We start from the raw sequence: 72,089 nt of genomic DNA, 5'->3' as shown, positions 1-72,089 counted from the left end.
TCTCAATCAAGCTGTCTAGCGACGGGTTAGGTTAAAATGCGAATACGAATGCGAAACGGATCGACGGAACGGATATAGGGTTAAAAGGCGGAACGGATATGGGATTAAAATGCGGAACAGATACAGGGTTAAAATGTAGAAATGCGGAACGGATATAGGGTTAAAATGTAGAAATGAGGAGCGGATATAGGGTTAAAATGCAGAACGATTGAAACACGAACTATTTTCCTTTTCAGTATTATATTTTCGTCGCATTTCAGGAAAATTCTGGGGATTTTCCAGTAAAATTTAGTTCCTTTATAATGCGATTTATAACCAGGGCATTTTTTAATATATGAAATAAATTTGGTAAATAAAATAAATATGGCAACACTTTGATGAAAAAGGTCGCTGCAAATTTATTCAGCACTGGAAAACCACGCATTCGAACTGCTTCCTGTACTGCAAAGACAGATGACAAAGACATTAGACCTGATGACACTAGCGATATAAATGTTATATATTGGATTATAATTGGTTTGGATTAGATTGTAATATATCCGCTCACGTCCTGTTACGCGTTCAGAGGAAGAATAGCAATTTAGTATTAAATTTAATTTATTTGATAGGATGCATGAAGATAGAGTGTCAGAGGACAATCAGAGTTGTTGGTCCTATGCTCTCGAAAGGAGTACAAGTTACTTTATTTGAAACGGTTTGAATAACTAATAAAAATAAAGTAGGAGAAAGAGTAAGAGTGAAACCTTGCCTCAAGTGTCTTTATATACAAGAATATATATGCAGCCGCGCGAGGCTAACATAAACATTGACTTAGCTAACACAACTTTTTTATAATAATTTCAATTTACCTTATGGAACCTAATGTATTAAACATAGTGTGGTCGTATGAAAAGAAATAATTAACCGGTCAAGAATTTTCAGAAATGAATAAATTTTCACTTTTATATTAATTTTAGAGACAGGTTGATACATGTGACGTGTTGTCGTTAGTCTATATGTCTGTGATGAAAAAGTGCAGTAGTGCATCACTATATATACAAAGTAAGTGTTATGTTGTGTTTTAACAAGATTCTTTAGAATTGACACAAGATTTGTTTGAAAATACCTTCGTTGTTTTCTCATAGAAAAAAGACGCAATTGTGCTACGAACCTCCGATTTCTTGCTCATAATTTGCTCATATATATATATATATATATATATATATATATATATATATATATATATATATATACACACCCATTTGCAAAAACGTTTGCCGCAGATAGATAGATAGATAGATAGATACTCGAAGTCTAATTAGAATTGCATATGATTACATTTGGATGGGATTTCTATAATATTACACAACATATTCAATTCTAATTAGATCTCGAGTATCTATCTATATGCGGCCAACGTTTTTGCAAATGGGTGTATATATATATATATTATATATATATATATTATATATATATATATATATATATATATATATATTAAAAGTTTAGAGTTTGGTTTTCTTCTGGTTTTCTTAAAAAAAAGGAATTTTTCTCTAGTCTTGATATTGTTATATAGTTGCATCGGTAGTCATGGTTTATATGGCCGATAGGCGCAGAAAATGATTATTTACCATTGGTTATGACCTGTTGTGGGTAGCTAGTGAAAAATAAAATTAACAAGCTGTATTTCGCAATTGCTTTTCCTAGTTGTTTGATATAATTATTATTATATTTACTAATAATACCGCTTAATGTGTATTTTAACGATGCCTTTTCAAAGATTCAACATTGCTCTGATGGGGTTATTACCTTCCGGAGAATCTTTAGGGGGACTACCCCCCAGTAAGACATTCCGGGGAGCTTCAGCCCCTCAGACCCCCCCCCCCATACTCTACGCTTATAGGCCGCATTGGAAGTTTTTAAAATGATCAGCGGTTCAGAAGCACTTCTAAACCAAAACAGTGGATTAAAATTTAGGCCAAGGTTAGCGCTGACCCAGCTTTGAACAACTGGCCCCTGCACGCTAATTGATCGAGTATGTGTCACTAACGCAGTGACAAAAACGTTACCGTGACAGTGAATAATTAGAACGTTACAGTGAATACTTAGAATCCATTACTCTTACTCTTATTTCATTGGGATGACAATTTTAGACTGGATATGTGAAAAACAGCTAATGAATTTATTTTCATTTAAATTCCGCGTGAAAGCCAATACATTAAGAAGAAGGATATTGCTTTCTAACCACGCTTGGGTTTTATCTACTTCATCAAATATTATGTTCACCTGTCATTTTTAGCCATTACTTCTAATCAACGTAAGTTAATATGAATGCGACTACTAACTGTCAGTTGGTGTATATGTCATTTAGTTGGTTGACTTTGATCTTACAGCTGACTCAATAAAATTTATAGCTTTAGTGACATTGAGTACTAGCTACTCGCCAAAAATATGAACTTTCTACGTTTAGCAATCGTAAGCTGATTTTTTCCGACAAAAATATGCGTCTGCATGTAATCGTCGTTAGATCGCTGGCCAGATCGGTCATAAGCTGAAAAGAGAATGTTTCGTTTTTTCCGATAGGCAGAATGTTGTAAGATACCGCATATATGTTAAATGCTATGACTTTGGAACAGTAATATGTCTGTATATCTCTGAAAATATGCACAGGATGTAGCAAATATACCTAGCAATAACCGAAGCCAGAACTAATGAACTTCTAGCGCCCTAACTGAAAAGCATTGAAAATTCACGAAAAAGCCTTTCTGTTAGACTATGTGTTTTAATGGTTAGGGTTTAAGTTTGCATGAGATTCTAAAACGTTCGTGCGCAAACATGACGATATTACCCCTATAGCCTACAACAAAACTATTCACTTGAAAGGCTTTTGAAACGGCTCGAAATGTTTGGCAGTTTTGCTATGAACACTTGTATATACCGTCACGAAATTGATCGTTATAGGGCTGCTTTTTGTACTTACCTAAATCCTTACATATGTCATATTTAAAAACGATATGAGAATTAAATACATTTATAAGGAATAAAGAATACATTTTTTGCCCATGAACTTAATACATTTGTTGCCCATGTGTTAAATAATAAAAACTTCCATGGAAGCATTTAAAATTTTATTTTTTATTAAGCAGCCCAAATGCTTAATCAAGCGCGAAGATGAAACAACATTACAGCAAATAATATTCCATATAATATTTTCGGCGTAAAACTAGGCATATCACCTGTCACCTATATTCAAACAATGTTATAACCCGACTGACGAAATACGTACATCCGTCATCCAGAATATTGAAGTCCATTATCTATAAAACAAAAGTTGGTTTCGAGTGTTGATATAAGTGGTGTTGCTTTAAAAAAACAATAAACGTAAGCAGAAAAGGCCGTTTTTAAATAGTATTCAGTTGTTTAACAATACTTGCAGCTGCAACATGCATTGTAATCGTGGCTTTATTTTTGGATTTCTTTGTCGAGTCTTTCTCATCTTTCTCTGTTCGTCTTTTTTCTGTATCTATCCTGGTGATTGTGGTTCAGGCCGCATCACGCGAGAGATCAGAGCGAGAAGATTAAATGAAGAGTTGGCAAACAGACTGTTAAAAAGTACAGTTTCAAGCGAACAAGATGAATGGATCCTAGACTTTAGAGAAAATATTGACCGAGTTGATACCGACAAGACAGTGGATAAAACAGATCTTGCGACAATTCGAGGGAAAGGTGAATTCTAAAATATGAGATCATTTTCAATAAAAAGTTTTCAACAATTTTAACTGTGTAATTTATCTTTAAGATATTGTGACAAAAACACAGCAAGGTACTGAAATACGGAAGAGATCAAACGTATATTTTTCAACTTCATCACCGCCTAATTTGAATTATCCAAGAAGAGAATCAAGTAACATCTCTTCTTTAAGTCACAGAAATTGGGAAAGGGTTTCAGAGGAAAAGAAAAAGAGAAAAATTCGTTTCACAGACAACGCAACGCACTCGGAACAAACGTGATATTGATGCGACCTCACGTAGCAAGTCTGGTTCAAGCGAATGCACGAACTCTACATCTACTATAAATTATGAAGATGATTACACAGTGTGGAATAACTTCTCAATCATATACCAAGGGCAAACGTACGATTATGACCAGTACAGAGTAATGGACGATGAATTACAGGTTTGTAATTCCTCCAACCCTCTTATTCAACCAAGATGGCAGAATTTGATTATCATGGAAAAGAAGAAGATGGCTTACAAACATTGCAGTGTATCCGTCGATGGTTTCCTCCCACAAAGTGGTTACAAAGTGTATAAAAATTTAACTGTTTTCTTTGAACTTACTGGGCAAAATTTTACAAGGCACGATTACGGAGTAATTCTTGGATATTTTGTAATTTGTTCTGCGAAGCTCAGTCTATCCTGCAACGATAATTTGGTCAGAGTAAAGTACGGGAAGAATACAAGGTTTCGAAGAGCTTTTCGTTGTTTTACAAAAGCAATATTTATCATTACAACGATTATCGACTTAACAAAGACAGTATTGAGATGTGTGCTTCTAATGATTCGCGAATTCAGGCTGTTTGGAGATCGCGAAATTTGTGGGAAAAGTCTAAAAACGCGTATCAATGCCATGCCCGAGGAATATCTCTCAAAAGAAGTAAATATTACCGTAAATGAGCAGTTCCTGGTTTATTCAGCATATGGAGGTCAATATTTTAAACGAAATGAATATAGCGTGGAAGACGGCAAACCTCACATTTGTAAAGAAAAGTTACGGCCAAGTTCAACAGAGTATACCAAGGAAGATCTATCAACATGCAATGATTCAATCATCAATATAAAATACGATGATGAATACAAAGTTTGGAATAACTTTTCAATACTCTATAAGAACAAGGTGTATGATTATACTGATTATCGAGTTCTGAATAATGGTATAAAGATTTGTAATTCCACTGATGACTACGTGCGGAATATTTGGAGAATGCGTAATCATTGGATAAAGAAACATAAGTACCGTAAAAATTGCAAGAGAGGTGGTTATTTTCGGACGTTAATATATTTTGGTCTGAGCAAGCATTTCCATGTCTACAGAGCTGGGGCTAGTCAATATTTCACAAGAAATAACTATGGAGTGATAGATGGTAAACCTCGTGTGTGCAAAGAAAAGCTACGACCAGTATCAAAAGAGTATACCAAGGATGATCTATCGATATGCAACGATTCAATCATCAATATAAAATACGATGATAAATACAAAGTTTGGAATGATTTTTCATTACACACTAGGGACAAAGTGTTTGGTTATACTGAGTATCGAGTTCTGGGTGATGGCATAAAGATTTGTAACTCCACGAATAACGACATCTGGAATATTTGGAGAATCCGCAACAAGTGGGTAAAGGAACAAATGTCGTTTAAAGATTGTAATAAAGTCACCGCATTGAATTATTATGTTGTGAACAAGCAGTTCCATGTGTATTGGTCAAAAGCCAATCAATATTTTCCAAGAAATAGCTATGGCGTGATAAACGGTGAACCATACGTATGCAAAGAAAAATTAAAACCAGTCACGGGAGAGTATACCAAGGAAGATTTATTAAAATGCAACGACTCAATCATCGATATAAAATATGGTGATGAATACAAAGTTTGGAACAACTTTTCAATACTCTATAAGAACAAGGCGTATAATTACACTGAGTATCGTGTTATGAATGATAGCGTAAAGATTTGTAACTCGACCGATGACTACGTACGCAATATTTGGAAAATGCGAAATGACTGGGTGGAAAGGGAAACACGAGGTAAATACCTTGACCTACAATTGCGGAGTATTTACCGCATAGTATCATGGCATCAAAAAGATTTCTTATTTAAACTAGTAAATCGCGATGAGATGTCAAATCAATCCAAGAAAGATCGATTAACACCGAACGACTTAATCATCAATATAAAATACAATGATGAATACAAAGTTTGGAATAACTTTTCAATACTCTATAAGAACAAGGTGTATGATTATACTGAGTATCGAGTTCTGGATGATGGCATAAAGATTTACAACTACGTACGCGACATTTTGAAAACTCGTAACGACAGGATAAAAGAACAAATGTCGAGTTTTAAAGATTGTAAAAAAACGATTACCTTTAATTATTATGTTGTGGGAAAGCAGTTCCAAATCTACTATGCAGTAGCTGGGCAAATTTTTGGAAGAAATGATTATGAAGTGATAGATGGTAAACCATACATATGCAAGGAGAAATTAAGACCTTTATCATCAGAGTATACCAAGGAAGATCTATTAACATGCAACGATTCGATTTTCAATATAAAATACGATGATGAATACAAAGTTTGGAATGATTTTTCATTATTCTCTAAGAACACGTTATATAATTACACTGAGTATCGAGTTCTGAATGATGGCATAAAGATTTGTAACTCCACTGACGAATACGTACGGGGGGTTGGAAAATGCGTAATTACATAGTAAAGTTAGGAATGAAGCGTAAAGGTTGTAATGTAAGCATCACCTCCGATTACTATGTTGTGACGAAGTACTTGAATGTCTACTGGGCAGCAACTGGTGAGTATTTTACAAGAGAAGATTTTGGGGTGAATAACGGTCAACCGCATATATGCAAGGAAAAGTTAAGACCAGTAACAACAGAGTATACCAAGGAAGATCTATCAACATGCAACGACTCAATTATTAAGATTAAATATGATGATAAATACAAAGTTTGGAATAACTTTTCATTACTCCATCAAAACAAGGTGTATGATTATACTGAGTATCGTGTTCTGAATGATGGCATAAAGATTTGCAACTCCACTGATAACTACGTAAAGAATATTTGGAAAATGCGAAATTACTTGATAAAGTCATTTATTTATTTTGAAAGTTGTAATAAATCAATCATCACGAAGACGAACAATCGAGGTGATTTCCCTCTACTGAAGGCGTAAAGTTGCAGAGGGTCACAAAATCGTACCGAATTCATAATACGACTTATATCGGGTATACCGGGAAATATACCGCGTTCAATGTTAGTATTTTGTTGTCAAGGAAAGTTTCAACAAAGTACAGATATAGCGTGGTGGATGGTAAATTTATATTATGTACTGATAAGCGTGCTAAACTCAAAATATTAGATATTAGACTGTCATTCCTAGCACCATTTTGTGCCTTAGCTCTTTCAATAATTTCTTTATTATTTCTGTTGATAGTTTATGGAATGCTTCCAGAGTTGCGCACTCTTCCTGGTTTGAATTTGATGAGTTTAAGCTTCTCTTTTCTATTGGCATTGTTTAGTTACGTGGTGTATCTGTCCCTGTACCTACGTGTAGGTAAAGAGCTGGACTTTCCATGTGCACGCCTGAAAATTATAAATAAGTTCATTACATATAACATACTCACGAATGCTGCTGTTAATATCTATCACTTAAGAAAGACCTTTTGTGGCAATATTCTGGTGAGATCTGATGTAAACAAACTGAAAACTTTCTTGAAGTACTGTCTCTTTAGCTGGGGTCTTCCTCTCCTTATAACGTTTATCAACATTGTTCTTGTGGTGACGGAAGTCTCCAGGTTTCATCAGCATGTAACTCAGGAATCAGTTGTTTGTGCTAATTATCATAATCTTCCTAACTGGTTGGTTGTGGTGGAAAATTATTTTGTTCCAAGCTGTCTTCTTTTCTACATCATTGCAATGTTCATCTTCACCGCTTATCGAATTCGCCAAAAGCTCAAAGCAAGTAGCAGCATTGTACAGAAATCTAATATTGTAAAGAATCGCAGAAGTTTCATAATGTTATTCAAGCTCTCAACCACCACAGCTATAAGCTGGGCACCTCTTATATTTGAGGGCTTAGTGTTTAATTCTGACGTAATGATAGCATTGTTGACGGTAGCGTGGCTTACTGGGGTCTATGTTGGAATCGCCTTTGTCTTCACACGTAAAAATTACCAGCTACTTAGGAAGAAATATTTTGGCGAGCAAATAAGCAAGTAGAATATAGGTAAGGATGTGAATATAAGTGAGTTAGTGATTTTGGAAATTATAGAAACCATAACGTACAAAGAATCGATCGCAATTCAACTTTGAGGAAATGCTAATGTTAATTCTTAATACTTGCATTTGCTGCCGATAATGGAAGGATAATATTTAAGCCAAGAGTCCATTTATATTAATCGTTGCTTGCATGTCGCAACAACGAGAAGTAAGTGATGTGATAGTGTCATTACATCTCTGGGATCATTAGAGACTGGTTTGTATACACCACCATATACAGAACAAAGGATAGATTTAGACTATTTCACACCTACCACTGCACTTGTCGAGATTTTAAGAAATGTTGTATAATATTTTTTTTGATTACTTATGATGGCTTTATTAGATTAGATATGGTCCATCTAGCAAAACAAGTCAGTGGCAGTAGCAGAATAGATTGAAAAAAGGCGTGAATATTTAGCACAGAATGAGCCCCAGTAACAGTACACGATACTGCATTAGTTTTCCGATCGCATTATCTACGTTGATTCGATATACATGCATATGATATCGGATTTGTCTTGATTACACGGTACCGGATTGACTCAAAATACAAACAAAATGGAGGTCGAAAAATAAAAAAAATATCCTCGTGTACAGACAGTGAAATAGAACTTGTTTTGGAATCGGTAACCTTTGCAATCGTTTGATTTCCATTTATTTCTCCCGCCAAACATATTGTATACCGGATAAGAACGATTACACGGAAAAAGAAATGTATCATTTTTCATGAATCATTTTTCATGTCACCTCCAGAGTGATTTTGATTACGCGGGACCGTGGAGCGTACCGGATTGCTATATCCTCGTGTAACTGCAACGCCTATTAGAAAGTAATCTGGAACGCCACTAATCCGGCATCGTGTAACTGCATATAGGCCTAAGTATCGAACTATGACAAGATTATATTGATCATAGGACCAGGTAATGTAAGAGAGCATTGTAATATGTACTATACGGTAACCAAAGTATGCAAACTGATCAGTAATGTAAGATATAAGAATCTTGTATGGCTTTGCATAGTTGTTAATTCAATAAATGCTTGCAGTTTGCACAGCAGCAGAGTAAAAATGAAATGTACTAGAATAAGTTTGCATATGGACAAAAATTTAGCTTTGGTCTCGACGTATCTTGTATAATTGCATGTCACTAAAAGTGCATAATGCATGTATTCAAAAATCAAAACAGTTGACAAGTTGTAGTATAGCACAATAAATTAAATTGTACTCTACTGTATACATCTGGCTAAACTTCATTCACACAATAAAAGCCCACCATATCAGGACGAGGGCATCTCTTTATTGCCGAATATTTTTACAGCATGTACTTCTAACTATATATACGCAATACACTCCAAATTTAATGTTCTTGTGAGTGGCAGCGAATGCATCGAATGCATAAATTATCGACTACACGCTTATGCAGTCAATTGTTCCCTTAATGGAAGTCTCCTCAAAAATCAATGTGTACATTCCGGTTCCGTAATGCTAGAAAAATCATTTATAAAACAGAACTTTGTGTCTCAGTTTATTTTTTCTAAATGTCGCTTCAAAGCTGACTAAGATAAGCTAAGTAAGGCTGCCACTTGTCTGTAAACCTAAGAGCATGCTTGATGACTACAGTTCACGTGAAGGAAGTAGTAATGGCATTGGACGTGGAGGATATACTTTCAGTGTGAAAGAACGGGTAGAAGTAAAACTTTTTTTTGTTTTACCAAACACATTATATTTCTATCTTTGCTTGTTTGTAACTCCGTTTACGGCTGATATCTATTTTTCTCTGTTGTCCAAGAGAAAAAGTAACGCATAAAACGGAAGTAAAAACGTAAAAACGTAGTTCTCAACGCGGATGTAAAAGTCGGTCACTATCACAAGACACCGCCCCCACCCCCAATCTCAAATTGCTCGCTCAACTCTGCGTGCAAACTTTCGATCAAACTTCAGTCTTGTAAAATATGCTATTGTTCAAATTTTTTTTGCGCCTAAATATTTCTACTTGTTGAGACTGTATCAATGGCGTTCAATTTATTAGCTAGACTACTAAAATAGAAAAAAAACTAAAATTAAAATAGCTAAGATTAAGATGATGTGTAAATTATTTTTACAACAATATTTGCATATTCAACTGTTGAACAAAATCATGAGTGGAAGTTATTATAGACCACTTAGTTTAATTAAACTGCCGATCAATCAATCAACACGAATTTTAAGCGTGAGTGATCAGCACACCACGACAATCAAGGTATAGTGATTAACAATACTACATATCCTTTTATTTATATCATTTATAAGACTTATAATTAGCAAGTCGAGTATTAATTACTCAAAACAACACACTTTAAATTTCATGCCATACAACGTACAACGTATTTGAACACGATGTAAAATCCACGATAATGTTAGTCGTCAGTACATTCATAATTATATGAAAATTTCAGCGTTTACATAATAAACCTATACCCAAAGCCAGTACCGCAACTCCTCCACCGATTAGGTAATACTTTCCTGTAACGATTTCTTGCCATCCTTCAGTATCAGGCTCCTTTATTGAATCTTCCCTCGTGTTTGATTTTTGTCTACGTTGCACTTCGAGGTCTTCTTCTTTCTTCTTTCTTTCTTCCAATTGACATCTCTCTTTTTCATCATGAATGGGTTGCAGATCTTTATCATCAAAAAGACCACGCAATGCTTGATGGCAAACCTCCCCTTTCTTCTTAATACTCCAGACTCATTTCAGTAGTCAATATCGCTGGCTCTTTGGACAGGGACAACTTCCACTCCAGGAATTTCTCTTCAGAGAGTAATGTGCTCTTTGTATGCAAGGCACTTCGCCCTCCATTCCACCGTGTTTCTGTTTCATCCAAGACAGTCTTCTTTGCTCTCTTTGTCAATAGTTGGTCAGGAGTCACTTTAGCTCCAATAACTCCACTTAGATCAACTGATTCATCCACTGAGTTATCACCTTGTGTGGATGCTTCCAAACCTTCAATGCAGGTTTTTACCTCAACTGCTTTGCCAACATAAGCTGAAGTGACTACGAAATGGCCAAAACGATTGAAAAAGTTCATTTCCTTGCATTTTTTGTCATCTGTGTATTGGTCAGCTAATTTTTCAACAGCAGACACAAAATCATCTGTGAAGGAGATCTCCTGGGACTCAAAATTTCCAATAAGAATCTTAGCAATTCGATGTTCTTTTAATGAAATCTTCGTAGACTTGCTGCTGCCATTTTCCTTCTGATTTGCACTCGCTTTGAACTTGAGCGCCATTTTTAATACGTTCTGTGCAAAATCAAAACTTAAGCCGAGATTTTTCAATCTATTCTTTACGCAAAATTCATCGGAGTGGAAGTTCATTTGAAATTCCCGAGTCTCGTTGACTTTGTTTATTTGAGCACAAGTAGGGATATTAAAACCATACTTTGTTCCATTTACAGCCGATAACTTGAAAATATCAGTGGAGACAGTTTTGTCCAATATGATATTATATCCTCGGCCAACCACTTCAGCTATATAAGAAAGAAAATCGATCTTAACGGGATGTTTACATCATCTAGCTTATTCAAGTTTTGAAATATGAAAGGTAAAACAGAGGAAAAATGAGTAAATTATATGATCCTGGAACTAGTATAGTCATCCCGACAATATCATCTCTTTGTTTTGTCAAGTTGTCCACCTCGTTCCCGAGGTATTCGCTCTGCCCATTCTTGAGCGAAGCACGCAGGTAGGATAGGACTAATGACTTCACGCCGGACATTTACAGGTCCATGGGGGAGGGGGAGGTGACCTCCTTTAACAGCCTTCAGCATGGCCAGAATCAAGGACATTCGGTTTGCTCCCGCTTCGCGGTCGTGCGATTTTGTAGACAGTGCAATTACCATTATTTATCTAGCTCATACATTTTCATATAAATCAGTCATATAATTAGAAATTACTGTATACAGTTCATGTACTGTAAATTAATCGTACTGTATAGTATAGTAGTACTCTTGATTTTTTGTTGACCATTTGTCAAGATTCTTGTAAAATGTTGTTGCATATTAGTATAAAAGTGTAATTTTAACAGTTCAAGTTTATTGAATATAATCGTAGTTTGTAATACAAGTAACTAGTATTTATCACCGGAAGTCGCACCTGCTCATAACTGCTCATGAGCAGATGCTTACTGTTCAATGTCAATGAGATCTTTCAGGCCCAAACTCCTATAATTAACACTTATTTACCGCGAACGAAGGAAACATTATCTTTTGTGGATCCGAGACCTGTCCACAAAATATAATGTTTTTTTTCAGGTATCGGTAAATAATTTATTTTATTATTTATTTAAAAGAATTCACAGTCTGTGATTGGCTAATAGCCATGTGTGAAATCGTCATATCCAACGTGTGACGTCATAACGTGTGATACGACTTTTTTTAGTGTGATAAATAGTCGTATCCCACGTTTGACGTCACACGAATGGCGAAGACATCAACACAATGGCTTCCTCAAGTGAAAGGTTCGGCAACTTTGAGGAATACATGTTCGTTCTTTTAAATAAATAATAAAACATTTATTGAATTCGGTTTTTACATGATATGAAGAATTATCAAGTCTCAGTTTGTCATTATCAACCGAAGCCGAAGGCTGAGTAAAATTCTTCATATCATGTTCAACCCAGTGAACTCCATTTATATATATATTTATATATATATATATATATATATATATATATATATATATATATATATATATATATATATATATATATAAAAATAAAATAGTTAAAACTGTTAAAACGAGAAATCCATTTATATTAAAATACAAAAATTATAAACTAAACACCGTCAGTAACTCGGAGTTTCACGCTCAAAGGCGATCATCAGACTAAATAAAGGCAGGCGTCTACGCCGGCTTATAATTACTTGCATAAAATTTGTTTTCATGTCTACACTTAGAAATTAATGTATTCCACGCGTATAGAGCTCTCTTCTACCGAGTGATCTCTCCCTGCTGGTAACCACCTACTATATATATATATATATATATATATATATATATATATATATATATATATATATATATAATATATATATATATATATATATATATATATATATATATTTATATTTATATATATATATATATATATATATATATATATATATATATATATATATTTATATATGGAATGATAATTTTCATACATTAAGCACGCGAAAAATGAAGCCTAACACCCAGTCTTCCTACGCGGTTTGTACGTCAGTTTCAGTCCACCAAACATCAAAATCACGCTTTGTACGTCAGTCTCAGTCCCTGAGGCATTGAGAATTTAAGTTTGAATTGAGAAAGAGGCGTTAGGAAAACGTTTTCACTGGGAAAGTTAGTCTAAAACTGCCGATATATTTCGTCGTTTCTTCGTGCAAACGTCCCCAGCAACAGGTGGTGTTAGGGGTCTTTCTTGATGCCCGTAGCTGTCGTCGATTTCGACGGTACTTCCTACCACTCACATCTACTTCGTATGATCGGTTGTCTAAAACCCTGGTAAAGATTCCAATCGTCCATTTTGTTGCGTTTGGCAATCTCCTTCGAATAGCTAGACCTTTCTTCAATGGTTGAAGACCTTGGTGTGTCTTATTTGTTATAATGGTGCATTTGTCGCGATTTCCGAGCAACTAGTTTATCATTGGTGCTTTAACTAATTGCCGGCTGTTTAAGAAGATTTTTGTGAGTCGGTAGCAGTATTCGCGTTCGCCACCCCATCAACCGTTGGGCAGGAGATCATCCCAGACCTTGTGGGGGTATTTCTCCAATCTGAAATCGCCAACAATGGGTCTCGACCAGAAGCTTTGGCTCTTGCCAACAGCATTTTGCAGGTCTTGACCGCATAGTTCTAGAATTTTCCCATCTGCAATCTAATATTCACACATTATTTAGAAGTACATATTAATTCTTTGAATCGCACCAAAAATAAGCAAATAATTTATATGTCTAAAGCAAATAATTTGAGTAATATCTTTCGTAATCGTTGTCATATTATTACCAATTCTTGCTAAAAGTGGGAACAAATTCCGAATTATTATCCCTTGTTTCATAGTATGATTGTTCATTAACTGAACTATAAAATTCGCGGAAAGCTTGCTAGTCTAGGACCTGTAAAGGAGTTTGTATGCATTTCATTTAGGACAGATTATCTCAACTGTTTTAGGGTAAAATGACCATGGCGGTCAACATGGCATATGTGCCAAAATGTGAATCCGGGACGAAAGTCCTGAAAATGACCACACCCAGAAACAGCATAGTCGACATAGATCTAAATCCTGAATTATAAAAGCTACAGTTTTTCTGAATTGTTTATATGGTTCAGAATGGTTGGTTTTAGGGGTGGTCACTGGGGAGTGAAATTAGCCTAAGTTTCATATTTTACAAGAAAATGAATGTTTACTATTCCAGGTCAACTGCTAATTATGCAAAAAAATACAGATTCTAATTTTCGCTTTTTTCTAAACATTTTTGCCATATGATGAAAAAACGTGCTTATTTTAATATATTTTAATAACAATGTTTTGTTGCGATACGACATATTTCATTTCACTTACCCCCCGCCATAACACGATTTCAACCATATTTTGCAAATTTGATCGCCGTTTTTCGCCGTCCGTCGCAAGCACCGTCCAAATACTGTACTTTAGCACAATTCTATTGGACTAAAGAATTATTCAACCAATTTTTGATGGATTTTGAAGTAGTGCCATGTAATATTTCTTCATTTTTGTGTCCCTTGACATTTCATCAATTATGTCGCCATTGCCATGTCTCGTCGCCTTTCTGCACGATAATGCCAGTTCTTGATCCCCAGCTGTATTTTTTTCACAGCATCGATAAATAATTGATAGTACAATAGCAGCTATCCAAAATTTAAAAGCATTTGTCCTACCTGAAAGTAAAAAACCACCCCTCGTTTATCGAGAATGAAATTCAAATGCGAAAGATTCAAAATAATTTGAAAGTCTCGTCCAAACTCCAGGACAAGTGCTCGTGGGCAACATTGCAGGGGGGGGGATTATTTTCACGAATACATTTCTGGTTTATTTTTTTAGCTTTGTGAAAGCAAGAAAATGCAATTTAAACGCGGAGACTTGTTAATTTTGTTATGAGAAATATCAACAGCAAAAACGGACAAATTTTACTCGGGTTGTTGACTGATTGTGGTTGTGAACAAATGTTTGCTTGAATTTTCGTCCCCCCGGAATGCTGTCCACGAGGGCTCGTGTTTGTTACGAAGTTACAAGTAAACAAAATAACCACTGTCATCATTTATCACCTGAAGAGCTAAGAGAGCGAAAACGTTTGTGAATAAAGTGATATTAAAAAATACAAAGCAGTGGTTATGTTCGAATAATATCTCTGTAGTTGACAAGCAACCTTTTTCTATATCTACACTTGTATTTGGCACAACGCAACTTTTATATATATATATATATATATATTATATAATATATATATATATATATATATATATATATACACCCATTTGCAAAAACGTTGGCCGCAGATAGATAGATAGATAGATACTCAAAGTCTAATTAGAATTGCATATGATTACATTTGCATGGGATTACTATAATATTAATGATTCTATTTCGTATCTATCTATATATCTATCTGCGGCCAACGTTTTTGCAAATGGGTGTATATATATATATATATATATATAATAAATATCGTGTATTGCATTGAAGCGAAGATAAATAAATCAAAACATCAGCTGAAACCAAACGAAATCAAATTTAAATAATTCTTTGCTGTCCGAAACAGTTAAAAAGTGTTTAATTCATGAAGAATTATACGCGTTTACGTGTTTCCGCCCCTTAGTTCATCCATTTTGAATTGAAGTTAACCTAGGATTAAAATGTTAACCCACCTAGCTAGCAGGGTTAATTTTTTAATTAAAGGGTTAATTTTTTTATTAATTTCAACCCAGGGTTAACGCTAATCGAGCTTTGTGCAACACAAATTAACCGAAGTTTAAAATTTAACCCTGGGTTAGGCATTTTTAACCCTGGATTAGCGTTAACCGGCTTTTGAACAACCGATCGAGTGATATAACTTTACGAGTGATGTTAACATTTAACGGTCTTTATATACAGGGAACAAGAGTGGTTGTTATGTTGGCTAACAGTGTTAGTGATCCGGAACTACAAAAGCTAACTAGTAATAATAATAATAATAATCTATAATAAACTGTCTCTATAGAACTAGTAATATTCCGTTCAGGGCGATTCAAGCGAAAGCACGGAGTACTGCTGAAAAGTATTCTAGAGCTTATAGCCCCATTTACACTACGCGCTATATTTGGCACGGCACGGATAAAACTGGCACCCGTACCATTTTTATCCGTGGTTGGACTACCTATTTAGGTAGTCCAAGTACTTGTAAAAGTGGCACGGCCGAAACTTTTATCCGTGCCGTACCAAATATCGCGCGTAGTGTAAACGGGGCTTATAATGAATTTTCCCGGTCTTCCTAATCTCCCGGCGTCTTCAACAGCAGTTGCGTTGTACTTAGAATATTTATTGGAATGCGGCTTTAATATTGAAAACTTGAAAGTGCGTTCCATAGAATAAAGTCGCCCATGCGCAATGCCCATTGATAAGAATGTTTTGGAAGCTGGGAATCGAAACGAAGAAACGAGTGCATGCTAGCCAAACCACAATAACAAAGAAAGAACTGGTTTCTCATGACATGCTTGTTCAAATTTCCGAGATACGCCAGTATAAATGCAAGTCTTGCGGATCTCCGTCTGGCTGCCATATGTGTGACTGCCTTTTATGCATGCTTTTCTTCGATTTAACCAATTGGCAGATTTAACTTTTAAGGTGTTGCGATGTTAGTTTTTGCACAAGAGAGCGCTTCAAATTTGTGGAGTTAAATATAGAGTATTTATCAAATGGCTCCAAAGTTCTATTGGCATATCTCGGTGGCACCTGTCCGTTTAATTTACTAGATATACCCATGCAGGAAGCAAAAAGTCGTCCGAAGAAAAGTTATTTAAAAAGATCCATTATGTTAACTCATCGAAGACATATTGGATTGTCATACCTATGACTATATGGTTATATTAGAGAAATGGTTTTACAAGCATGTGAATAATAATAATAATAATAATAATAACTATTTACAATTATACAGGTTGACTTCTCAGAAGTTATTTTCTGGTATCAATGAAGGGCCTGTGTCTATATTACCTAAAATTATTACAAAGTTTAACGCTAAAATATTAAAAGTATTAAAAGACAGTATATTTAAGTGTATACAGTATATTCAAGTGTGCAGACTTGGGATATAAAAAGAATTGCTTGGTATTCACGGTTTGCGTGGTGGCGCGATGGCAACAGCAAATTCTGGTTTAGACTATTGAAAGGTCATCGTCGCTAGGAAACTGAAGTTGCCAAAGATGGTTATGTGAAGGACAAACTGGACGTTATGCTTTCTGCAATTTATTCAATTAAATAAGCTGTTCTGTGTAGTTTGTGGAGGAACATTCTACTTTTTCTTTAGTATTGTCGCTTTCTTTATCATCGAGAGGGGAATAAAGATATGCCCTCATCCTGATATAGTGGAGGTTATTGTGTTAATGAAGTTTAGCTAGAAAATGTTTTGTATGAAAATGTGTATTGACTATAAATAAATTTTCGAGCGTTACGAGAAAAAGATGGTGGATGTACATTTTACCAGAATGCAGTCAGAAATAATTTAAAAAGGCGAATTGTTTTTTGAAGGACAGATATAAGAAAGGAGGTTATTTTCTTCGTTGTGTTAATCGTGTTTCATATCATTAGGTGATTTTCTTCTCATGCTTGATGCTCGCAATGCATTGTGGTAAAATGTACATGCTCCTATCTTTTTCGTTATGGTCAATTGTGGTGATTGTTGAAGAGACTCTCAAAGAGGGAAGAATATTTCTTAGTTTGTAAACAATTCGAAAAATTTTGGCGAAGATATGCTCTGTTTGCATTTGGTTGTCGAAATATCTGGCTTAAATTTTATGAATTTCGAGCAAGGATTGATGTGTTTTTTTCGCAGTTTTACCCTGTAACTCAAAAGGCCTGGAAGCAATTTTTTATAAATATGCTAGGCGCATTATGACTAAAAAGTTTGTCGTCGCTTTAATTTTTCTTTTCGGATGTCAGGAGAGGTGTGTAACATTTTGAATTAGTCAGTTGAAATAAAAGTTCTGAATTCATTCTCGTCAGAGTCGGCCTTTTAATCTTGAGTACCTTGTGGAATACGAACGTTCTTTCTATCGAACATTAAGAAACAATAGGCTAAATCCGATCATGGATGATAAACTATCGGATAAAATCACTTAACTGTCCGATGCATTCGTTCGTTGAATTTATTTGAAAGCGATTTTGTTCTGCATGTCGTAAGCAACTCGATCGATTTAAAGCAAAAACCAGTTTAGAAATATATCATTTGAAAATGTCTAATGTAAATTGTAAGAGATCTGCTACAGACTGATTATTTACAACAGCTAATGATTCAAAACAAGTTAAACCAAAAACCATACAAGTGGCCAAAACACGGACTCGACATACGAGCAGCCTAATTTGATACACTGAGAGGGATTTAAAAGCCGTCGCCATCTGTGCTATACTATAGAAAGCTATCAACACCGCCAAAGAAGCTCCTATTATACTAAATGGTCAAAATTTGTTATTTTTGACGAAAGAATATACAAATGCTATCTGACGTAATATACTGATAATCACAAAAGTAATAAATGGCCTTGCTTGAAGTTTTGCTCCCAAAATGCCAAAAATTTTAAAACTTTGAGCTCGTATCGAGAAACAAGCGATGATTAATCGAGAAACAAGCGATGTTAAAATTAATAGAAGCACCCTGCGTGCGACCTTTAGACTGTTTATCCATTTGAGATTATGTCTTTTATGAATAGATATTTCGTTGTTTATCTTGTAGTTTGGTTTTTCTTTGACAAGTGGTATAATAAAAAACGGTTTCGCCTCGTGAAATATCGAAAGGTCTCGGGTCCACAACATAATGTTTCCTTCGGTCGCAGTAAAAAAATAATAAGTTGTAATAACTCGGGTTTTTCCTTTTGCGTAGTGAGTTTACGAAAATCGCGCGTGGGCGGCACGAAGTCTACGAACAAATCGAAATCGCTCTAGGATGGTTTCTCGCAGGGGTGATTACTACGTTGAAAGAGTATCAAAGCTAGTCAATTTATTAACTAGACCTAAAAACTAAAATAGCTAAAACTAAGTTGATATGTAAATTACCTACATACAACAATATTAGCATACTAGCTACTATACATGCCTCATACGGTAGTGACTAACAATACTACATGTCCTTTGCTTATATATGATTTATGAGACTTACAATTAACATGCATATATGGTAATTTCAGCGCTTTGAGAATATAGCCACAACACCAACACCTCTCCCGCTTGCGTAAACATTTCCTGTGATGGTTTCCCGCCATCCCTTAGTATCAGGCAGCTTTATTGATTCTTCTCTCGTGTTTGATTCTTTTCTACGTTGCTCTTCGTCGTCTTTATCTTTCTTCTTTCTTTCCTCCAGTTGATATCTCTCTTTTTGATCACGAACAGGTTGTAGAACTTTATCATCAAAAAGACTACGCAGTGCTTGTTTGCAAACTTCTCCTTTCTTCTTATCAATGATGGCGACCACAGTAGAAATATTCTCCAGAGTCATTTCAGTTGTCAACATCGCTGGCTCTTTGGAGAGGGACAGTTTCCACTCTTGGAAGTTCTCTTCAGAGTGTAGTGTGCTTTTTTATGCAGGTCACTCCGACCTCCATACCACCGTGTCTCGGTTTTATCCAAGACAGTATTCTTTGCACTCTCTGTCGATACCTGGTACTTGGGACCCACTTTAGCTCCGATAACTCCACTTAGATCCGCACCAACTGATCCATCTATTGAGTCATCACCTTGTTTTGATGATTCTAAACCTTCAGTACAAGTTTTTACCTCAACCGCTCCGCCAACATAAGCTGAAGTGACCACGAAATGACCGAAACGATTGAAAAAGTTGATAAAATCGTCCTTGCATTTTTCGTCGCCTGTGTATTGGTCAGGTAATTTTTTAACAGCAGACACAAAATCATCTGTGAAGGAGATCTCCTGGGACTCAAAATTTCCAATAAGAATCTTAGCAATTCGATGTTCTTTTAATGATATCTTCGTGGTCCTGGTAGACTTGCTGCTGCCATTTTCCTTCTGATTTGCACTCGCTTTGAACTTGGGCGCCATTCTTATCATGCTCTGTGCAAAATCCAGGCTTAAACCGAGATTTTTTAATCTATTCTCCACGCACAATTTATCGGACTGAAAGTTCATTTGAAATTCTTGGGTATCATTGGCTTTGATGATTTGAGCACAAGCCGGGACATTAAAACCATATTTCGTTCGTTTTACACTGTCAGCCGAAAACTTGAAAATATCAGCGGAGACGGTTTTGTCTAATAAGATATTATATCCTCGGCCAACAAGTTCAGCTATATAAGAAACAAAATCGATCTTAAGGGGATGTTTATACATGATCCACCTAGCGTATCCGAGTTTAAAAGAAGCGTAAAATGTTTTGCCTTGGGAATATAAATTATATGATCCTGGCACTGGTGAAGTCATCCCGACAATATCATCTGCTTGTTTTTTTCTCACAAAAACTTATCTCAATACCTCAAAATCATCTCATGTTTCGTCGAATCTCGGGTAAGCGGGTTCATGTCGGGTAACAGCCTTAAGACACGGTTTGTATGTTCCTATTTGGCAAACTCTGGATTTCAATGGCTGAATTGCCTTGCTTCAAAATTCTCCAATTTCACTTACAATAGAAATCTGTGGACAGAACTGAATACTAACCCGCAATCATCGTTCTCGTTACGTTTCTGGCATTTTATCGATGGATTACACGTATGCCGAGATATGTGATGCTTGGGCCTAATAACCTAAATTGCACACGATTCTGTGTTTTGTTGCCCGTAGTTTTGTAGTTATAAATCTTAGTAATTCAGTCATTAATATTGTTCTGGTACAGCAGATAGCTTGCACATAATTAGGGTTACATGATTTCCAGCTATGAACACTTCAATTAATAAAAGCATAATAATTGATGAAAACATAAAAATATTTAATGTCTAATCAATACCTGAAGTATACGAATTACTTCCTTTTCTAATTCCAAATTTCTGTTTCAGCATTTCGATGCAATGGTCAGTAATCTCCCCGTCATAAAGACAATATATTGCTGCCAATGTTACAGACTGTAATTTCTCTTCCTTTGACAAACCCATAGAGTTCATCCAGGTCACCAGTTTTAAAACTTTCTCCTGTTGTGTTTTGTCAAGTTTGTTTTCTTTAACATATTCCATCGCATAAATCGCCACTGGATTCAAACCTGAAATCAATTTTTGACCAATTAAAACGGTCTTTCTTAATGATAACATCACCTGAAACGTTACGATTGGGATTACTGGACAAGAGATGGCGTCGTACGCACGTTCAATCTAGAGAAAAGCGAGGGGCGCAGATGAAAAGCGGGCGAAGAGATGAAAAGTAGGGAAGAGATTCTACTTTTTCGCCGTGAATTTTTCCACAAACGAACCACATTACAGGGTTTTAGATATCAACAACAGTAATGTCGGTTCCGCACATGCGAATCTAAAACTTTAACATTAAATAACAGAACTGAACTTTTTGTAAAATGTCGACATAAGAACAGATTTAATTTTATAAATATATATTCAATTTTTTACAAAAGGCGGCGTTCAGTCGTATTGTCATTGTGTAGTCAGACCACTGAGCTATACTATAATTCCTGGAGGACTTACCCCTAACAGTAGCGTAGCCAGCCTGTCGATTTGTCCCGCTATGCTAATATTTTAGTGTTCACTGACTGTGAAAACAATAGATTTCTAAGGGCATGAATAATTATAATAACTCGAAATTTACATAGCGGGACAAAATCGTCAGGCTGGCTACGCCGCTGGCCCCTAATGTTTTGAAATACAAAAAGTGAAGCAAAAAACATGGCGGATCTTGGCCTTTGCTGACGCCAGATTGACGCCACTGGTTCTTATTTGCAATGGTAGTTACCACTGACCAACCGCGATCCAACGCATGAAAAAATGCGAGCACCCTCCTATATAGTTTTCGATAAAAACAAGATTTTGTTTTTACGACATTTTTTGGTTTTTACGACATTGCATGTTATGCAAAATTCTGGAGAATTGAATTGAGACAACCATACTATTATACACATGAACTACACACATTCTTAAATACAGAAACTGTTTTATTATTTTTACAAAATACAATGTTTTATTAAAAGAAAATAAATATTACAATTGATAAGGCTTTGTTTATTTCATTTCCAATAAACCTTTTCAGTCATTCCAGGCTAATCTGGGATTATATAATCAATAATAATTACAATGGAAATCTTGACCTACAAACATCCCTGGTTCTAATCTTCCTTAATGCAACCTCTGCATTATCATTTGCAAATATAGAAAAGCATATGACCTGCCCTTATACTATGAAAAGAGCATGGCCTGTGCAGTGAGACAATTATAGTGCTGACCACTGCGTGGTGTTGACTGCTGGTATTATGTTATTGTCTAATCTCCCTTTAGTGTATGTTTTTTAACATCCTTGCGATGTATGTTATTTAATGTTAGTGGGTCTTTTGACGCCAAATAAGAGGCTTCTTGTTGTTGTCAATACGCGTATATAACATGGTGTCAAAAAGTGGGATTTTATTGTCATAACCGCTCTATATCATTTTTTTTTACGAACAGCAGAATTATTTCTCAGTATATCACGCTCCGATTTGAACTGTTTTGGTTATCTATTTCGTTCGATTCTACCGGGTGGCGCAAAAAAACGTTCCCCCTCTTAGACTTATCGTAATTAAAAAACTAATACAGATATCTTATTCAAATAAAGTTTGTTGAACGCTGTAATGTCTAACTTAAATTTTGATATATACTTGAACAATTCTGTACAATATTGGTCGAGATCGAGCCGTTTAAAATAAAGGTGCATTTTTTGACGAAGCGAATAACATGACTAAATATCGCGACTCAACTAAGTAATTTTCAACTTCCACGATAGGCGTTTTTTAAAGCGTTTTTTTCATGTATGTTGTCTTTGCATGTTTAAAGATTCTTAGATTAAGGTATTCGAATTAAGGTAATATAATGTAATAAGGTAATATAATACAATATCCCACCCCAAGCCAGTTACTGTTGGAGTTCCTCAGGGAAGTATTCTTGGACCACTTCTCTTCCTGATTTATATCAATGATCTACCTGAATGCCTGACGCACTGCAAGTCGATACTTTATGCTGATGACACTCTCCTGTATTACTCTGCAGAGAGTATTTCAGAACTTCAGTCAAAACTCAACTCCGACCTGCAATCCCTTTCCTGTTATCTTAACAACAACCTCCTTACACTCAATTATGAAAAGACAAAGTTCATCATTTTTGCTGGTACTCGACGCCTACGATCCATATCTGAAATAAACATCTCTATTGGCAATCGTACTATAAAACAAGATGAATCGTTGAAATACCTGGGAATCACGATCACCGAAAACCTTACCTGGCATAAACATATTGAGAACCTAATGGGGAAAATTAACCAAAGATTGGGATTGCTGCGCCGTGTGAAATATTTCTTACCGCTGGATGCAAGACAAATTTTCTATACCTCGGCAATTTTACCACTATTCGACTATGCTGATATAATATGGGGCGATAAAAACAATTCTGAGCTTATGAATTCCCTACAAACCCTGGAAAGTAAAGCAGCTAAATTGATTCTAGACCTCCCTCCTCTTTCGTCAGCAACAGAAGCACTCGCTACATTACACTGGTCAACACTCTCTTCTCGCAGATATAAACATCGATGTATCTTCATATACAAATGCACCAATGGACTGATCGATTTCGGCTTCAACCTAAGAACCAACAGAAGCGTCCATTCCCACAACACAAGGTCGTGTAACAACCTTCATCTTCCGAAAGTCAACACTAACTGGGGTAAACATAAACCTACATACCAAGCTTCTAAAGAATTCAACAACTTGAACGATTCCATCAGAAATTCTATCTCTCTGAGTCATTTTAAGTCGTCCCTGAAGTGACATTGACTGACACACTATATATAAATATTGTTAATTGCATGTCTCAATATGTTTTTTGTTTGTCTATGTCCATGTCCACGTCGTTGTCCTTGTCCTTTTTAATGTATGTGTATGTCTATGTCTATGATTATTAGAAAACGTAGAACATTTATTCATATGTTGTTATGTGGTATTTTAAAATTGTATATATGATAGAAGTTACGTTTAAATTATTATATAAGTAATATGATTGTATCATGCAGGACCCCACTGAAAAACACTATAAGGTGATGTGGGTATCCTGGTTAAATATAATAATAATAATGTAATATAATTTCTTTTAACTTTATTTTTTATCATTGAAGATGTAGAGCTACTTAGTAGATATGCTTCATTAAACCATTATTATTATTATTATTATTATTATTATCTTGTAAGTGTATTTGATGTTAAAATAATACTGTTCATCGTTCGAACAAGGAATTGCAATGCACAAGGGAACGAAAGCAAAGGAGCTTGCCCGCTTTGTTATAAACATACCTCGTTTAACGATACAGCAACGAGTTTGGATTTGTTTGGAATATGCGAGGACTAACAATGCAAAAGAAGTTTTACGTCGATGGCAAAATCATTGGAATAATATTCCATCTCCAAGCATAAAAACAGTGAGGATTTGCCAGACGAAGCTATCAATATTTGTTCTTACTGTTGCGTGATGTTTTCATTCTATTTTAGAACATTTTTTGCTTCTCCCAGAAACGCTACCCTAAGTTTAAACGCCTATATCTTGCTAATATTGTATAGAAATGTACAAGGCTTACATTAAAATTTAAGTTAAACACCACTCCACTCAATAGCCTTTACTTGAAAATGATATCTTTTTTAGTTTTTAAATTAAATTAAGTCAAAGAGGAGGAACATTTTTTTGCGCCACCCGGTACATGGACAAACTCAGACCGCCTCCTCCATTTTCCTTCGAAGGAAATGTGTCTCACGGATGGAAAACGTGGCAAAAACACTTTCAGTTCTTTCTTACTGCCACTAAATCAGACTCAAAAAGTGATAAGATCAAGACATCCATTCTACTTACGTGCATCGGACCTAAAGGTAGAGACATTTACGAAACTTTCACATTTGAGCAAGACACTGAAAAACTCAAATTAAAGCCTGTCTTAGAGAAGTTCACTTCGTATTGCAACCCTCGCAAAAATATTACCATCCTGCGTCACAAATTGTTCACGTACAAGCAAGTTGAAGGCCAGTGGCGTCGCCAGCATCGATAAGTGGGGTGGACATATTCATATATTCATGTTCACAGACCGTTAAAACAATCAATTTGAAAAGAAATGAATAATGTAAAAACGAATATATGAATAAGTCCCCCTCACTTATCAAGCTAGCGACGCCACTGTTGAAGGCCAATATGCTTCAACGACTTCATCGCCGAGCTAAAGAAACGCAGTTCTGAATGTGAGTTTGGTGATTTGACAGACTCGCAAACTAAAGACATGATTGTTTGCGGCACGACTGACCACACACTTCGTAAACGCCTTCTCCGTGATGCCGATCTCACTCTCGAAAAAGCAATTGCTGCCGGTCACGCAGCAGAAGAAACAAAACGTCATGCCAAAGAGCTCAAGGAACACCAAGAATCCTCTGAGGTTCACAAAATCAACCGTCGAAGGGATAACCAACCGCGAAATTCTGACAAGAAATCCACACACCCAGACATGATCAACAAGTGCAAATTTTGCAGTGGATCTGACCAACGTGGAAACTGCCCTGCATATGGTAAAAGATGCTACAAATGCCAGAAGAGAAACCACTTCGAATCCTGCTGTCCGGAGAAAGAAGTCAAAAGCGTTGCTAAAAAGGACTCCCCCATCGATATGGTCACCAGTATCAATGAATCTCGTATGTATTTCTCAAATGTATTCACAGTTGGTGACACGAAAATGGACTGCTCCGTCACACTCGAAATGAATGGTGCTGATGCACCTTTCAAGATGGATACGGGTGCTCAGTGCAACGTTATCCCCAAGTGTCTACTTCACAAATTGTCACCCAAACTCAAGCTCAAACCCGCTACAATAAAGCTTTCTGCCTACAATGACACGCCCATTCCTGTTTCAGACAAGTGTATTGGTAGACTGAAACACAAAGGTCGAACAGCATATGTTCTCTTAATCGTTGTTGACTCAGATTCAGTTCCCATTCTCGGACTAAACACATCTGTCAAACTAAACCTGATCAAGCAAGTATACAAAGTTCCTGAGAATATCCCATCTGCAACCTCAATTCAAGACGGGTTTTCAGACTGTATTGGCTGTTTACCTCGCGTTCATCACATCTTTTGGCGCCAAATAAAAGGCTTCTTGTTGTTGTCAATACGTGTATAGAACAGCTGGAAGCTTTCAATTTAATAGTTCATCACTGTAGGTTCAAGCTAATAAGCTCATCATTATACATGATATACTGTATGATGATATAGTTCAGTACAGAAAAAACTATTTCTTCTGGCTAATGAAATCCAGTTAAATCCAGTAGAAACCCTTGGTTGAAATTACACATCTTCATCCTCCTGAATGATTCTTAGCCTTTAGTTCAATTAAGTACAAAGCTCTTTACATCTTGTTACCTTTTAGCGTTCTTTAGAAGAAAATGCCTGAAGTACGCATTTAAGATGTAAAAATAAATTACTTCCCAGTACGTATACAGGGTAATCTTTTTAGAAAAGTGTTTAGGTTGCTCAAACTCAAACTATACAGTGTGTATAAAAAAAATTCGAATCCAACTTTGACAAGCTGCTGTGTATAAAATACTAAGGTAAACGATATAATTTTTATATGGCAACAAAGATTAGCTTATTTAGTTTACGATTATACCGTTTTTATATCGACACGACCAAAACTGGCCGTGGCTTTTAAAAATTGTTGCTCGAAATCAAATTTTTCCGCCGATGGGAATTCGAAATGAGACCTCCAGACAAAAGAAAATGCAAATTTAATTAATGGAGGCATTGTGTTCTTAAAACTTCTATCGTTGGACATTGAATAAGCAGAATTTTTGCGATAAATTTGCGTTTTAGTTTTCAGTAATGATTAGATTTTAAAGCCCTTTGGGACTTATTTGCAATAAAACCAACGTCCAGTACCCATCGGCGGAAAATGGTGATTTTTATGAACTTTTTTGTCGAACCAGTACTTCTTCATTTTTCAACTAACTGAATTACACGTACAATGTGTCATTTGAAAGAGAAATAAATGAACTTAACAATGGTGTAAAAATCAACCAAGTTTCTTAAATATATTTTGCATTATTACACGCGAAATTTCGATTCGAATTTTTTTTATACACCCTGTACATTTCACTTCTCGTGCCGCCGTTTTTGGGCAAATAATATATAAACAACGACATCTATCTAAAGACTGTTCACGACTAAAAGATGGTGACATTTTATCTAAAAAAATGAAATTTATGAATAATATATTTATCTGTCAGTCAATTGCATTTTCGTTTCGGCTAATTTCCTGAAGTTTATCTGTTATTTGTTTCCTGTTAAAGGAGTAACGTGTACGAATTCGACATCTTCACAAAAACATCGAACATATCTGATTAAAAAGTTTTCAGTTCAAAAATATTGGCAGACACTCAGACAGACGTTTGATTTTTTCTCGGAAAATATAATATATTTTTATATATATTTTTAGCAAAAACCAGGGGGGAGTGCATCAGGCATAGCGGGCTCAGAATTGAGGCTTGGTAAGTGGTAACTACCATGGCGAATAGAAACCAGTGACGTCAATCTGGCGTCAGCAAACGCCGAAATCCGCCATGTTTTTTGCTTCACTTTTTGGTCGCGGGAAGTCCTCCAGGAATTATAGTATAGCTCAGTGAGTCAGACTCAGCAATGACGACAAAAACATAAACAATCAAAACCTCATGTGCATGTTTAATTTACTAAATTTCAGTTCAATTTATCGTGATAATCATTAGATCCAAATATTTAAAAAAAAGGCAAATGAAATGGCGAATAAGACAAAAATACGCTTTCGCTCGAGCATAAAATATATGATTCAGGACCGCGATCAGATATCGTCATATCGTAAAACTCCGCGCCCGCTGGTACTGGCGATCAGTTTACAGGAAAGGCTTGGATTCCCCCGCTGCTGACTTGTAAAAAAATAAATACCTATAACGTTCTTTTTCCTACCTCCTTTTGCAGCATCGCTAAAAGCATTTCCAAATTCTTCCTCTTCATCTGATAATTCTTCACTTTTAGAATCTTTCGCCTCAACTTTATGACCTTCTGTTGGCCTATCCTTTTTTGCTGCTGTGAAACAAGAATTAAACACCAACAGGCCAAAATGATCTTTATTTCCATCAAGCAGCTCTGCACAGGCGTCGTATAAATTCTTAGGCTGTCTGTCGCCATTAGGAAGAATTGTAAAATCACCTGCCTTCTTAAGATCATAGCTTTCAAAATCATTTTCTATCAATACGACAGGTGCTAAGACGCCAAGCACTTCAAACACGGTAGCCGAAATTGCATCTTTCTTTTCTTTTATCTTGTCTCTCCACTTACTCAAATTCTTGTAACCAACAGAACAGCAATGTGTTACAACCACAACAAGATTTGGATGTCTTGTGTCAACCACTTCAAGCAATTTAATCCCTCTAAGGCATTTTGAAAGATTGCTATTCTCACCCTTGACCCGTGTATCATTCACGTTCACCACCAAAAATACAAGATTAGGATAAGTAGACTGCTCAGGTAAGCCTGGATGTGTTTCGAAAAATCTTTTTATCGAAACAAAATTACAAGCATCTTGCTTCACACCAGCAGTATCGTTTAAACCTGGTGTATCTATAATACCCATTTTTAAATCGCAAACTTCGTAATTTGAGTCGTCAGTGGTAAGAATGTATTCGCTGGTTGCTTTAGTTTCGGACTCAGAACCACTGGTGACCGCAACAGGGATTCCTTCTCCTGTATCAAGTAAATGGTTTATCGTAGATGACTTTCCAACCCCAGTACTTCCTACCACCAAAATCATCGTAGAATTAAATGGACGTTTGATGTCTACACTTGATAGCAAGCAGTGATAAAGTTTTGCTCTAGGTGGTGGGTCGGCGTCCCGATCAAGGTCTTGAAATGATCTCAGTTCCGCCTCAAAATCTTCAGCTGAAGCTGGCAAAGGTTTCAATACAGCAGCAGCCGGAAAAAAACTAGAAACCATTCTCTTTGCGAAATTCTTTACAGTTTCCATTGTCATTCACCTATATTGAAAACCTATACAAAGAAAATACACATTACTTTTTCTTGGAAGAGTTGAAGAGCAAAAGGTCATAAATAAGTAAGCAATTAAATGTTCTTCCTTTAACGTAGGTCCTAAGTTATGCATGATTCCTTAAAAAACACTATAAATATAACCCAATATTTTGTAACAAAGGTAAAATGATTCTGTAATTTAGTATCTGTACTGTCAAATACATGTATTCACAGATGTATTAAACATATAAAGTGGTGCAGGTTTCGCTTGTTGTCGCGGTTGGTTGAATACAGTCGCGAGGTTAAACGGGCGTGAAAGATATATTAGCGAGAATTCCACAACACATACTGATTTCTTACTTTTCGAGATTTTATTGATTGTTTTTTAATGATGAATAGACCAGATGATGAAATGCTCAGACTAACATATTTTTTTCTGAATACCTTACTTCTTTTAAAATTCGCACAGTACTAGAATAACGCGATGATGGTGTAATTAAGTGTAAATGGCTTGGAGGCTTTAAATTATTACATCGATTTATAATAATGAGGTATTATTAAGTATTATAAAATAACATGTATATAACGTGTGTTCTGATTGGTCGAAGCCTGTGTTTGGATAAGGCCATCGAAACACGAAAGTTCTCCGTGAAGGTTGTAAAGAGGGAAAGACAACCGACATTATCGTCTTGGTATGTCCGGTGGTACGAGAATTGAAGATTGCTGTTAGAAAGTCATATGACGAGCGAATATAAAGAAATTTCGAAAAAGATAGCGACGATAAAACCACTGATCTAAAAATAAAAAATAAATAAAACCGAATAGTGAAAATGATTTTGGGTGTTAACGATCTTGTTTAATCGACACCTCCGCGAATGCCTTCCCTGGTAAATGTTAATGACCGCCACAGTGATTCTACAAACGAATTATAGGTAACAAAGATGAAGAAACAATTCTAAGTAGTTTCAGATGTCTTAAATCATAGATAGTTAAAAGACTGATTTTATTATCCGTGCTTAAATTAGCCTAAAATCGAACAAATCCAAAACAATGAAAAAACTAAGGACATGCAATAATAGCAAGAAAAAAACATAATCAAAATTTTAAACTTCTCTCTTTAAAATACGACGGGTTGTCTGAGATATATAGTATCTTCCTTATATGATCGAGTTTTGTGATTGCCTTTTTGTAACAATAGTGAATAGTGTTTATGATTCAATTTTGAAAATCAATTTCTATAGTTCATTGTGTTTAATTCTTACCATCAACCGATTTTTGTTGGTATAGGTATATTTAATGTTAATGTTAATGTTAATGTTTAATTGATCAATTTTTGCAGTCTTACGACTGAATTACAATTGAATTTACAGGCAAAGAAATTTAGGTAAAAAATGGAATATGTTTACTATATTTACAACATGTTGCTATAAAATTCTATTAAATTTAAGATTACTGTAAAATATTCCGCTACGATAAAATATTAATACTAAGACTATATACTAATATGCTTAAAGTTTTGATTTTTTCGTATAATTCGGAATAAAAGAGTTCAATAACCTATTCGTATTAATAATGGGAAGATTAAATCTTCTCAGTTCTCTAAAATTATGTGTTGGTAAGTTTTCTTTAGGTAGTAAATGGTGTAATTTATGATCATCTTTTGTTTCGATGGACGAGAATAGCTTTTGTGATAACTTTTCTCTTCTGTCCTTCAGTGTTAATAATTTTGCTTCCTTCAATGCGACTTTTGGACTTGATTCCGGGTAGATTATCCGCAAGGCTCGATTTTGTACACGTTCCATATCCACCGACAAATAATCAGGAAGGCCTGAGTGGAAAACTTGGCAGCCGTATTCTAAGATGGATCTAATGCATGCACAGTAGAATTGAATCAAGGAATAATGATCTACACCTGCACGTTTTAACTGCCTTAATAAGTATAGTCGTTTTGATGCTTTTAATACAATATTTTCGATATGACTGTTCCATTTTAGGTCTTCCGTGATGGTCATACCCAGTAGTTTAGCTGATTTAACAAGTTCAAAACGTTTGCCATTTAGAATCAAACCATCATCAGTAGAGGGTCTTCTAGTAAAGTCAATTCGGAGCTCTTTACACTTTATCGGATTTAACTGAAATTTATTTTCATTGGACCATTTAGCAACTTGGTCTATTGTATCTTGTAATCTACTTTCCATGTTCCTTAAGATGACTTCAGAAATGGTCGTGTCGTCTGCAAATTTCCATATACTATTTGTGGGGGAACCATTGATACGTAGATCGTTAATCATGGCTAAGAACAGCCATGGACCAATCCTGGTTCCTTGTGGGACGCCCGCTGGAACTTGTAGGAAGTCGGATACACCTTCGGTTGATATCTTTACTCGCTGTAATCTATTTCGTAGAAAGTCCGTAATCCAAATTACGATTGTGGGTTTTAAACCATAACTGAGTAATTTTGCAATTAGCAAATTATGATCAACCAAGTCGAAGGCTTTCCTGTAATCGAGTAAAGCTACTCTTATCGAGTATTACAACTATATTATGGAATCCACGGGGCAGCCTTTCTGGACGAAGTAGTAGCCATAGTATTTCGTATTCGTCCGCTTGGAGATCTAACAGAATTTTACTTTCAATAGAGTCTTTAATGTACGCACAAACTCCCCCATGTGAACTGTTAATGCGGTCACGTCGAAATAATTGGTATCCGTTTATTTTAATTGACTGGTCTGGTATCGATTCTTTAAGCCAAGTCTCTGTAAAAAAGGCTATATCAGGGTTTTCTAGGCTAATCGTATAGGCTATTTCGTCAATCTTTGGTACAATTGACATCGTATTGGACAGTAGGAGAGATGGAACGAACTGAAGATTGTTGCAAGGTGCTGACTTTTGGACAGACTTATTCATATTAGATCTATTAATATTGTTAACATCCGTCAAAGCATCATGCTTTGCAATATTCACGTATTAAGGTACGAAGTAAACGGAAAGGTCAGAGATGTAATGATTATCATACTTTAATGTACAATCTTCGTGCATTGGCCTAAATCTACTCACGCGATTGGTCAAAATCAATCACGTGGTTTCTTGTCGCCTGCAACAGATGGCGACAGATCATGAAAATCGTGGTTTATTCGGAATAACCCATGAAAATCGTAGTTTATTCAAAAATGACAGCCTGCAGCGTAGGTTAAATCTTCAATGCAGCAATCAATGAACTCAGATTGCATATTAAAAGTGTTAGAGACTTTATGTTCGTGTTTTGTTTACAAATAAACGCACTTGCTGACCATACAATGAGCTCGAAATGTCTCGTTCATTGCATGGTCAGCGCGTGCGTTTAATTGTCAACAAAACACTCACAACAGTCTCTAACCCTTAAGTAGTGATTATCTCTTAAAATATGCAGTCAAAACATGTTAAATTATTTTTCATGTTAGCTTAATGGAAATTATGCGTATAAAAAGGCTCAAAATAACTTACAGAAGTGTGCAAAATGACACTTAAAATATTCTTACAATAATGCCATAAATTCTCCAATAAGGATCCAAAATCTATGTGGAAAACCATTAACTCACTCATAGGGGGTTGAAACAGTTGATAGTTGACTAAAATCTCACAAAATGTCACAGAACCTCATTTTGATTTCAATAATGCCATAAATTCTCCAATAAGGATCCAAAATCTATGTGGAAAACCATTAAATCACTCATAAGGGGTTGAAACAGTTGATAGTTGACTAAAATATAACAAAATGTCACAGAACCACATTTTGATTTCAGTAGCATTGTTTGGAATATTATCTTGTTTGGCTTATATCTGCGTGATAGACTTTACTTCAGAAAATGCAGAACAGGGCTGCAAAAGTCATTATTGGACAATAATAATAATAATAATATTTAATCATTTATAAAGCGCCATTTCTTCTAATCAACCATTGGCACTTTACACTGTTTATATTAAAAATACTATTTCTATTATAACAATTTACTACTTAAGTAGTTAATTAATATGTTTCATAAGAAGTTTTATAAGAAAGTCTTTAATTTATTTTTAAAAATAGTTATAGAAGTTGCATTCCTAAATCCTAATATCATCTGTTAGAGCATTCCACAACATTGGTGCAGCAACAGAGAAAGCTTTTCTCCCATATAATTTAAGATTACAATTTGGTACTACTAAAAGTCCTTTATTCGTTATGGAGTTAAAATATCTGATAAATATTTTGGTGCCGTTCCACTTAGCACCTTGAACGTGAGTATTAAAATCTTAAATCCATTCTTTCTTTAATTAGAAGCCAATGGAGTTCCTTTAGTCTATGTGTTATATGCTCACGTTTTCTAGTAGCAGTAAGGAGACGAGCCGCAGCATTTTGTACATGTTGTAATTTCTTCATTTGATATTGTGGCAGACCATTCAAAAGTGAATTAAAATAATCTAATGATGACGTCAAAAAAGCGCGCATTAAGGTTTCACAATGTCGTTGCGATAAAACTTTTTTATTGATGCTATATTTCCTAGATGGTAGAAAGCTTTCTTACAGATGGCATTCTCCTGTTTCTTCATGGACATAGTGTTATCAAACTATCCAGCAATGTTCTTCGCAGATCGTTTTGATTAAATTAATAGACCTTAAGCCTTATGACGTGATAAGGCTTAAGGTCTATTCTGTACCAAAGTAAATGCTCTGTAATGGAGGTAATGGTCGATGAGAGGTTTGTATTGCAAGTAATTAAGTTTTACCATTGTTAAGTTTGAGCTTGTTGGTACTCATCCAGTAATTTATATCTCTGGAAAATGCTTCAATGGTGGATCTCTGATTTTCAATGGTTTCATTAATCAATGGTTTGAACGTCATATAAATTTGATCATCTCAACATAGAAGTGGTAACACATTTTATGGCGTCTGATGACATCTGCAAGAGGCGCTGTATATAACAAGTAAAGAATAGGCCAAAGTACAGAGCCCTGTGGAACACCACAGGTCAAGTTATGATGGTGAGAAGAATCATTTATCATTTATCTGCACAAATCGAGCTAGATCTGATAAGTACGATCTAAACCATGCAAGCGCCTTTCCTTTATCCCAAAGACGATACTGAGACGGTCAAGTAATATGTCATGGTATACCTTATCAAAAGCTGCAGAAAGATCCAATAGTAACAAGACCACATAACCACCTTCCTCAATTCCACGTAGAATATTATTATGTACCCTCACAAGTGCTGTTTCTGTACTATGTCCCTGCTTGTATGAGCTCTGACTGATAAACTTTATGAATATTCGAATTGGTCAGGTGACGGTCTAGTTTATGTGCAACAACCTTCTCACTTCTCAGTAGCTTTCGCCAAGAACCGAATATTAGAAATAGCTCGATCGCTAGGAAATATTTCATTGTCAAGTTAAGCCTTTTTGATCTTCGGTTTCTGGACGGCTTCCTTGAGGTCTTTAGGCATCACAACTGTTTGTAATGAGAGGTTGATAATTCTTGTAACAGGTCGTGGCAATTCTTCAATGCAGTCCCTTAAGATGTAACCAGGTATATATAGGATCTAAGATACAAGACTTCCCAACCAAACGGGATATAAGAGGAGATAATTCTTCTTTGGTAATGTATGTAAATTCATGAAGTTCCATCACAGAACATTATCATTATATATTATACTATCTTCGCTAGAACACATTGGTCGCTAGAACCACATTGGTTCTTACAGTCTGTATCTTTTCCACAAAAAAGTTAGTGAACTTTATTAGCTAAACTATGGATATGCATCGTCATAAGAAGGTAATTTGTCTTTCACTTTTCAATCATCTTATCGACTGTATTAAACCAGACCGCTTGGTTGTCGGCATTTTCATCTATGAGTTTATTATAGAATTACATTTTAGTTTGATAGACAAGGTTATTTACTACATTGCATTGCTCAACATATTCAGCTTCTCTGCTATCGACTGATTTATTCTTTTTAGTTTTTATCTCGGTCGTGATACCATTGTGACGGCGGTCTTAAAGTAACAATTCATTTCTTACGTTCCGCGTGTTTTTCAATAATTGAAGACAATGTATTATCATAAAGAGCCAGAGGTTAAGCAACATTGTCAATATCGTCAAAATCTATTAAGGATAATTTCTTAATGTCTGCTTTAACACATTCTTTATCCACTGCTTTATTATTACGATATGAAATTTCTTTCTGCTGAGGAGGTGGTTTCTTAATAAACTTTACTGCAGCTGCATCATTTGGGGATTTAAAAAAGGGATATTAAAGTCACCAAGAATGATAATTGATTTGAAATTAATAATCTCTTGCTCCAAAAAATTGCTAAATTCTTACAGGGAAATGCTTGTTGTCATTCCGTTTCCAGCAGATGATGATGGTCTATATTTATAAAGCTATCGCTCTAATAGTAAAGGTTGAATAATTCATCGTATAATCCGCTAATTCAAATGATTTATAGGATGTGGACCTGGATGACTTGGTCTTCAGCTTCAAAGATTGTTTATATATATAGAATACCAATCCAACCTCCTCTTTTCTCGCGAGATTCATGCTGAAACAGATATCCTGTCGGACATATACTATTTATTGTGGAATGGTTAATCGCATAGATCGATCTGTATTTAACCATGTCTCATTAAGTGCCAGTATATCAATTAATATCGCTGTCCACAACGAAATCTTTAATAGTTAATGCTTTATTGTTCATTGATCTTGTGTTAAGTAAACAGACATCAATCATACAGGATTTGGAAATACGATTCATCGGTATACAGGAAATTCTGATTAAATTTGATCTCTTATAATTTAGTGGTTCCATTTCCAAGGTTTTGATGTAATTGGGGCATTCCTAAGTGGCGGGGGATTGGTGTTGTTCAGAGGTGCTAGAGGCTCCGCAAAGTTTAAATTCCCAGGTGGAGAAATATGGGGAAAATTCACGTAGGTAAAATAATATTGGTATCTGATCGGCATAGTAGATGAAGGGTTTTGATAATGCATTGAAGATTGATTGTGAAAAGGGAATATTTGATGGCAATCTTGATAAAACTGCAGGTGAGACTGTGTATTAATATGAGAAATGTCACATCTTAAATTTTTCAAACAGTAACCATATAAAGTTAGGTCATATTAAAAGTTAGGAAAATCATATTAATTAAGTTAGGTCTGAGTCTAAAGGAAATTGGCTGGAAACCACTGTGCACAATATGTACAAATGCTTAGAAAATATTTTTTGAATATAGTTTGAATTAAATATAATATTTCAAATACTTTAAAGCTGAACTCAAATCAGAATTTGCATTGTGACAATTTGAAGTATCTTTTGTAAGAAAAGTATTAAACAAGAAGGGTCAAGGGTATATTTCCTACTCCATCTAGCGCAATTAACTAACTAATTGGAATGAATTACCATCTGAATTCCAATCTAGTGGTGCGTCATGGCAAAATGTATCTGCTATACTCAAAGACATGAAAATAAATAAAGTGTGTGCTGCTAAATTTTTAGATGCAATGCATGGTCACTCATGCAGCCCTTTACAGGTCCATCAAATTCATGAACATAATACGAGAAACTCATCAAAGATTCATAAGCGGTATAAAAGAACAAATTATGTAAAACATACTCTCTCAAATAATGGAGCTGATGTGTGGAATTCACTAGAATTAAAAATTAAAAACATAAACTCTCATAGCGTTTTCAAGAGACATATTAAAAAACATTTTTTGCTAAATACAGCATAATGGTTCTGAAAATATTCTACTTTTTATGTATATTATCTAGGAACTCGTAGCATAAATGTATTGTGGTATTCTATCTTCTATTGGTATTATAATTAATTTTTACTTTATCTTTCTTCTTTCTGTAAATATTAGTACTCTAAAAATTATTTTGCTGATTTTGCTGATTTGATTGTACATATATGATTAATATAATTGAACTTTAACTAGGGGCCTAAATTGAAAAGCCTGTCAAGGTTTCTAGTAGGTCTCTAGCCCAAGTTACTATAGAAAACTTATTAACAGGTATAGATGAAACTGTACATAGGGGAAATAATAATTAATTAATGAGGAAGTATATAAATTATGATATCTACAATAACATTTTGCTGTTCTTAACAAATCTGCAATCTGTTCTTAACAAAGTTGCAAAAAGTATATATAGTGTTACGTGTAATGTTCTCATGTAAGTAAAATGTTTCATTGTTGTAATGATCTGTTTACTGTCATGTCATGTACTGTTGTAAATGTTGCAACTTGTAACCATAAATAGTCAAACCGGACACTATAATGTGACTAATCAGCGAGCAGTCTCAATTCATATAAATAGGTAAACACACTCTTGTATTCTTCAATTTGTAACTTGGTATCATGTTGTTCTTGTTGTCTCAACCTTGAGAGCAAGGGCGTCAATCCTGGGGGGGATGGGGGGGACGCGTCCCCCCAGTTTTTGGAGTGGGGGGGACGAATATCCAATTATCCCCCCCAATTTTTATCATGTTTAATGAAATTTTGTTTCTGGGTAATCTAAAAACCAAATGCCTGCTATGCTATTTATCCAGAATTGTGGTTGGAACGAAGACATTTAATAAGATGAAGTACAACGTATGACCTTTCTGTAGCCGCTGACATTAAAAAATATTCAAAATTGAATTCAAATTTGTATTGTAATTTTTATAAACATTTACATAAAGGCACTGTTGGTCGTATTCACTTCCTGTACTAACTGGCAAGCTGCACTGAATGAGACAATAATTTGTTTTGCTAATCGACATATAAATCGTAAGTTACTAATTTTAACGACAAAATAAATTAAACAAGACGCTTGACTGGAAAGTTTGTATCGCGCAACCTAGATGTAGCTTGCGCAATTTGCTAATTTCGGACAAAATAATTGAGCGCGCCAAATCTTGGGAAAAATTGGTCTAGGATGCGCAATATTTATTTGAATTTTGATATAGGTAATTGGAACCATATTGGTGTTCAATTCTGCGACTCTCGCTTTAGCTCGAGTAATAAGAATTAAGACTAGATAAATTTATTTTACCATTTTCAAAAGTTCAAATATGGTAAATATTATGCCTAAACATTCCATTTTTGTATTTTCCTGCCTGGCGCCAATTAAAAGTTGTAGACATAGCATTGCAATCTAACCAAATGATGTAGAGATAGACTTACAATCATTCCCAAATCAGTGGCAAATACCGGCAATTTATACAACGAACATGCCTCGAAAAAATGCTCCGAAACCTGCTAAACGTGCCAAACTATCAGGATCAGACGATTTTTTAAGGATCCACAGCAAGTTGAGCAAACCAGTACCTTAGCAAGTCACGCATCAACGGCATCGTCTGATTCTGGTAACGATCTACCTTCCACGCCATTGACGCCAATTGTAAATGAGCGGCAAAGTAACGTAATTCATGTCGACAATCCTCCAACTTCTTTGGCAGAGTTCGTAGAAAATGACGAAGCGGAAAGCCAAGGGATATCTTGTGCGGCTATATCTCGACCCTCGCTGCCCAATGAACAACCACCTTCCTCTGAAGCATCCGGCTCTAGCGATTTTCTCACAAGTAACAGATGCTCACCTGCAACAGTTTCGGCTTTGAGTCCATTGACTGCAAAATCGAACAATATCATGAATTTGGACAAGCCTAATCATCCAAAAGTGTCTGTTATCCCTGCTCAGAAATTATCAACGCGAACACTTTATTTTCAATCAAAGTGGTATGAAGATTACGAATGGATTCATTATGATCCCGATTTGAAAAAAATTCTGTGTTTCCACTGTTCAAAAGCTAGTGCCATGGGGATAAACGATTTAGCCCATTATAAAGATCCAGCATTCATTTCAGAAGGATTCAACAACTGGAAGAAGGCAATTGAAAAGTTTAAGTTGCATCAGACATCGCATACACACGTTTTGTCCGTCAATCAAATCGCAGCAGTGAAAAGGCCATCGGTAAGTGCGCAAATACACACGCAGAAACAAAAGGAACAAGCAATAGCAAGAACCTCCCTTTTGAAATTGTTTACTTCGATAAGATATTTGTTGCGACAAGGCTCAGCATTTCGTGGTCACAACGAAAATGATGGAAGTTATTCACAGCTCCTAAAGCTTAGAACGGAAGATGTTCCTGATCTGCCGATGTATTTGAGAAATACAACAAATTTTACTTCGCCTTGTGCGCAGAACGAGATGATAGAAATGTTCAGTCACCAAATTTTACGGAAGATTGTCAGTGATATTCAACAGAATGAATTTTACGCTGTAACTGCTGATGGAACACAGGACATAAGCGGTCAAGAGCAAGAGTCCTTCTGTCTGAGGCACGTAGACTCAGATTTATATGTACACGAAGATTTTATCGGTCTGTATGAAGTTCCCAGTACTACCGGTGACATTCTTGCTCGTACGCTCTTTGATGTCCTGGCTCGGAGTGGATTATCCATAAGTAATATGCGTGCTCAAACATACGATGGTGCCGCTAACATGAGTGGTTGTTACTCTGGATGCAAGGCCATAGTGCAAGAACGACAACCACTAGCACTTTTTTTCCACTGCGGATCACATGCTTCCAATCTTGTGATGCAACATGCTGTAACATCCTGTCAATTAATTCGAGATTCCCTGCAGTGGCTGAATGAGCTAGGTGTGCTTATGAAGAGATCTGGCAAGTACAAAGCGATATTCCTGGCAATTTGCGAATCAACCGAAGATGACAATCTGCATCCCACAGCGATCAAGCCCCTTTGTGCCACCAGGTGGTTATGCAGACTAGCAGCCATAGAGTCAGCATTGGATCGGTACCCTGCTATTCTCCAAAGTTTGGAAGAAATGGCACGTGGTGAAACGGACACTGCAACCAAAGCAAATGGTCTACTTGATCGGTTTCAGAAGGGAAAGGTCTTTCTTGGGTTGAAGATGGCAGCTAAGCCAGTCGCGATCCTGGAACAGTTGAATAGCGCACTTCAAGCAAAGTCAGCAAATGTCTCTGGGATGGTAGAAGCTGTTAAGACATCATCAAAACATATTAGCGCTCAGCGCACAGATGAGGCATTCCATGAGTTATTCTCTGCTGCTGAAGAAAAATGTGAAGAATACCAACTGGATCCACTGGAAGTGCCTCGGATACGAGTCCCCCCAAGAAGATACACAGGTGAAGCAGAGGAATATCGGCCTGACAGCTCTGAAGAATACTACAGGAAGCAGTATTTCAAGTTCATCGACGTCATAGTCACTGGTTTGTCAGACAGGTATGACCCTGACAAATCTGGTCTAGCACAGTACTTGAAGCTAGAGATGATGTTGACATCTGGGAAAGTTGATGAAGATGTGGTGTCAAAGTATCCTGAACTTGATAGTCTTACTTTGCCAATTCAGCTAGAAATGTTCAAGCAAACATACAAAGCGGAATCGTTGCATGAGGCAAAAGTTACTTATCGGAGCATGGAACATGCAGTGCGCTTATTGTTTCCCCAAGTGCTGGTTCTACTGAAACTTCTACTAGTGTGTCCAGTTTCGTCATGCGAGTGTGAACGCAGCTTTTCTGCATTGCGACGACTGAAAACGTGGCTCCGAACCACTATGACCCAGCGTAGACTTAACCATATTTCCATCTGCCATGTACACCAGGAACAGTTAGACAACGTCAATGTACATGAACTAGCAAAATTATTTGCTCAAAAGTCCGAAATTAGAAGAAATCTATTCGGAACCTTCGAATAGTTGTGGGAATGAAAACCTAATTGTAAAGGCAACAAACAGGCCCAAGTCGATGATCGCAACATTGTGCCTCATACACATTGATCATCTGTTATAAACTTACTATTCACATTAGCTTTCGTTTTTTATCGATCATTGTATGTACCGATTGATATAATTTTTACAGAAATCATTTCATTTTGCGATTGAAATGAAATGTTTATTGTTTTATTAAAAATAATACATATTCAAGCTCGCACTAATCCAGTTAATATAACATTAACTGATTAACAACTTCTGACGTGCTTTATCCCACTTGCACAACCTTGTTTTTAGCGGAGTTCTCATATGGCTGAAAATGGATTTAAGTTCATGCACATTGTACTTTACAAATGCCTCCAAAACGCTGGAAATGCCGTTTCAGTGTACCAAAATTATAAAAAAATTTCGGGTTTCTGGACCTTCCTAATTTGGAGTCCGTCCCCCCCACTTTTTGGGATGGATTGACGCCCTTGAATGAAAGGCAAAACTCCCTCACCGGAAAACTATGATAACAACGATGAAACCGAACTTTAAAGGTATCGAAAAATATGTAAACCAAAGGCGAAAACCGGGATATAACTCGGCGGATAGCTTTGTACGGCAAAAAATACAAATATTGTGTTTTGCATAATAAGCCTCGCTTCCATGTTATGCGAAGGCGCGGTTACTAAGTTTCGCAATTGGTCTATAGATATATGAAGCGCCCTGATTCAAATATAGAGGTATATCCGTGGCTAAAATGCCGTTTTCAACCACGGAAAACAACCATGGATTGCGCATGTCCATGCTCTCGGCATTGCGTCATATTTCGGGCCGAAATTTTCGGCTCAAGTAGAACAACATGGCGACGACGGTGGGTATTTCTGGTTGTTTTATGTCTAGTTCATTTGAATAAATTTGCATAAGCAGATAAGGCAAGGAGGGAAAATGAAAAACATATTGTATAATCGATTATACTGTCGCCAAATCGTTAATGTAACTCGACTAGGCTTTGTATTTAACTAAAAAGCGTTTGAATTTATGCTGTTTTAATATGCTGTTATACACAGAGTCACGAAGCTGGGGTTATGCCGACTGGCAGTGGAGATCTGCGAAATCGTAAAGGGAAGAAGGTAGTTATATTAATATCCATAGGCATCCCAAAAAGAATAAGCTTGTGCCATCAATGTTTATCATCCTATACAAATAATACTAATAATGATGATGATGATGATGATGATGATGATGATGATGATGATGATGATGATAATAGTAATAATACACATAGGTGGCGTATGAACCAAATCCCAAAAGAAGGACTCGCATTGACAGGGACTTCCAGAAGCGCATGAGTCGTTTGGTAATTATGATTACATTTCCAATATTGCATTGTAGCCCATGTCCTGTAGATAATATATATTAATATATATATATATATATATATATATATATATATATATATTATATATACATATACATATATATACATATATATATATATATATATATTTTTAAATTATCCATATTTTATATATTTTTTTTTTGGGGTAAAGGTTAAAGAATGGCATACTAGAACAAAGATACCAGTTCTACTTTTAACTTTCAAAAAAAATGCGGTGTGGTATGATTGTACGTTCAAACTTGTACAATGTACATTTTTTTATAAATTTTTGCCTTCATTGTTGACCTAATTGTTATCTTTCACCCAGGTATAAGCACTATATTGCATATACTGGTTTATTTGAAATGGATAATATACTTGTAAATCAGATAATAGAATCCTGTTTTAGCGCCTAGGTGTAATTATGTGGTATAGGTACAAATAACATGTTTAGCCATGGAATCATTTATTAAACACATTTTCCTCTAGTTATATGTTTCTTACATATATACAATAACTCATGTTGTAGGTTCAAAAGGCCTTGACAGATTTGCCAAAAGTCCAATTGTCCAGCAAGAATTTGTCAGACACTGCATTAATACAGTGAACAAAAACCAAGGTAATTAATACTGTACAGTATAATAAGGATACATTTTCAGTACCTTGATCACTAAAAGATTTAATATAAATATATAATTTGCATGAAAATTGCTTAAATTACTTGATGCTAATTGGTTGAGAGGAGTACAGTTAATTCACTGTGCCATGCCATTTAATTAGCCATTTTCCTGACATGTTCCACATTATTATAGCAATATGGTGTACCAAAACACATACAGACATAAACTAGGGACAAAATTCTGCTTTCATGCAGACACACAAATATTAATACATGAATATGTTTAATAACAATAATAAATAATATAATAATAATAATAATAACAATAATAAGGATCTATATAAATGGACCTTGCAACTGTGCCCATTACTTCCCTGTATAGGTGAATTAATCGTATTTAAATTTTCCATAAATTATCTTTCCTCTTTTTACATTTTCCATAAATTTGTCTCTCTTAGGATAGTATTAATTTGTATATATTAATTTGTTGTAAAAACTTTCCGTATAAAATTAATGAAATCTGTATGGCTATGTAAATTCATTTCGTGTAAGCCTGTCTTGTTTATCTTCACCTTACTGATTTAGAAAAAGCAGAAAAGCCACAGAAAAAAGATGTCGATTTCCCTGTTGGAGAAGAAACCAACTATGAGGAGTTCACTGTGCCTGCATTAAGGAAAATGGTGTCATTAGCCATTAAGTTGGATGGTGTGTCATATATTTATCCAGGTTTAATAATTCAACCTATTGGTATTCAAGTTATGTTGTCTTAATTTTATTAAGGACGGAAAACATCTAAGTGGAATGATCCAACCATGAAGCCATCATGGTGGCCAGAAGATGTTGCATACAGGAATGTGAACTGGGGAAAAGACAAGCCGCATTTTGATGAGTTAGTCAAAATAATGGAAGCATTTAATGATGATTATTGTTGCATCAGTAGTAGTAGTAGGAATATTCATAGAGTTGAAAGTGGTTCAGAGAGTGGTCAAAGTGATGGTGGTGGTAGTGATGATGATAATAGAGGAGGTGATGCTGGTGATGATAATAATTATGGTGATGATAGAAGAGGTAGTGATAATGGTGATGATAATTATGATGGTGATGATAGAAGAGGTAGTGATGATGGTGATGATAATTATGATGGTGATGATAGAAGAGGTAGTGATGGTGATGATAATTATGATGGTGATGATAGAAGAGGTAGTGATGATGGTGATGGTTGTGCTGACTTTAATAATGGTAGTCGAGGATTTGGTGTGGTGGTCCACTTGGCAACCAAGAGTGTGTGGAAGGAGGAGGTCCATCAGAAATTGCTGGTGCAAAGGAAGATGTTGACGTGATGGAAATTGGAATCCATAGTCCTCTTAGCTCAATACAAAGAAAAGAATTACAGATAAAAGCTATGGTTAGTGCCAAGAATGCAAACATGATATTGACAAACATTGGCTTGTGGATATGGTATTTGTCACCTTGTTACTAACAAACTTTTTTTTAAGCATGCTTCTACAAGTAAAGATCCCTCTAGCACATTGGGGCTACTAAACTGCCTGAAGACTCAATCGACTTGGGAAGGATTTTTGGATATATGTAACATAATCAGCCCACATCTGCGCCCCCTGGCAATTTGTCATATTGGATTTATCACAAAAGACGTTGTCCATAAATGGTTAGTAATTTATTTTTCATAACATTTTGTTAAAGTACGTATATTTTTTTCGACTTGCATTGACAATGTGTAAATCACTTCTTTGCCACTACTAAAGCGGGAGTCTGGGGTACGCGTACTGCATCCCGCGATACGCTCAGTTCTCATTAGACACCGCAGTATATGTAGCTATGTTATAAAATGTAATGATTTTATTGTAATTCAATTACTTTGGTTTTCTTCAGTACGGAATGGCATTAAAAACATTTAAGGTCAACTAGTTATACCTTAAATATTTACCTTTTGTAGTTTACGAAACCAAGTTCCGCAAGAATTACTCGATCAGCACTTGGAGCCGGGAAAAGTGAAAAGTGATGGCAATTGCCTCTTTCATGCTGTTGCAATGGCAATAACTCTGGGAGATTCTCTTAACCAGTCCTCAAACCTGGCTAATCTACTTCGCTTATATGCGACTGTGAACGGTGCCACAAAAATGAATGGATTCGTAGAAAGGGTATTGCAATAATATATATACATTATAACATGTCATGAGTAACATTTTTACCATTTATTTTTTTTACCACTGGCTGAACCTACCATTATTTAGCAAAGCATTTGAACATATAAAATGTAAACACTGCAGTGTTGATGTAAACATTGTGGCAATGTGCATGAATTTAACAGTTTTCATCCAGCTAAAGCTAGAAACCTCTCTATGTACGTGAATGCTCTTCAGGCAGTGGCATTGTTTCTTGCAGATGTGTAAGAAATTTTGCCAGCCTGGCCAGCTTCAAAATCTTGCTCACACTGTCACAACGGAGGACACTTTGCGAAAGGTTTCCATTCAGGAATTGTCTGATGAACGTACCTTCTTTAAAGTTGTATATATGGAGGAGGTAAAGGCCACTGCAATTGATGGAAATTATTCCGGTAAGCGTAATTTTGGAGTTCTTAAAATATTCGTGGGCAAGTCTTAACGTTTATTGTTCCAGGTATATTACAAGTAGCTTGGCTTGCAGATTCACTTGAGACGCGGATTTGCATGCATTGTCGCATCCCCGGTCATGATATATACGACCACAATGTAGGAGCTCGTCTTTGGGGCCGAGAAATCCATATTCTTTGGGTCGATTTGAGTGGAACGCAAGGGAATAGTGTGCCTGATACAGCTAACCACCTCGTGCCACTCATCAAAACACGAGACGACGGTAGGCTAAACATATGCGGCGTTCATCTGTATAAATATTGGACGTGTCAAATACGCGTTATTTAACTTCCATGGTCACGCATACATTCGACGAAGCGATATACATAAATGAACGTACATATACATGCGGTCATTTTATATTTTATAGAATTCAACTGTGAAAACACGTGCAATGCTTATAGATTCTGTCAACTTCAACGTGGCGGTGATGAGAATTTAATAAAGTGTTCGTACTGTTTGCAGTGTTTTCATCCTGAGTGTGTCTTAGGTTCTGTGGATCAGCAATGTCAGCGCGAGTGGAAGTCATGTGGATGCAATGTGGATTTCCTAGCAGTTAGGTTTGTGATATAAAATAATTTGTAGCTAACCGTGTACTGCATGCATGTGCATTCGATGTATTACCAATATAAGGCTATTACAATTTTGTGGCACTTCACTCGATGCAGAAATTCTGTATAAAGGTTCAAAAGGTTCTTAATTTCAAGTGGAATCATACAAAAGTCAAATTCAAGCCAGAAGCAGTTGAGAAAAACTATCGGTCCTCCGGCAGAAATCATACCTATATGTTTCACATTCATTTTTGAGGTGGGCAGTAAACATTTTTTCTCTTGCATGGTTAAATTTTGTTGTAGTCGACACATGTTTCAAGCCAACTTTCTGCAGTCGTGGTTGAAACAGCCTAAAGTTCAGATAATACTTGTAAGTATTCAACAGATAGTTTTTGGGAAACGTGTATATACATACATATATATATATATATATATATATATATATATTTATATATATATATATATATATATATATATATATGTATATGTATATGGATCAACGCGCTATATTTAGGGTGTTGTGAAACAAATCCTTCTTGGGCAGTACGCCTCGCAAAGATTTGATGTTTCAACAGGAACGAAACTCCCAATCGATCAAGAGGACAGTTTTTATCGTGGTTCGTTTGAAGAGGAAGGCGTGAGTATTTAGTAACTTTAAGCTATAGGCATCAGAGTTATCTTCACATTCAACATGCTTGTTGCTGCACACCGTATTTTTTATAATTAACACAGGTGGAGCAGTTGTCAATGCATTTATTAAAATATGTGCGGAAGGACACGGAACTCTCTTTGATGTATAAGAATGAGTCGTACATTTTTGAACGATTGGTGTATGATGTGTTGATACCTGAGGTATAGATTATACTCCATTTTTTTCTCAATTAGCTGTGATTGCAGTATGTTAAGGACAGAGGGGCCAGCCATACAAATGATGATGATAATTTAACATAAACCCAGAACCAGTCCGGTCCTATAATGTTATCGCATATGTCAAGCTCTATTTCCATATTTGTAATCATATTTATCAACATTTACTTTTAAGGCTTTAATCCTTATTATTCAAAACCATTTAAAAGTGAGTCGCTTTGTGGCCGAGTGGTTCTTTGAAAATTCTATTTCGTTGTGCCCGCTTTCGAATGTCTAGGTAGGTGTATATATAGCTATACATAAATAATATATATATTATTTGTAGCTTTTTTCACAAAAAATAAATGTGATTATCTTGTATTTTTCAGGTTTTTTCGCATATTATATACAGCTTATGGATTATGAATATTGGTTTCAATCGTTTTCCCTCAAAAGTATTGTTAAAATGCTGTAGCCAATACATAAATATATATATATATATATATATATATATATAAATATATATATATATATATATATATATATATATATACATATATACATATATACATATATACATATATACATATATACATATATACATATATACATATATACATATTATACAGTATATAATTATTATTTGTAATTGTACTGTATCCAGATTAGATATAAAAATAATTAATATATATTGTATATACAGTAACTATATCATTAATTTGTAAACATGCTTTTGTTACTGTTATATCATACTATGTAAACAATGGCCTCATGTACCAGTAATTGATTGCTACTATTAATGAAATTAAATAATACCACCTTCCTTTATCAGAGTAGAACGGTTTACCATGTGAATTGGTATGCTGGTTCGATTCCAGCGATGCTCTGGAAGGTATGAAATGCTCCAATCTTCGCACGCAAAGATTTGTTCATGTTTTGAAGGAACAGCTAAAACAATCTACCATGCATACTGTTATCGCTTTTGTGCTTAGTCATTTGTGCTTAGTCATTTGAATATTTTTGGGTCGTTATTTTTCTTTATGCTATTAAAGTTATTTTCAAATTCCCAGGAGCAGACAATATTGTGTACAAACGTCAATTCTTTTTCTAAAGGTCTCCTTTTCTAATGTATGCATGCACAATATCAATATTTCACGCACTACGACTATGACCATGACCTTCGACATGTCCCCTTTCTCTAGCAACACAAAGCATTTAGCATTTTATAAATTGCATTAAACCCCCACGGGCTGAAATTCGTGAACACGGCATTCAAATTTTAACAATGAGTGATTTCAATAGTTTTCGGTTTTTTGGGGACACCCTGTATATTATATGGTCTATGTAGATTTTGATATCCTTTGATAATTAACGACCAATCTTGCATTGATTGCATGGGTTTTGTTATTTTCAATTCAACCATGATAAAACGGTTCTTAAACAACCATGCATGGTCGAGCAACGTCTTTAGATAAATAAATATGAAACGGTTTCTTATATATATCAATGATGCAATATTACACAGTCTATATTATATAGTCTATATAGATTTTGATATCCTTTGATAATTAACGACCAATCTTACATTGATTGCATGGGTTTTGTTATTGTACAATTCAACCATAATAAAAAGGTTCTTAAACAACCATTCATGGTCGAGCAACGTCTTTAGTTAAATAAATATGAATTGGTTTCTTATATATACCTATGATGCAATATTACACAGCCTATATTATATAGTCTATAATAGTCTATACAGATCTTGATAGCTTTTGACAATTAACGACCAATCTTACATTGATTGCATGGGCTTTGTTATTGTACAATTCAACCATGATAAAATGGTTCTTAAACAACCATGCATGGTCGAGCAACTTCTTTAGATAAATAAATATGAAACGTTTCTTATATATATCAATGATGCAATATTACACAGTCTATATTATATAGTCTATATAGATTTTGATATCCTTTGATAATTAACGAGCAATCTTACATTGATTGCATGGGCTTTGTTATTGTACAATTCAACCATGATAAAATGGTTCTTAAACAACCATGCATGGTCGAGCAGATGCAATAATGTTCCAATGAATGCTACCAAACAACGTTATACGTCCGTAGGATATACCGGGTATATATAAATAGATGGCGTGCATTAAAACTGTTCGGTTTTTTATTTTAATAAATTATATCTAATGTGTTAAATTAAATAAAGATAAATTTATTATTATATAGGGTTTCATGCAGTTCATAATATAGCTAGCGTTCCGCTGCAATAGAGTCCCACTGGAATCGAACCAGCGTACTTTAGAGCAAACCATTGAACTCTGCATGTTACAACTGGATAAGTAGATCTATTTTAATTTTACTATACATTTGTTAGCAGACTGCATATAATCAGAAAGTCCCTCTGTCCCTGTGCCTTTGCATATTTCTTACATTGAGATTACATTGAGAATATTTGTGCAACTTCCCTTCCCATCATATATACTGAGAATATTTGTGCAACTTCCCTTCCCATCATATATACATATCATCTATAAATTAATATGGTTTCATTCATTTATGAATTTGTTGAATACAACACCTTACATATAAACATAATTTATACTGAAAAGCTTATATATATATATATTATATAATATATATATATATATTATATATATATATATATATATATTATATTATATATTGAAAGCTTTATCTTAAAATGATATAATTAGCAATTTCCTGGGAAACAATGCATAACAAATTAACTTAACATAAAACTTCTCTCTATCCTTAGTATTATGCATTTGTTGCGGCTATGTGTCAATTACACACTTGAAAAATTCCAATCCAATAAAATGGTGATTTCATGATGAAAAAATCTTAATATTTTGTATCAAGCCCGTTTAGCTTAAACGGCGGATAAGTCAAAATTAAATAACACTCTAACATCTCTCTAGAACGGGTCAACTTGAATATTATGCACTGAATATGTAGTTGAAAACAGTATCTTTGTATTAAGGTTAAAAACATTCAGTTTGCTTGTTGAATAAACGATAGACTTGGTTTCCATTTTGAACTTATCCACCGTTTAAGCTAAAGGGGTTGATACAACCGGCCCATGCTTTGGTAAATAAACCAGCCTGACCGTTCTAATCTAACGTCTATAAACTACTTATTAGGGAAACTTTAGAATGCCATCCACACAAGGCCGCCATAAATTGAAATTCACGTGCACTTTTAATGTACTTGTGATTGGGAGTTCTGTAGTTTCTCTACCAATCTTTCATTGTGAAAATGCAAAAAGAACTTGGTATGGTGCATAAAATTCTTGTCGTTCATGTATGACAAGGACGCCTGAATTCGCTTCAGGGAAGAATTCCGTTGTTCCGCCCCTTGGCTATTCAAGAAAGGGAAGTCCAAATCTGGATAAGATGCAAGATCGTAAGCTGGAGAGCAACCTACAAAACACAGCAAGTCAGATATATATATATATATATATATATTATATATTATATATATATATATATTATATTATATATATATATATATATATATATATATATATATATATATATATATATATATATATATATATAACCAACAAGTATTCCCACACTGCTCGGTAGCAAAGACATATAGGAAACAATTGTAACTACCACGGCCAGAAGTAAAACTAAAAGATTTTATTAAAAATATACTAAGCTTAAATTTTCGGCCACATGCCGCAGCCTTCTTCAGAAATTAACTAACTAATACAAATAAGTCCAATATATAAGGAGAAGAACATGCATAATACATAATACAAATTATAGCCTATTGTTGAGAAAAGTCATGAGTGCTATTCAAACCACCCAAATTAGTCAGTAACATTCCTATCCAAAAGTTCTCACACTTTCTTAAATCCTCTTTGTTTTGATCAATCAACATAAACTTCAATTTCAAATGCTTATTGTCATGCTTATCAATAAAATGGTTAACTACACCGCATGTTCTACGACCATGTTTAATGTGGGACTTGTAATTAGCTAAACGGGGCTTGAAATTAATAGTAGAACCAATGCCCTGCAGATTACAAGCCACACACTCAGCTAGGTAAATAACATGCTCAGAGGTACACGTCAAAGTCTTACGAATACTAAACTTTCTCCCCGTCACGGCTGACACAAACTCACCACCAGGTTTTAAGAAATGTTGACAACAATCACATCTCCTGGCAGTGCATTTAATACAACCTTGACCAACAGGCCCAATAATACGATAAGGGTTAGACGGGGCTAACAGCTCTTTCAAATTAGCACCCCTGGTATATGCTACTTGGATAGAATCCTTGGGAAGAATAGCGCTAGCACGCTCATCTGTGTCAATGATATCACGGTGTTTAGCCAAAATGCTGGCGATGTTGGGTGCGTGAGGATTGTATTTGGTTACAAATACACATTTCCCACCTCTAGATTTGGGTTTTTTATTTCGCGCTTCATGTCGAGTCATCGAACCCACTTCCTCAAATACCTGGTTAACATGAGTACTATTATGACCACAATCTATCAGATACTTAGCGTATATTTTACTAATAGCAAGAAAATCACTATCCTCAGAACAGATACGTCTTAACCTAAGAGCTACACCTTTAGCTATACCCCGTATCTGAGACTTAGGATGCGATGACTGAGCGCTAAGGTATAAATGGGCATCAGTGGGCTTACTATAGATAGAAGTAACCAGTTTCCTATTAACAATAGTAATAAATAGATCAAGAAAATGCAAACTACGCCCTCCAATTTCCATAGTAAATTGTAATTGCTGATCGAATGTGTTTAGGACACTGAAAAAAGCGTTAAGACGTTCCACAGAACCACGCCAAAGTACAAAAGTATCATCACGGAATCGAAACCAACACCTAAGTTCAGAAAATGTGGAACGCGCCGTCAAAACTTGCTTATATATATATATATATATATATATATATATATATATATATATATATATATATATATATATATATAACTCGCCAATGCAATCTGTCAACAAGAAATCTTGTTCTTTCAAAGAAACTTGGGTCCCGATTAAGGCAATACGTGTGAAGATTACAAGCGTTGTCGTAAACAACAATTGCTGGTGCTAATATCAATGAAATAAATGACAACATCAATATACTGGCTATATTGTTTACTGTACTAGCAGAATGCGTGCGGTATTATTCCTAGCCCTACACGGAAGTGGCCCCACCAAGATTAGACAAAATACTAAACATAAAACAATCAACATACCTTGGAGAAATCGGGATCGAAAGACGGTAAAAGGTATATTTGGGGACTCACATGACGTCATAATAGAGAACCCATATGTTATGCCTGCAAAACAAATACGAAGCGGTAAAGGAAATCCTTGTATAGACAGAAATCAAAAACTTTTTTGGTTAATGCAATGTTCATAAAGTAAGCGTTTACTCACTTTTACGGGGATAAACATTAATTCGTCCACATTTCCTGTGATACTATTGTGAACTAGCATAGGACATGCACAATCTGAGAAACAATCATCTTACATGCACATTTTATCACAATTACTGTCCATAATTTAATTATCTCTGTACACCTTACCATGCCGGCACTGAATAAGAAAAATACCAGGAAGGAGGGTTGGTTAACAATGCATGTTCTCTCATCATAGAAGTATTTATTTAGTGGCCTAAACTGAACAATACCTGCAAACCTTCGCATGGCTCTCAGTGTCTACGGTCTACCTATCTGAAATACTGCTTTACAAGTCAAAGACTATATAGGGCGCTGTTTATCTGATCTCGTGTATCGGGGACATCATACTCCCAAGACAACTATACCAAGCCAACCCTTTATATGATAAAATTGCAAACAAATAGCAAGCGATAGTGTCTTCTTAATCAATGCTCTATTCGCTATTGCGCACGCACCGGTAGGAAAAGTTAACCCTGGAGGCCGAGACAGTGTAATACGGTGGCCGATAAGGCTACATGGTTCTCCCTACCACTAGGGTTACTCTTTTTCGTAAACAGCGTGTCACACCCACGTTGACCCAACCAGCCGAGACGAGTTTAAAACTTCCTAATATAAACACTTGCGTTTCAGCTGCTACAACTGATTATGAACACAAATTTACCTGGATATCCGAGATAATATAAACAGCGCCTATATAAAGGCCTGATTCAACTACTCATGCCCTAGTTCGGGGCCTATTCATAATTCATATTAGAGCCTGGAAACTCGTCTGATGTGAATTCGGTCACAGATAAGTTTCTCGTCCTAAATTTCCAGCCTAAAGGCTCAACACACGGGTTGAAGGATCACTGATTCGCACGCTCGACTATCTTGTCTTCTGTTATCCTTTTGTAACTACCTCCTTGCATACCTTTGATTTCAAACATCGCCAACAATAATACACAACCTATTACTACACACGTACCTACATAGTTTCTTAACCCTATTTGTACCGGGGTTTTTTGATGTTGATATGACCGGGGGTTTGCTGATAGGGCACACCCCTCAGATATTCTGTCGATTACCTGAAATTATCCTTTTAGTTATATTTTTAGGAAGTTTTATCTCTCTTTAACCTAAAATAACAAAAAAGTTGAATTCACATCCAAATTGCTGCGTTTTGGCCCCATTCGATACGACCACCTATCGAAAAATGGCAAAAATCTCTAAATATTCTATAATTTTGGTTCTTTTCTATGAAGACACAAAATTAAACATTTTGGATGTGTTATTTTTTGTTTTTTTAAATTCAAACGACATAGTTTAATGTTATGGCATACCTCTGATGTCCATAAATACTACCATTTTTCTTTTTCATAAATCACCAACCCCCATTTTCCCCATTTTCGGCTCGACACCTTGTTTGACAAATGTCGTCAAACGCCCCGATAACTTTGAACTTTTCAAACAAAATTTTCACATTTGTGATATGGTAGAGGAAAAATATTAAAAGTCATAAAAGGGCAAGCGAATGGAATCACTTGTTTGCACGCACCCCCGTGCAAACCCCCGGTATAAATAGGGTTAAAGAGTTTCATCACACACGAATAAAACCCTTTCATTTTCATACGAACCGCATGGTTAGTGGTTGTCCAACAACCTACTAACTACCCCCTCTGTTTATTGGTTACGCCCCTAATTTACAAAAAAATTTTTACATAAGTTACTCATGACTTTCCCCTTTTTTTCTCCACAAAAACCTAACCTTTTATACAATTTATCACAAATTAAACAATGAGAACTAAAATATGGTTCCAATTACCTATATCAAAATATAATATAAAATAAGCATTGTAATTTTATATATTTTTGTTAATATGTTGGAAATGTAGAGTGATCGCAACGCTATTCACAATTCACTTCACAATTTTGGTTTTCTTTTGATTATATGGTAATTTCACACCCTGTATCCCTATCAACTCTCGCTACACAACTTCTAAGGTTCTAGATTTACCTGTAACTAAATGATTGTCTTTGGCAAGGAATGTCTCTCTACTTAATTTAATGTCGTCAATGAACTAATTACCTAAATTACCAATATTCAACAAATTTTCCTCGTAAAAACTTCCTTACAGACTACTAATAAAAAATGTGCAATTAAGTTGGATTGCTACATGCTTTTTTTGACATTCCTCATTCTAAGGAAATCATCGTTCTCCGATCTGTTAAGTGAGTAAGTAGTCCCCTTCATAACTTAACACGTCGTTTGAATTTTGAAATAACATTATCTCATTTTTATGTGTGATAGATATACATAAAAATTTATCTTTTTATTTTTTTATTTTTTTCATTCATAAGGGGCTTTCATTCCTACTAACTCTCCTGAGTCCTGACGAAGGCCCTCAGGTCGAAACGTCAATGTTTGACAAAAAACAAATCTGCGAACTCAATGAAGTATTCAACTTCATCGATCAAGATTGTGATGGATTTATAGACAAGGATGATCTATTTGAAACACTGCTCGCGTTTGGAGAAGATGAAAGAACAGAGGAAGATTTGGAACATATGATCAGGGAAGCGCCATCGTATATCAATCTCACAATGTTTCTCACTCTTTTCGGGAGTAAATTGAATGGGACAGACCCGGACGAGATTTTCGAAAGTGCATTCCGTTGTTTCGATGCAGAGGGAACTGGTCGGATTCATGTGGAAACATTGAGGAAACTTCTTACAGAAATAAATAAAATTCTAAATGGACATCTGATCTCGAATTATAACTAACGATACTATACAGTACGATTACTTTAATCGGTAAAGAAACGTTACTTCTTGATATATAACGCATTGTTAAGACCGAAAAACGGTAATAAATTCTTAATCAATGGATAAAACAATAGATAATTTATCTTATTACTCAAAATATGTTTCAGACCAGATAAAGGATAAAATGGAAGTAACGACACCTCCGAGTCCACCTGAATGTGTACAGGACAGTACACTCACAGAAAAGGTTTTGTTGAAACCATATCCTGCATGATCTTTGTTCGATTTACCAACGCTCTAAACGTTTTAGTATAAACAGTATAAAAAATCCATTCATTCCTTGATGTAGGTTGAGAGGTATTGGGACTTGCGCAAGGGACATCAGCTACATCACATTGTATCACACATCAACGGAACGCCGTTAATGTATTACGACATCAAGCTGCTTGACCAAGCGCCTTCCGACTATGAAAAAACATTGCTTGAACAATACGCAACCAAACATGGAGAAACGTATAACGAAGGATGGCTAAATGATAAGGTAATCACTGGTGTAATTGATATAGTATTCCGAGAACCCACATAGCTACAGTAACTCACATCATGAATAAACATGTATTTTTCCATTGAAATTTAGATAATAAACAATTTTCTAATCGACGTACAAAGAAAATCTCAGGTAGGGGAAAGTAAACTATTGTCTATACTGAAACTAGAATAACAACTGCAGATAGTGTTCTTAACAGTTTATTATATGAACAAGGGTAGTTTACTGGGAACTAAAACACTAGTGGAACGCTCATACGCCACTACATCAGGGACCAGGTGCGCGTATTTTTCGTATGTCACGCTGAGGATTGAGGAATAACATTTAAAATATTTTTCGCTTAAATCCATATAATAAACAGAACATTATACGGTTCGCTTGAAGATATGGCACTCGTTCGGTGCGCTCACTCGTGAGATTGTTTTTGCTACTCGAACATAAAATCCGTGCTATATCCTCTATATTTAAATAAGATCACTTGGTATTCCTTATTTTGTGATATATATTAATCAGCTAAATATTTACTTTCATGGGTACCAATCGTGTTAGCAGTCATGAGCAGCTTCATGTACACAAAACTATGTAAATATGGCGTCCATTCCATAACGAAATGGATTCAAAAGGTATGGATTCGTTTCTTTCAAAATAATGCTTTATACTGTATGTTGCTCAACGCTGATTTCTGTGTGGGATCTTTCAGAACCCATTCTTTAAAGCAGACCTGTGCTTCATACCAATAAATTGGGACAATAATCACTGGAGTCTTGGGGTAAGTCATTTTTTAAATGCGAGTATAATAGCAAAAAACCCAGGGTTTTTTATAATTTTGTAATGGAAAGTAGTAAACATAAAGACTTCATTTAAAAACAAGTGCCTTTTGAGCTGCGATAGAACCGCATAGAACCTGCGATAGAATACAATATACATACAGTATATGCCTCTGTTTCAAAAATTTAGAAAACGAATATTTTATTTAGTCAGGTTCCTAAAAAAATAAATTCAACTCAATAAATTTACGTTTTAGGCAATACTTTTCACTTCTGGACTGTTGTTCTAAATAAATCCTTATAGGTAGTGGACTTTACTTCATGTACCATATTTCTTTATGACCCTATGGCTATGGCAATGTTAAGAGAAGAGAGAAGCTTCCACAAAAAAATTAGGTAGGCCTTCAATGGACAGATAAATTAGGTGTTAAAAAATGTTTTGACATGGATGTATTACTTAACATTCACTCAACTTATAGATTACTGATAGCACACCTTCAGGCAATATGCCCAGAAATGAGTCCACCAGATGTTAAATATTTTGATAACTCCACAAAATTTGAACCCAGACAACTTGATGGAAGTTCATGTGGGGTTTTTGTATGCATGGTAAGTGAAAAATACATTTGATATAAATTATCTAATATATTATAGTTATGTTTTTCCCATTGCTTCAATTACTGTAATGTCTAGCGGCATATTTTGTTGTTAGGTAGCTGATTATATGGTCAATGGTTTGGATGTGAACTTTACACAGGTAATTATATCGAAGTACAATTTCTGGTAACTACATTATTTAAACCACAGAAAAACCCCTGCTGTATTTTAATATGTTTAAATTTATGATAAATCATATTGCATTTTTTACCTAAAGGAAGACATACCATGTTTAAGAAAATACATGGCTGTTCGCCTAGCAAATCCTGAAAAAAACGTCCAAATACCAATAAGGTCAGTTAAATGGATGTCACTTAAAATCTATTGTTGACATAATGGAATTTGTTGAGAACTATTCTCACTAACACATACTCTAAATTTTGGGTAGCTAGTAAAAGACAATTCATTTACAAGTACCAATTGCTTTTAGGAAACAAACTGAACATTGCAATGAGGATGACCATGCCACATACACACTTAAAGCAAAGGTTAGAAATATTCTGTCTCTATCAGATGATGGCTTAGAGTCTGTCTTTAAAGAAGTATTAAAGGAAGGTGATAAAGGATTCTTAACAATTAGCTTGGTTTGTAAGCGATTTAGACAGATAGTGGGAAGAGACTCTTTTAGACGCACCACTCACTTCGCCTGGTTAAACAGTGTGTGGGAATGGAATTCATCATCAAAAGAATTCAAAGAGGAGAATTACAAAATGTATGAAATAAAAACTTGTTTTCAATGTGGCATGTCATTTAAAGAAATGTATGGCTTTATTGGAAATGGTAAATTTGGCGAGTTCAGAAAATTTTACTCAACTCTTGAATATCCAGGATTCTGCAGTAAAGAGTGCATTAAAGAAAGCTAATTAATAAAGTTGGAAGTAATTACATCAGGACTATATATGGCATAAACCTTTAAGAAAACATCATGTTTCATAATATCTGTTGAACATAATACCAGGCTGATATTTTCACAGATAGCTGCCACTGTTAAGCCGGTTTTCCACTAGCAATATTTTTGCGAAGCGACTTTATTCCTTTGTATTTGAGCAATTTGTTCCAGATGGTTGCAGTTAAGAGCTCTGGAACAAATGTAAAATGTCGATTCGCACGAATAATATCGCTAGTGGAAAACCGGCTTTAGACACCCTTGATGGTCATTGTGTACATAATATACTGACAACTCCACAAATTTATCAGAATCTTCTTTCACCTATGTCCTTATGAAACATTTCAATTGGACTTTGCTAAAGCCCAAGGGAAATTTTCATTGTCTTTGAAAATATCAACTTAAAATTTGTTTGTAAATATATGCTAGTATTTAGTTGAACATTGTTGTCCATTTATAATATTCACATCTATATAAATCACATGTAAAATATTCACAATTATATAGTTTTAATATATATTTTTTACTTACACGATCTGCGCTGTATTTTTCCTTAGTAGTCTCAGACATTTTCTATTGGCAATGCTTAAACTCCCAATCCTTCCTTAAGCCAACTTGTCATATAGATCTCACTTTTTAAATATCTTTAAAATGGTCCGACATGTTGAATTAGAAAACAGATTTTTACTCAATAATGGCGGCATTGCATATCACTCCTCTATGTATCACTCCATATATGGCCGGGGCTCTCTCGTGTAATTGGGTCTTCTCGTGCGGGTCTTCTCCGGTAATTGACACTGCCAAACCCTGCTCCGCGCAGTCGCGCTTACTGTACTTAGTGTATGTTTTAAGTTTTAACCTAAGCCATTCCGCTTGGAAGATACAAAACAATAGACGCATAATTGTAAGAAACATTAATAAAACAACATGATATATAAGATTCATTACGGATGCCACTTTAGTAATTTTGGTTCTACTTCGTGAAAAAGTAGACCAGTTTTGTTTAATATAGTGTTCTTAATTATCTATTGATTTTCTAAAGTAGAAGGTGGGCTGAGCCCCCCAGATTTTGAAGAAGAGGGGCTCCGCCCCCAAGCGCCCCCCCACTTCTACAGCACTGGATGATAGTGACGAAGAAGATGATGATGTAGATGATGAGGAAGTCGATAGTCGATTTCGTTGATGATAACATCAATGTTGATAACACGTTTATCATATGAACATTTGGATAATTTATGACTTCTATGGCCTTCAAAATATATATGCAATAATATGCCACTTCACAGTGGAGTCACTTCAGTTATAGCTGACATGGGAAAGGATACAATCGTGATACAATGTAGCTATAACAACGGAACGTCTTTAAGTGGTGGTGGCGTGTGGTGTATTTATATTGAAGTAGTTTCTATTGAAAGTGATTATTTTAACGACCTATTAACATGAATATAATTATGAACATTAGCCCTCCACGTTCCGGCGTCCCTGTATATATTGGTTACTGAGTTTCATCTCTCATGCTAGGTTTGGTAAGTTAACCAATTTGAGATATTATTACTTATATATCATGAAGTTCCTTTAAAGTAGATATTTTTATTGGCGTCCCCCTTCAAGATAAACTACTATTTTAAGTTGATATATATAGTCATATGTATAGCACTTATATAATATAGTCCAACAAGTCGAAGCATGTATAAATTTACCTTGAAAACTTGGATATACTATTAGTAAGCGTGCACACCAATGTGTTACTACTATATACATTTGACAAGGTCAGCGGTGAGGGTTGTCCTGGTTTAGGACGAATATTTTGACAAAGTTCGTTGTGGTCAGAACGAAGTTTTCAAATCTTGAATAGTTCTTGTATGGAATATAAATGTTGTTTGAGGTGTTTAAACAGTAAAGAAGCATATCTTCCACTTCCAAAAGCATCTTTCGAAAACATTGCTAAAATAGCCATCTCGTATTCAGCTCTGTTCATGTTTACAAAATTAGTACCGTGTTCGTAGTCGTATAACTTTGACAGAACTGCTAAATTCAAATATCCCGCTGCACGAAGCACCTCCCAAAATTTTTGCTGTTCTTCAGATCACTATAAAACAGTCACTTTTGCTAAAAACCATGGCAAACTATATATCACCGAGAAGCTTATAACTCATAGAAAATGAATATCTAATCTATAAATTTAATTTATACAATGTAACCTGACACCACTCGCCACATGCTGCGAGTAAGCAAGTTGCCTTTAAGAAAAGATATCTCTTGATCTATTCAACTAACTCATGTTTTTTTAGTGTTAAACAAGAGCTTATATAAATGTTTCTGGGATAACCATAGAACTTTTCAATTGCACAAATGCTTTTGACAAAATGACGTTCCATTCTTCATCCCTAAAATGCTAACATGTTCCTGGCCATAACTTCCTCAAAACTTATGCATAGAGAAAGTTCTATGCTCATCCCAGGTATCACTCACAGTACTAGTATCTATCTGTGAAATTTTATGCAAATCGGATAAATACAAAAGAAGATATTCTTTCTTGACTGCAAAAAAGTCCGATTCCGGCAAATCAGCTTTAAAAACAACGAACACTAAAAAAAAATGAATTATCAGTACTACTGAGATATGTCACTATACTTCCTTCATTAGTACAAATGGTTATCTCCAAACCCCCCCAGCTTCATATGTCACCCCCTCAGCCTCACGCAGTGCTTCCGCTCTCCTTGTCCGAAGGAGTGCCCTTCCTTGGCGGCGTTTCTTGTTTTTCTTAGTTGCTTCACCATCTGATTTTCTCAATCTCTTCTTATCTTGTACATATGAAGCTTTGAGTGTATGTTGCCCAGCTGCTGTTCTGAGTCTTTTCATGACCCTCACTCTGCTGGCAGCACCACTGTTGAAATGGCAAACAGCTGATGCTACACCACAGCGGATTACTTTCACACAATGATGCTTGTGCTTTGGACACTGACTCCAAACCAGTGAGTTGATACTTTCATTTGCATTCTGCGTGGTTTCTCTGACACATTTTCTCAGTAGTTTGGTATCACTCAATGTTAAGAAAGTTGGACGAAGGACCTCATGAAATACTGGTGATAACAGATCATTCTCTTTGTAGGTCGTGGTGCCTGTTGCTTCATCCTGTTGCTACTTGCACCATGATTGGGCACCTGGTGGACAAAACCGATGCTGCTTAGTTGCATCTTCAGATTGTACACAGCGACGCAATATTGCAATTATGTTCTTTTTCATTTACATATTAGGAAAAAAAATGTGTGACAAAATATTTCACACAATTCATCACATAGTAAAATATCAATACAAAACTTACCCTCACATGCATGCAATGTGAATACAGCTGATGAAAGTTCTTTCATGCATGTTTAGAAGGCGATATGAATGTTCGCTAAATTCAACAAGTTCACCAGAAACGAGACTGGAGTTGTGCGATTCATGCAATCTCATTTTTTTACTCGAAGCTCCAACACACGTTGTCTGAAACGCGCTTGAATCTTCCCTTGACGAGTCGTCAATTACTAACTCTCCCCTGTTAATTTGAGCGTATTCGCTCTGACTTTGCTCTGAGGAGTACCTCTGAGTACCCAGAGAACCTTTTACCTTTACGTTTACGCCTATAATAACTTCTTTTTTTCTATGACCATGATAAACACAGAATTTAAAAGGCACTTCCTATGTTATTCTATATTACACGCCCAAAAACGCTCAAGTTGATACAAACAGGATGGAGCAATGTTGTGCTGCCCACATTGTTCAGAGTTGTTATCAACATTCAACAATATTGTTGAAATTGAATCGGGTGTAACGATATTATTCAATATTGATAACAACTCTGGACAATGTGGGCAGCACAACATTGCTCCATCCTGTTTATATCAACTTGCATCAACCTAAACGTTTTTCCGCGTGTATAAGGCCTCACGCAAATAAAAATGCCCCATGGTCAGCGAAAATGAACTATGCCGCGCCGTACTTCATGTTTGCAACGTACAAAGTCGTTTCCCCGGGTTTGGTAACAAAAACGGTGCAGTAAACAACAAAAAACAACAAAAACAATGTTTGGTAATCATGGCAACCACGCTAAAATTTTTCCCCATGATTTTCAAACGTGAAATAAACAATGAAAAACATTAGAAAAAGCCATTTTATGTTTATAATCACTTTAAACAAATAGTTAAAGTGCAGGAATCTCGAAAACAAAATCACTTTTTTTCAAATTTTTGGGGTTGACCCCCGCCTTACGAAGACTACTATTCCCAGTCTACTTCGGCCGAAACACGTCTTCGTCTTCGTACTTCGTTTCCTTGCTCAAACTCGCAAATATCTCAGAATCAACAGCAGAACCCCGCTAAATGAGCTTTAGGTCACAAAAGTCACAAGGCTTGAGACAAGCCTCTTAAAAAATAGTAAAGTTTTCATATCGTTCATTGGAGTAGCAATCGCGGCAAATTATAACGGACCTACTAATAGTTATATTTTAGCGTTTCAGTAATTTATATTGTACAGTTTACTATAACCTCACGAGCCTATAGTTTGATATGTAATGTGCAAATTTCGGCGGAAGTAGAATGCTAATTTTGCCCGGATTTTCTGCCCATTCTATGAGATCACGCGTCCAGCATATTTGTGCAGTTCAACACCATTGATATCGCACAAGTTGACTAAGGATTGTCAGATTAAAGAGATTTATTTTTAATCTATTCCACTGCGCTTGCTCTATGCCTTATCAGCATTGTTAAAAACATTGGGAACATTTGGCTAAATATTATAGTGTAGAATGGTATGCTTAGCACAGTGTCAATTTGACCCATTAGATTAACCAACCACGATCTCAACAGATTTGAGAAATTTAGGGGTCAATCAATCAATCAATCAATAAACTTTATTTGCAGAGGGTTAAAAATATTACATAGCTAATATACCTGGTAAGTCAAAAGACTTATCTTCCCCAGGGCCCTCACTATTTAGTTAAAAATACAAGTTGAAGTTATTTACAAAAGGTAAAAAATTGTTAATTACTAGTTAAAAAATAATTAGTTAAATATTTCTTCTTAAAATCGTTTAAAGATACACTTTCTCTAATGTTTGAACTTAATGTGTTCCATATCTTTACACTACTATATCCAAACGTGTTCGTATATATCTGTTTATGTTTTCCTGGAGGCAAATACAGATCATTTGCAGAGCTTGATCGGGTTGTCCTTGTATGAACTTGTCTGACAAACCTAAACATATTTGTCATATAATCCGGACTTAAATAATTTAGACTTTTATAGACCATAATAGCTTTACGATACTTAATACGATCCTCGATAGGCATCCAATTTTCAGCGGAAACTGGCAAAGGTTGCAATACTGTTTCCACAGTTTTCATCGTCATTCCAATTTATTAAAAAACCTATAAAACAAAATATATTTTATTACAATATTTCTTGGAAAAGTTGATGATAGTGTTGTGATGATAAATGATGATGGATGATAGATAATAGTGGTCAACTCTATTATCTATCATCCATCATCATTTATCATCACAACACTATCATCAACTTTTCCAAGAAATATTGTAATAAAATATATTTTGTTTTATAGGTTTTTTAATAAATTGGAATGACGATGAAAACTGTGGAAACAGTATTGCAACCTTTGCCAGTTTCCGCTGAAGATTTTAACGAGGAACTCAAATCATTTCAAAACCTCGATCAGGACGCCGTGCCACCACCACCCCGAGTAAAACTTTATCACAGCTTACTTTCAAGTGTAAACATCAAACGCTATTTAATTATGCGATGATTTTGTTGATAGAGAGTTCTAGTGTTGGGAGATCATCTACAATTAGCCATTTACTTGATACAGGAAAAGGAACCCATGTTGCTGTCACCAGTAGTTCTGAGTCCGAAACTAAAGTGACCAGCGAATACATTCTTACCACTGACGACGCAGATTACGAAGTTTGCGATTTAAAAATGGGTATTATAGATACACCAGGATTTAATGATAATATACTGCTGGTGTGAAGCAAGATGCTTGCAATTTCGTTTCCATTAAGAGATTTTTCAAAACACATCCAGGCTTACCTGGCAATTTACTTACCCTAATCTTGTATTCTTGGTTGTGAGCGTCAATGAAACCCGGATAAAGGGTGAAAATAGCAATCTTTCCAAAAGCCTTAGAGGGATTAAATTGCTCAAAGTGGTTGACGCAAGTAATCCAAATCTTGTTGTGATTGTAACACATTGCTGTTCTGTTGGTTACCCGAAATTGGATAAATGGAAAGACAAGATCAAAGAAAAGAAAATATTTCAAATATCGTGTTTGAAGTGCTTGGCGTTTCGGCACCAGACGTATTGATAGAGAATGACTTCGATGACCTTGAACTTGAGAAAGCAGGTGATTTTACAATTCTTCCGAATGGCGAGAGACAGTCTAAGAATTTATACGACGCCTGTGCGGAGCTTCTTGATCGAAGTAAGGATCGTTTTGGGCTATTAGCGTTTAACTCTTGTTTCAAAAGAGCTAAAAAGGATAGGCCAACAGAAGGTCATAAAGTTCAGGCGAAAGATTCTCGAAGTAAAAAATTGTCTGATAAAGAGAAAAATTTTTTCAATATTTTTAGCGATGCTGCAAAAGGAGGTAGGAAAAAAGTATATATTTTCACATGACGTAAAAGTGTCGGTAATAATAGAGAGGTTTAATGGCACTGTTTTGTTCAGCTTACTTTACGGCATAAATTACGGAAACGTTCTGGATTAATCGATTGGATTTTCTTAATGCTGATGCGGAATGGCATGAAAGCATATCTCGATTCATGCGTGGATTTAGCTAATATAACATTTAATTAGCTAAATTAACAACGAATTTAATTTTCTATTTTAATGTATGCCGTCGTTATAACAATCGTTTTGCTGATAAACATATATTTCCATTACTGAAATTCTATGATACTCGTTTTTGCTGAATGATCGAAGTCGTATAAGATATGTTTAAAGACGCTGCCACGCTGCTCCCTGGTTATATTGGAAAATTATTTTCATGGGTTATTGCGAATAAATTAAGATTGCATGATCTGTCACCAGGCACAAGAAACCACTTGATTCATTTTGACCAATCGCACGAGTAGATTTAGACCAGTGCACGAAGATTGTATATTAATTAACTTTAAATATAATTAAGAGGAGATCTTTTACAAACTCGCGTATTGAGCACTCAAAACCAATCAGATTGTTGGAGTGTGGAAGTTGATAGAAGCAATTTCATGTAAACATGGCAGCCGGATTTCAAATAGTATGAGTGTTTCAATGCCGTTTTCACAACTATAACTCTCGTTGGTGTGATTGCAGTTCATAGAAGAGTTCGCTATGATTGCAGTTCATAGAAGTTAGGAATGTATGATCGATTATCATTTTACTGTTTTTTTTAGCTAACTGCCTGTGATCACAGTGAATAAAATGTAATGTAATCCTGTGACATATCAGTGTTCAAAAATGGCAGTTTCGTAGAACTTTTAGTGCCTAATCTTATTTATATACCATCTTCTTTTACAAACGATTCAATATTGACATTGCCATTGGAAAAATGTATTACAATCAGCACTTTTGACCGTATATCTTAAATATTACATGGAAATACTGTATTGTACGTGATTTTCTTTTGCAATAGATGTATTTTATGGAGGACCATGGAGGGCTATGGAGGCCTATGGAGGGCTATGGAAGCCTATGGAGGCCTATGGAGTGCTATGGAGGGCTACGGAGGCCTAAGAAGGGCTATGGAGGCCTATGGAGTGCTATAGAGGCCTATGGAGTGCTATGGAGGGCTATGGAGGCCTATGGAGGGCTATGGAGGCCCATGGAGTGCTATGGAGGCCTATGGAATGCTATGGAATGGAGGGCTATGGAAGCCTATGGAGGGCTATGGAGCCCTATGGAGGGTTCATGAGGCCTATGCAGGGTTATGGAGTGCTATGGAGTGCTATGGAGGCCTATGGAGTTCTATGGAGGCCTTTGGAGGGCTATGGAGGGGTATGGAGGTCTGTGGAGGGTTATGTAGGGTTATGGAGGCCTATGGAGTGCTATGGAAGCCTATGGAGTGTTATGGAGGCCTATGGAGAGCTATGGATGGCTATGGGGGCCTATGTAGGGCTATGGAGGCCTATGATGTGCTATGGGATGGAGGGCTATGGAAGCCTATGGAGTGCTATGGAGCCCTATGGAGGGTTCATGAGGCCTATGTAGGGTTATGGAGGCCAATGGAGGCCTCTGGAGTTCTATGGAGGCCTTTGGAGGGCTATGGAGTGCTATGGAGGGCTATGGAGGTCTGTGGAGGGTTATGGAGGGTTATGGAGGCCTATGGAGGCCTATGGCAGCTTATGGAGAGTTATGGATGGATATGGAGTTTTGTGGATGGCTATGGAGTATTATGGAGGGCTATGGTTGGATATGGAGTGTTATGAAGCTAGTAAATTAGGAATCATGAAACACTTCAAGAGGGGTCACTTAAAGTAACTATCTCCACAGGCTTCCATAGGCCCCCATAGGCCTCCTTCTTTTTTTTCGAAAATGCGACTTGATGGAATCATCATTTTGTTTACGGCAGTCGCTATTTCCACTGATGCAGGTTTTACGTATCCACTCACACTAACACAGCGATTTTGCAGGTACTCTTAGCTGTACAACACTCGTGTCCTTAATTGAAGTTTTTCGGCCCGGAGTCATTAGAAGACATATTTTAGATATTAGATTTTACACCGGTTTAACGCGTGCGTAATTCTGATTTATACAATTTGTCCGAGTCGCTGTTGTTTTTAACACGTGTTTTTTTAACACGGGTCACGTGATTGAGAGTGTCGGAAAGGTCGATTACTTAATGGTTTCCTTGTTTGGATGGCCTGATCCAAACACGCGGGAATGTTGCGAGAGTTAAGAAAAGCGCGCGAATTCCGTGTTTGAATGGCCTGATTCAAACACGGGCTTCGACCAATCAGAACACGGCGTTATACAGGTTATTTTATAATGCCTATTGCCATGCAAATTTCCACTATCTGAGACACCTGTCCATACCAACATTAACAGCATAGCAACACAACACTTCGTTGTTGGTATTAACGCAAGCCGAAGTTAGCAATCTGTTGAACGGGTTTTTCGGAAAATATCAGTTGGAAATATTTACCACAGGTAAGATTTAACATTTTAATCTGGACCTGTCACGAAATGTTGGTAAATTTAAATTATTGAAATTATTGAAATCATAAATCAAATGTGAACCTCGTTTCGAAAGAGGAAATCGAAAGTGATAATGAAAGAAAGGTACTTCGTAACTCGGTGCTATTTGTTACGATTTTATGCTGGAATGTACTATTATTTATACTTTGTTTTAAACATTTGAAATTCTCTTCAGTGTGAATATTTTTTCGCACTGTTAATACTGTTTTTGTGAATACATAATAAAACTGATATGCTACAGGCCAGCTAAGATAGGCAAGCTTAGCCAAGAGGAATGCGAAAACTGAAAAAAAATCAGTTGTGAAAATGCGGATGAATGCAGTAACAAGGGTTCGTCAAATATGCCGTAAAAAAACTTCGCTTATAATAATTAAAAATTTGAAAAGCGAAAGCTAATCGTCGCTACATACGCCACTGTTGTTAGGGACGCGCTCGCGCAAAACAAATATCTCATACGGGACAAAAGTTGTTAATAATATCCTACGAGTGTTGCCATGCATACGACGCCAACATAATATAATATTATGAGGGCTCTTTGTGAAAACTATTTTATCATTTATATATATATATATATATATATATATATATATATATATATATATATATATATATATATATATATATATATATATATATATATGTATATATATAACAATTATAAATACAATTCTTTTAATTTGTTGCTACTTTAAGTTTCATGCACTTAAGCAATCATCAGGCAACGTACTAATGAAAACACGGTTAAATTGCGCGAGCTACTAGTTTGTTGACGCGTTTCAACGTTTGAAATATCCCGCGAGGAATTTGCGTGCGTGCACGCATTTTGTGAAAAGCTCACAGCGTTTGTTAAGTAAAAACTGTTTATTGTAATTCACAATTTGCAGTTTTTCCTCTGTGCATAGAGCGCAGTACTTTCCACCTGCTTTTATGGCGTGCGCTTGAGATAGGATGGACCATTTGATGTCGTAGTCTTTGCCACTTTGTTTCAGCTTCCAAACGTATTTTGACAATTCAGTGCTGTTCTCGTATCTGATGTCGTTAAATGACTTCCTGTGGTTTCGGAAGCGTTCTTTGAAAGTTGTCGAGGTCATTCCGATATAACTTTTAGTTTGTTGGCTCTCCGCCGTAATCACATCAGCTTTATACACAATATTATTCATAAGACACTTGTTTTCTAATGGGCATTGATCAGGATTTCTGCAGTTACATTTCTTTTGGTTCCGGTTATTCTTTTCTTCAGTCCGATTTTTTCGCAAAACGTGTTTGTTATGTTTCAAAATCATGCTTTTCACGTTGTTTAGACAGCAGTAGCTAACTTTAACGGAGTTGCGGTTGAAAATTTTGTGAAGGATTGATGTTGGAGGAAAATGTTTATCGATGAGCTTAAGGAAATCTTTCCCAACATTCGTACGTACGTTTTTGCTGAATGGAGGATTGAACCAGATGATGTTTCTACCTCGCTTGCATCTTTTTGGTGTTGATAATGGTGCATATGGTTGTGTTGATTCTTTGTGGTAACGAACGTCGACATTATAGTTGCTTTCCTTCAGAGCTTTGTTGTAGATAGCGGCAACCGAGTTAAATGCTTGTTGGTTGGATGACAGTGATGAAATCCTTCGACTGATGGATGAAGGTAGTTGTTTGGTAATACACGGGGGATGATTCGACTTTTTATGGATATACAGCGGGTCGTTGTTTGGCTTTCGGAAGGGCTTGAAACACTCAGTTTTGAGGTTCAGAGTAACGTCGAGAAAATTAACGGCTTGGTGGTTGACTTCGGCAGTGATTTTAAGTCCGAATTCTTGGAAGGCCGCGCAGAGATCCTTTCTTGCTTATCTGCTAGACGTCCATTGTTGCTTTTAATTAAAGCTAGCGCGTGATCTCTGTATAATCCGATATCATTCTTTCCGAATTTCGAACTGAGGGAATTTAGTGCAAAAAGACCAACTAATTCGCAAATTTCTGCTCCGTCATAACTGCCCATGGCAACGTCAAATGTTGAGTTGCTATTTCTTTTTATCCATGGTTTGCTTTCATTGAATAGGACGGATTTGCGAGCATGCTTAATGATGTTGATATTTTCGTCAGAAATATTGACCATAGTTTTGGCCCATGAAATAGCTTGGTCGAGAAGATCTTCACTGATTGATGGGTAAAAGTCAACAACATCAAAGGAGACAAAACTATACCTAGATTTATGTTCGATGTTATTGAACCAATTAATGACTGCTTGTGAATTTTTCCACTGGTTTACAGCGATGATCGATCTTATTTCATTGTTGATGCAGTCCAGTATAACTTTGCTCACCTTTCCAAGTTCACTTTTAGCGGGGTTGATTAGTCGACATTTAGGTTTTGAATCGAAGTTGTCCTTGTGGTCTTTTAATGTGATGAAAGCATCTTTTTCAGCCATAACATTTACGCGGTTACCAATTTTAAGGTCGAGGGTGATGTTTTTAAGTTCCTGATTAATATCATCGGTGATAGTTTCGTTTCCTACTTTGTATGACTTTGTGATATTTTCGGTAAGAAGTTTGTTGTACTTGTCAGGCGGGATTTCATAAAGGTTTTTCGTTTTCTCAGCAAAGACAAAGACATTGTTAGACGAACGGATGTTGTTTAGGTCTTTCTTGATCTTGTTAAGAAAAGGTTCATTCGTGTTTCGGAACGATATTTTCTCTACCAAATTAGTCAGATCGTCTTCAAATAATTTCATTTGCGGGATAACAGGTGCACTGTTATTTGATGGAAGTCCGTAAAAGTAGTTATCTTTTGCTTTTGTCCCGTTCAAGAAAAAGTGCGCTTTCCATCTCATTCGTTGCACGACGCTTTCCACTTTCTGGATGAGGCTTCTGCGGTATTCATTTCGCGTATTTCGATCCTTCGTATCCGCATTTTAACCTAACCCATCGCTAGACCCCTTAATTGGGAGGGTGTATATTCATACATCAATATATATTGAAAAAACAGCCTTGTTTACAATAACTGAAAATTTCCAAAACGAAACCGAAACTAAACCCAACGCTACGGTCTATGCCACTGCATGCTTCCAGCTGTAGCATATCTCAAGAAAATAGTGTGACTAGCGACGTCGAGCTGAGAGCGTTGTGGATCGTAAACTTTCTATTCTCGCAATTGTTCAACGTAGGCGTATTACATGGTGCATCAGTGCATGTATATTCAACCGTAGACATTGTCGCATCGTTCTGGGCCATCAATGATAAAAAGGTGAAATTTAAGAATACTTAAGAAACAGAATTCTCTGAAGACATAAATATATAGCCAGACGAGGTCTATAATTATTGTGAAATAACTGATGATTTCTATCATTTTGTACAAAGTATAATCATAAGTAATCATGATATTGGAGTACATATTTAAGATCAAAACAGTACAAAAGCTCGAAGGAAACGTCAAAAACTATTTTCCAGTAAATGTTAATTAAATCTACTGGGTACCCCTATAATTACTCCGGTTTGACTTAAAATGGCTTTAGAAAATAACTACAAGGAAACTAACTTACTAAAGGTGAATTTTACAGAACATTTATGGAGATATTGCTCCTTAAAACAAATAGCGTAGTTCTGGATTTCTGTGAAAAATGCATGCCATTTGAAAAAGCAGACAAACGTGAAAAGTTTGTTTCGACTGATTGCGTCTCAATAACATTAAATATCATTTACTTACATCACGAGAATGTGTGCATTTTCCGACTAAATTTTGTTTTCTTTTAATCAAGATTAAAACACACAGAGATATGCTTATTTTGATACACTGCACGTTGTTATTTTCTATCGCAGTCATTTAATCTATCACACGGTAACGTTTTCGAGCGTTTTCACATTCATTTTCAGACAAATTGCTTTCAAACACGGTAAATTTAAAATAGAAGTCGAAGCTAATTTAAGACATAAAGCATATCTTTCATTGGATCGCGTGGATAATAACGAATGTGACTGCAATCACAGTTAATAGAATACACATGGTTTGGAGACTAAATAAAAGTACAATACAACTCGTTAACTATCAGGTTATTGTCCACGTTTATGAAAAGAATAGTTCTTGCACGTCACGTGTCTATTGTATAAGCCAAATTGATCAGTGGCATTTGTCTTGCTTAGCTCATCGACCTTGACTTGTGAAATATGTTAATTAAAAGATTGCTATTGGTATATCTGTGCAAAATACAATAGACATCTGATGAGAAAGGTACAATTTTTGCATCTACCTCAACATAGTTAATGATTGAAAGTGAATATTGTATTGCAGTTTTATGTGGTCTCCAAACCACGTAACTATATTATTCTATTAACTGTGCTGCAATGCAATGATAAGAATATTTTCATGACATGAAGGCTAGGCGAAGCCGAGTTGAATGGAACATTCCATCTTTCACCGAATTGAAATATTCTTACCATTGCAGTCATGCATAAATACTCGTTATTTGTTTTATATAACACCAAAATAGATCAACTTGATGAATATTGTCTCATGTGTGTTTATTAACGATAATCCTATCCGCCATTTTTTATTCGAATTCGTGAACAATGGCGTGCGAGCACAGTACGATTA

General features: G+C 35.6%; 6 protein-coding genes and 2 pseudogenes across 6 annotated transcripts; 5 read left to right on the top strand and 3 right to left on the bottom strand.

The window, feature by feature from the left end:
* Positions 1-19,765: 19,765 nt before the first annotated feature.
* Positions 19,766-29,077, bottom strand: LOC114532820. The gene is made up of 3 exons (XM_028554413.1): positions 28,411-29,077; positions 21,216-21,464; positions 19,766-20,562 (listed from the first exon to the last, which is right to left on the bottom strand). The coding sequence occupies exons 1-3, from the start codon at positions 29,075-29,077 to the stop codon at positions 19,766-19,768; spliced, it is 1,713 nt and encodes a 570-aa protein (XP_028410214.1).
* Positions 29,078-40,305: 11,228 nt separating this feature from the next.
* On the top strand, positions 40,306-41,196 carry LOC114532818. Its single transcript, XM_028554412.1, has one exon. The coding sequence runs from the start codon at positions 40,306-40,308 to the stop codon at positions 41,194-41,196; it is 891 nt and encodes a 296-aa protein (XP_028410213.1).
* A 945-nt stretch (positions 41,197-42,141) lies between these two features.
* Positions 42,142-44,533, top strand: LOC114532817 (putative carbonic anhydrase 2). The gene is made up of 6 exons (XM_028554411.1): positions 42,142-42,326; positions 42,482-42,553; positions 42,747-42,822; positions 43,104-43,193; positions 43,779-43,898; positions 43,974-44,533. Exons 1-6 carry the CDS (start codon positions 42,282-42,284, stop codon positions 44,531-44,533), a joined length of 963 nt encoding a protein of 320 aa, XP_028410212.1. The 5' UTR covers positions 42,142-42,281.
* Positions 44,534-50,823: 6,290 nt separating this feature from the next.
* On the bottom strand, positions 50,824-59,091 carry LOC114532856. The gene is made up of 3 exons (XM_028554454.1): positions 58,819-59,091; positions 52,482-52,565; positions 50,824-52,111 (listed from the first exon to the last, which is right to left on the bottom strand). Exon 3 carries the CDS (start codon positions 51,997-51,999, stop codon positions 51,028-51,030), a length of 972 nt encoding a protein of 323 aa, XP_028410255.1. The 5' UTR covers positions 52,000-52,111; positions 52,482-52,565; positions 58,819-59,091; the 3' UTR covers positions 50,824-51,027.
* On the top strand, positions 55,086-55,448 carry LOC114532816 (annotated as a pseudogene).
* On the top strand, positions 55,554-56,273 carry LOC114532859. Its single transcript, XM_028554456.1, has 3 exons — positions 55,554-55,677; positions 55,780-55,971; positions 56,068-56,273. The coding sequence occupies exons 1-3, from the start codon at positions 55,615-55,617 to the stop codon at positions 56,149-56,151; spliced, it is 339 nt and encodes a 112-aa protein (XP_028410257.1). The 5' UTR covers positions 55,554-55,614; the 3' UTR covers positions 56,152-56,273.
* LOC114532857 lies at positions 56,530-58,819 on the top strand. The gene is made up of 7 exons (XM_028554455.1): positions 56,530-56,600; positions 56,678-56,746; positions 57,049-57,140; positions 57,224-57,353; positions 57,457-57,501; positions 57,619-57,695; positions 57,832-58,819. The coding sequence occupies exons 1-7, from the start codon at positions 56,532-56,534 to the stop codon at positions 58,262-58,264; spliced, it is 915 nt and encodes a 304-aa protein (XP_028410256.1). The 5' UTR covers positions 56,530-56,531; the 3' UTR covers positions 58,265-58,819.
* Positions 59,092-60,942: 1,851 nt separating the features above from the next.
* On the bottom strand, positions 60,943-61,533 carry LOC114532815 (annotated as a pseudogene).
* Positions 61,534-72,089: the final 10,556 nt, after the last annotated feature.

Source organism: Dendronephthya gigantea, unplaced genomic scaffold (assembly GCF_004324835.1).
Source record: "Dendronephthya gigantea isolate DGI-Jeju-01 unplaced genomic scaffold, DenGig_1.0 000081F, whole genome shotgun sequence".
Taxonomy (NCBI): domain Eukaryota; kingdom Metazoa; phylum Cnidaria; class Anthozoa; order Malacalcyonacea; family Nephtheidae; genus Dendronephthya; species Dendronephthya gigantea.
This window is presented reverse-complemented; position numbering and strand designations above follow the sequence as displayed.

Coding starts and splice junctions, on each gene's coding strand:
- LOC114532820 (XM_028554413.1), bottom strand. CDS start 29,077: ATGGGTATTATAGATACACCAGGTTTAAACGATACTGCTGGTGTGAAG. Junction 21,465..28,410: donor TAGCGATGCTGCAAAAGGAG/GTAGGAAAAAGA, acceptor AATTGATTTCAG/GTTTGAATCCAGTGGCGATT. Junction 20,563..21,215: donor AAGTAATTCGTATACTTCAG/GTATTGATTAGA, acceptor TTTCTTATATAG/CTGAACTTGTTGGCCGAGGA.
- LOC114532818 (XM_028554412.1), top strand. CDS start 40,306: ATGGCACGTGGTGAAACGGACACTGCAACCAAAGCAAATGGTCTACTT.
- LOC114532817 (XM_028554411.1), top strand. CDS start 42,282: ATGCCGACTGGCAGTGGAGATCTGCGAAATCGTAAAGGGAAGAAG. Junction 42,554..42,746: donor AGAAGCGCATGAGTCGTTTG/GTAATTATGATT, acceptor TTTGGGGTAAAG/GTTAAAGAATGGCATACTAG. Junction 43,194..43,778: donor TACAGTGAACAAAAACCAAG/GTAATTAATACT, acceptor TTACTGATTTAG/AAAAAGCAGAAAAGCCACAG.
- LOC114532856 (XM_028554454.1), bottom strand. CDS start 51,999: ATGGAAATTGGAGGGCGTAGTTTGCATTTTCTTGATCTATTTATTACT.
- LOC114532859 (XM_028554456.1), top strand. CDS start 55,615: ATGGAAGTAACGACACCTCCGAGTCCACCTGAATGTGTACAGGACAGT. Junction 55,678..55,779: donor ACAGTACACTCACAGAAAAG/GTTTTGTTGAAA, acceptor TCCTTGATGTAG/GTTGAGAGGTATTGGGACTT. Junction 55,972..56,067: donor AAGGATGGCTAAATGATAAG/GTAATCACTGGT, acceptor ATTGAAATTTAG/ATAATAAACAATTTTCTAAT.
- LOC114532857 (XM_028554455.1), top strand. CDS start 56,532: ATGAGCAGCTTCATGTACACAAAACTATGTAAATATGGCGTCCATTCC. Junction 56,747..57,048: donor ATAATCACTGGAGTCTTGGG/GTAAGTCATTTT, acceptor AAATCCTTATAG/GTAGTGGACTTTACTTCATG. Junction 57,502..57,618: donor TGGATGTGAACTTTACACAG/GTAATTATATCG, acceptor TTTTACCTAAAG/GAAGACATACCATGTTTAAG.